This window comes from Anastrepha obliqua, chromosome 2 (genome assembly GCF_027943255.1).
Source record: "Anastrepha obliqua isolate idAnaObli1 chromosome 2, idAnaObli1_1.0, whole genome shotgun sequence".
NCBI lineage: Eukaryota > Metazoa > Arthropoda > Insecta > Diptera > Tephritidae > Anastrepha > Anastrepha obliqua.
Genome location: NC_072893.1, coordinates 18490512 through 18562600, shown reverse-complemented (window position 1 = coordinate 18562600; position 72089 = coordinate 18490512). Strand labels below are relative to the sequence as shown.

At 41.3% G+C, this 72089-nt stretch overlaps 3 protein-coding genes across 3 annotated transcripts; 2 read left to right on the top strand and 1 right to left on the bottom strand.

The window, feature by feature from the left end:
* Positions 1-2063: 2063 nt before the first annotated feature.
* Positions 2064-4155, bottom strand: LOC129239130 (AP-3 complex subunit mu-2). Its single transcript, XM_054874442.1, has 6 exons — positions 4029-4155; positions 3771-3858; positions 3385-3710; positions 3144-3303; positions 2623-3075; positions 2064-2560 (listed from the first exon to the last, which is right to left on the bottom strand). The coding sequence occupies exons 1-6, from the start codon at positions 4061-4063 to the stop codon at positions 2375-2377; spliced, it is 1248 nt and encodes a 415-aa protein (XP_054730417.1). The 5' UTR covers positions 4064-4155; the 3' UTR covers positions 2064-2374.
* A 5398-nt stretch (positions 4156-9553) lies between these two features.
* LOC129239238 (leucine-rich repeat-containing protein 57) lies at positions 9554-11027 on the top strand. Its single transcript, XM_054874590.1, has 3 exons — positions 9554-9728; positions 9800-9934; positions 10002-11027. Exons 2-3 carry the CDS (start codon positions 9805-9807, stop codon positions 10586-10588), a joined length of 717 nt encoding a protein of 238 aa, XP_054730565.1. The 5' UTR covers positions 9554-9728; positions 9800-9804; the 3' UTR covers positions 10589-11027.
* A 22701-nt stretch (positions 11028-33728) lies between these two features.
* Positions 33729-53660, top strand: LOC129237145 (uncharacterized). The gene is made up of 7 exons (XM_054871641.1): positions 33729-34134; positions 34199-35031; positions 35109-35705; positions 48662-48956; positions 49038-49760; positions 49926-50038; positions 52893-53660. Exons 1-7 carry the CDS (start codon positions 33906-33908, stop codon positions 53481-53483), a joined length of 3381 nt encoding a protein of 1126 aa, XP_054727616.1. The 5' UTR covers positions 33729-33905; the 3' UTR covers positions 53484-53660.
* The last annotated feature ends 18429 nt before the right edge of the window (positions 53661-72089 follow it).

The following is a 72089-nucleotide window of genomic DNA, read 5'->3' as shown; positions in this document are numbered from 1 at the left end:
CAATTTTGTTCAAGCGTATAGCGTCCCATTTCGTAAATGTCAAACCTTTAAGTAAATTATGAACACATTTGACATGTCATTTGTGTTACCATTCTCAAAAAAATAGGTGGTTCAAAAAGCAAACGCTATATGGCCCACCCTGTACATATGTATTGGGTTGGGGAAAAAGAAATGTCGTATTTGTGGTCGAAATTTGACGCTTTATTTAACGTACTTAGAATTATCCGATTCAAGTCAAATATGCCCCGTTTTGTTCGCAAACTTGTTGTCATTTAGAAGGCAACTTCATTATCCCCGCTTTATAAAACCCCCCCTCCTTATTTGCAAAAAACTCAGACAACCAGTTTTCGCAAGCCTCTTTTGAGGGCAACTTGGTATCACCAAGGGCGTTTTGCATGGACCGGAAGAGATGATAGTGACTTGGTGCCAGGTCCGGACTATGTGGTGGGTGCGATAAGACATCACATCCGAGCTCCCGTAGCTTCTGGCGGGTCATCAAAGATTTGTCCTGGTGGAACACACCACCATTCCTATTGACCAATTCTGGCCGCTTCTGGTCAATCACCTGCTTCAAACGGTCCAGTTGCTCACAGTAGAGGACCGAATTAAGGGTGTGGCCATAGTTGAGCAGCTCATAGTGGATAATTCCCTTCCAATCCCACCAAACACACAGCAAAACCTTCCTGGCGCTCAATCCGGCCTTGGCGATGGTTTGGGCCGGCTCGCCGCGTCTCGACCACGATCTTTTTCGCTTGGCGTTGCCGTACGTGATCGCCAATCACTATTCGCTTCAAAAATGGGTCAAGTTAGTTCTGTTTTAGCAGAGAATCGCAAGCGTTGATTCGGTCTAAGAGATTTTTTTGCGTCAACTCGTGTGGCACCCAAACATCCAGCTTTTTTTGGAATCCAATCTTCTGCAAATGGTTCCAAACGGTTTTGTGGTCTACACCTAGTTCCTGACTAATCGAGCGAATGCTCACATGCCGGTCTCTTTGGATAATTTCAACGATTTTATCAGTCTCTACGACGATTGGCCTACCAGTACGGGGTGCATCTTCGACATCTATTACACCAGAACGAAATCGATGCAATACAGTATCAGGCCCATAAACTTCACAAATTTTTGCCCACGTCTTCGTTACATTTTTACCTCTAAGGTAGTAAAAACGTAAAATATGACGAATTTCTTGCTTGGTGGACTCCATCTTTGACGCGCTATAACTTAAGACTGAAACGTACGATCACAACACTGTCAAAGAGACACTTGTAGCACAGATTGTCGTCTTCAAATCGCCGTTTAGTGTGACCCGATGCAATAAGTACAACGCAAGATACATATGTTTAAATGGCGCGCTCAATTGACAAAATACGACATTACTTTTTCCCCAACCCAATATATGAAGGCTGACATGTGTATGTAACTTGTAAATAGGAGAATATGAATGTGTTTAATCAAAAATGAGTGAATTTAAATTAAATTAAACAGATTAATTCAATTTTTCGATCGTATTTCAATACGCAATGCTTCTCATATTTTGCATTGACAGTTTTAATTGAACTTGCTTTGGTTAAATCCACATTCAAATAGCATAAAAGGCAGCAAATTACATGCGCTTACGAGTGCCGCCGCCAATGCAATATAAGGGGAAATCTTAAATCATTTATTTGAATAGCAAGACCACATAATGACTGATGCTTATTTAGCTTAAAAAATAAAAAATAAATAATTGGCGCGTACACTTCTGTTAGGTGTTTGGCCGAGCTCCTCCTCCTATTTGTGGTGTACGTCTTGATGTTGTTCCACAAATGGAGGGACCTACAGTTTCAAGCCGACTCCGAACGGCAGATATTTTTATGAGGAGCTTTTTCATGGCAGAAATACACTCGGAGGTTGGCCATTGCCTGCCGAGGGGCGACCGCTATTAGAAAAATGTTTTAATTAATTTTGCTTTCACCGAGATTCGAACCAACGACCTCTCTGTGAATTCCGAATGGTAATCACGCACCAACCCATTCGGCTACGGCGGCCGCTTATTTAGCTTGCCTCGCATTATTTTATTTTTGTTGCCTTATTTGAACAGATCAACGTGTTAGCGCCTCTCAACATTTATGCACAAATATGGAACAATGCACATTTTTTATAATTCGCACATTTTTTTGTGTATTTTTACAAATGAAATCTTACTTTTATAGTCATAATAATAAGACAAGTGCATATAACTTAGAAAATAGCACTTCTAAATCCGCAAAATATGCTTGAAGTTAACATAAGCCCCATTATTTACGAGCAACTAAAATTACAATAATAAATTCCAGTATTGTGTCTTTTAGACAAAGAAAAAAACACATTTTATTAAACTATCGATTGACTGTTTCACATGCGCACTTGAAATTTGCCCGCCTTAGTAATATACTTGACACCTTTGAATGGTTTATATTTTTCACCGTACATATCAAGACGATTAACTTTCAGTCCCGAAACAGCCAATTGTGAGATTGTAAATTGCACATTAATAGAAGGATTGGCATCGATGTTGGTGCTGCCTGGCGTGATTGACACCTATTGATGGTAGAATAAAATTTTAAATAAATGTCTTCAAATAAATTACTTCCAAAACTTACGGTGCCCCTAATATTTGGCAACTTGGACACTTCAATGCGTCCCACCTCCCATGACAGCGTTTTAGTGACCGAGTCAAATGTATATTTGCCTTGATTGGGCGTTAAAATGCAATTCAAAACACATTTTGGCATTGCAATCTCCAGCTTCACCTTGTCCACAGTACGGCCGAGTGTGGTGCGTGGGCCTACAGTTAAATCCAAACGTCCTTGCTCACCGGTTTTTATCGAGAAATTATGTCTTATATAAATAGGAATAGCAACTACTGATTGTGAGCTAATGTGATAGGACATCAGACGGAAATTGCCATCTGGTGGAATGAATGAGAGTAGGCGTTCTGCCTCCCAGCGCTTAAAACGTACGCACGGGTGGAATGAAACATCATCGAACAGGCGAGGGTTCATAAAAGAAAGCGTCAGATCAGGCATGCCCGATAATTTGCAACAGCAGTCGATCTGTGTAGTTTATAGGCAAAGTAATACGTTAAAATATTGAAATCAATAATCCAAACAACATTACTCACATAACCCTGTATTTCGGCAAACACTGTCGAACCAGATTTATCAATAATTGCATCGACCTCTTCAATGACATCAAAGTAAGCCTCATTGTTGTTATAGCGCACGCCACTGCGGCGCCAGGGTATAGCGGATAGCTGGCCCGATGGTAAGGTGGTGCTGACACTGCAAATATTAACAAGTGAGTGGACATATGCATAAACACAGTTAAATTTTATATACGTGACATATAACAATACCACTCACTTGCTTTTCCCTGTGACGGTATTGGCAATAGTACGCAGAATATTTGGTGGCTTAATAAGCTCCTTAAGTATATTACTTTCCGTTGCAAGTGGAAAGCCATTGTCTAGCATTTCATCGAGCAATTCATAAACGACTACATAGTTTTCTTTGATAATCGATTCTGAGCAATCACCAAAGTAATCCTGAAATGTGTCCATTACGCGATGCAGAAATTCGATAACGAATAGAGGTGGCACTTCTTGCTTGCATGCAGCCACCAGCGATATGCCGTTGCGTTGCACTGTGATGAGGTAGTAGTGAGGTGTTGCAATTACCGGAGGAACATCCTAAATGGGCATATAAATAATAAAAAAAATTTGATATCAATTGCTGGTGTTTGTACTTACAAATGGCGCATTACGTTGGGCATCCAGGAAGTAGTCACACACAGAACGCGATACGACCGAACGCCAATGCTTTTCGAGGAAAACATCGCTATGAAAAAATAATAATAAAATTTTACATACATTTATGCATTTTTCACAGTTCGTAGAGAAACCAGAGCAAACAAGCGCAGAGTAAACAGACGGCAGTGGTGAAAGCCAGGCCGAGCAGAATTCGTATTTTCAAAAATTACAAAGTAAAGTGACATAAACTTCACTTACCCGCTGTTGTTTACAATAAATAGGCTGTGTATCATATCTAAATTCAAGCTGTTCGATATTAAAATTCTATTTTCAAAATTTTGAGTTTGCAAAAACTCAACACGAAGAGATAAAATGCCAACAGTGTAATAAGAAGAAGAACAAGAGCGGAGGTGATTGCACATCTGTTTACAAAGTTGAGTGTTGCCAGACAAAATCCTTGCAGCGACATCTGCCGATTCGTGCGAGCAGTGCAAAATATGAGTTACAACAACACAACAAATGTAAGTGTACTAAATTTTGGAAAAAGTAGAAAGTTGCCAGTTTTCGTGTGCTGCGGCAGGGCGTATGTGGCGTCTTAGACTACGGCACGTATGTGGCGTCTTAGACCCAAGTGCGTATAAACTATTTTGCTGGTAGTTGTTGTTGTTGTTGTAGCAGTATCTTCGCCCTGTCAGTGTAGTGTAATTACCGTCGTGCTGGAGTAACAGTTCTTGGACGGGTATACATAAATGCGTGTCGTTCTGGTAACGTAGAATCGAATCTCATGGGAACGATGTTACTGGTAGTCAAATTCGTTGAAGTAACGAATAGAACGGACCCGTGGTGACGGACCTATTATTCGCATTTCCGTCATTATTAGAAAATTCTTCATCACTGAAAGTAAACGCAGATTAATTTTTTTTTTTTTTTTTATAAAGGTTTACATAATAAAATTATTATACAAACTAAAAGTAGTTCAGCGCTAGCATCGGAGGCTTTCGGCTGGCAGGTTGATTATTGCTCGATTAAATCCGACGAAGTGGATCAGTATCTTTGAGATAGTTATATAATATAGATATGTTGGCTTCGGTTGGATTTTTTAATATTTCAAGAGGGTCAATGTTGCGAAAGTAATGATGTTTAGTCGATGCAAGGTTAGGGCATGAAGACAGAATGTGATTTATACTCAGGGTGGAGTTGCAAAACGGGCATAAACTGGGTGGAATGCCTTGAAGTATATGGGCGTGTGTAATTATTGTGTGGCCTAGTCGAAGGCATATGTATGGTGTGACCATATTCGTTGGGATTGACTCACTAAGACCTGGTTTTACACGCTTAGGATTAACTAAGGAGTTGGGATGGTTGTAATTACTCCACTCGCGTAGTAGGTCACTTTGCCTTTGGTGTTTTATGATACTGTAGATGTCATGTTTAAAGATGATATTGGTTGTAATGGTAGGAGTGATTCTCATTTGTTTTGCAATTTGGTCCGCATGTGTATTACAATTAATATCTGCGTGACCAGGAATCCACATAATTTTAATTTTTTGTGATTTGGTTGTTGTTGTTGTTGTTGTTGTTGTTTTTAACAGCGTAGTTAGCCCTGTCAGTGTAGGTATATCATCTGTCATCTTCGTCTAGCTCATCTAGGGGTAGGCCCAGGAAACATGCTGTTTCGACAGGTTGGGTCCAGAGGGAGAGGGGGGTTAGATGAGTCTGATTGAGGGGGCATGTGAAGAGGTGGTTAGTGTCGTGCGGGGTCCCTTCACATGCCGGACATGTGTTTGGTATGTCGGGGTCAATTCTGGATAGGTAGGAGTTTAACCTGCTACAATATCCAGAACGTAATTGTGCCAATGTTACACGAGTCTCACGGGGAAGCTGGAGCTCTTCATCTGCAATGGGTGGTGGTTGGACTCCGATTACGGCATTCACAGGACGGGAGTTCATGAAGGTGGTAACGGTCTCCCGGTGAATGTCGTTTAATGACTGTCTGAATACTGTCCTGTCCAGTAGGTCTCGGATAGTTTTGTCCTGGAGTTCGTCAGCGTAATCGAGGAGATGTCTCCTGACGTGTCTGGGAGGCGGCTCGGGCTCAAGCAGGTGTCTGCAGGGGTGAAACCTGCGGTAGCACCCCAGCAGGAACTGCTTGCTGAGCAATTTGTTGTGCTCCGCAACTGGGAGCATTTGTGCCTCGCTGTGCAGGTGTTGTATGGGCGACATCAGGAGGCACCCGGTCGCTGTCCGAATGGCGGTATTCTGACATGTCTGCAGCTTTGTCCACTGCGAATCACTAGTACCAGGCGACCAGACAGGCGCAGCATAGTTTAGAACCGGCCGGCCAATTGCCTTAAATGTCGAAAGCAACAGTTCTTTGTCTTTGCCCCAAGTGCTGCCGGCCAGCGATTTGAGGACCTTGTTGCGATTTTGGACCTTAGTGGCAATTGCGGTTGTATGCGCAGAGAAGGAGAGCAAGCTGTCGAAGGTTACACCCAAAATTTTGGGGTTATTCACAGTCGGAATTGGTGTGTCATCGACTTTTACCTTAAGGGACAGCTTGACCTCCTTTGTCCAGGTGGTGAAAAGGGTCGCCGTGGACTTGGTGGGGGAAAGTTGGAGATTCCTCGCAGTGAAAAAGCGAGAAAGGTCGGTGAGGTAGTTGTTCACTTTGGAACACAGGCCATCGATGTCATTGCCCGACGCCATTATCGTGCAATCGTCAGCGTATGAGATCAGGGAAACTCCCGCTGGTGGTTGGGGGAGCTTCGAGATGTAGAAGTTAAAAAGCAAGGGTGAAAGGACACCACCCTGCGGTACGCCTTGCTTAATCTTCCTCTGCTTTGACATTTGATCTCGAAAAATCACTGACGAGTGCCGACCGCTCAGGTAGTTCGCGGACCACCTCTTCAGCCCTGGCGGGAGTGTCGACTGATAAATATCATCTAGTAGCGTGGAATGGCTGACTGTATCGAAAGCCTTCTTTAGGTCCAACGCTACTAGGACAGTCCTCTCGCAGGGGCGGTTTTGGTTAAGCCCGCGATTTATCTGGGCGTTTATGGCGGTGAGTGCCGTGGTGGTGCTGTGCACTCGTCGGAATCCGTGCTGATGTGGGGCTGGGGCCAGGTGTGTCGTGAAGAGTGGGAGTAGGAGGGCCTCAAGTGTCTTCACTACTGGGGAAAGGAGAGTTATCGGCCGATAAGACTCCCCTTGGTTGGCGGGTTTCCCAGGTTTCAATAGTGGGACCACTCTCCCTGCTTTCCACTTGTCAGGGATGATGAGAGTGGCCAGAGACAAATTGAAGACCCTTGTGAGATATCCTACTCCCAGGGGTCCCAGATGCTTCAGCATCAGCGCGTTAAGTCCGTCAGGGCCAATGGCTTTCGATGTCTTCGTTTTGTTGATGGCCCCCTGAACCTCATCACCGGAGAAGGTAAGTGGCGCACTGTCGTTCGTCAGTTTGTGCAGCCTTCTGGTAACACGACGTTTGGTTCTGTCGCCCGGAGGATGCAGTGTAAACAGCCGGCTAAAATAGCTCGCGCATCGCTTCGGGTCCGACGAAGTACAACCGTTGAAGGTGATTGCCACCTTGTCGTTGTGTTTCGTCGGGTTCGACAGGGACCTAACGGTGGACCAGAGCTTACCCACTCCGGAGGTGAGGTTACAAGTCTTCAGGTGCTCAACCCATTTAGTCCACTTGTGTTGATTTACCAGTTGCCGGATCTCCAAATTAAGATCCCTTATGCGGGGATCCCCGGGATCGGCCTGGCGTAGGTGGTCACGCTCGGTTGCTAAACTGGCTGCTTCTGCTGGGAAATGAGGACGTATGTCCTTATAACATCCAGCTGGGATGAAGCGAGCCGCAGCAGCTGTGAGCACCTTGCGGAATGCGCGTTCGCCAACGCGCACATCTGTGGGGATGGGAAGAGCGGCGAAGGTGTCCTCGGTGAATTCCGTGAAGCCGGCCCAATTAGCTTTTTTAAAGTTAAAATAGGACCGGTGATTCGCGGAAACGAAGTCGGCAGGTCTCTCGATCGAGACGATAATGGGCAAGTGGTCTGATGCAAGCGATAGCATAGGTCGCCACGTTATGCTATTTATCAGACCAGCGCTAGCAATTGTTAGGTCAGGCGAGCTGCTGCAATTGCCCACTACCCTGGTGGGGGCGTCGTCGTTTACTGTGCTGAATGTCGAGTCGTCTATCTGCTCTGCCAGTTGTTGTCCCCTACGATCATTTGGCAGGCTTGAATGCCAAAGATCGTGATGCGCATTGAAGTCACCTACAACCAATCGGTTTTCACCTCTGAGGAGCGCACCTATATCAGGGTGATATCCAGCCGGGCAGCAGGTGACAGGGGGTATATATATATTAAATATTTCGAGCTCGGAATCGCCTGACCGGACAGCTATGCCTTGACATTCTAAGGTGCTGTCCCTGCGGTCGATTCCTTCATCGATAAGACGATACTGCACAGTGTGGTGGACTATAAACGCTAGGCCACCACCATTGTCTCGCTCGCGATCACGTCTGTGCACGTTGTAGCCATCCCTGGTGATCAGAGATGACCTGGCGTGCAACTTTGTTTCTTGGACCGCAGCTATCTTGATACTGTGCCGGCTCATAAAGTCGACTATCTCGTCGACCTTACTCGTAAGTCCGTTGCAGTTTAGCTGGAGAAGCTTGAAGCTTCTCGGTGAGGTCAGTGTAATCCGGGGGGTGAGGGACGCGTGGTGTTGTCTGCGTTGGGCCTGCTGCGCAATCCACTGTGGCTGTTGCGGCCTGATGGTGGTGGGCGGCCGCGCCTCCGAGGGCGGTTGTTGGTGCAGAGCTCTGCAGCAGGGGGCAACGTAGGCAGTTGTCCACTCACGGGTGGTGCGCAGGCCGGAACATCTCCGAAAATGGCACCAGCCATTGCAGGAATTGCATTGGACTGTTACCAGATTCCGAGGTATTACGACCTGACACACGGAACAGACTGTGCGGGGGACCAGGAGCTGCTGGTTTGTCCCCGCACTGGGGTTGGAGCTGGAAGGGAGGGGAGGGGTTGAAGGGGAGTTGTGTTGCTCCGATAGGCTCCTCACCGTGGAGGTGTGGGTTGTGGTGGCGGTTGGTATTGCCGGCCTATCAGGGGGTGTGCTAGCCGTGGAGGCATCAGACGCTTGTTGGCGGGAGCAACACGTGGCCACATACCGTGTGGTCCACTCCCTGTGCGACTTAAGGCCTGAACAGGTCTTAAGGTGGCTCCACCCGTTGCACTTATTACACCTAACCGAGGTGGAGTTCGGGTGGAGCCGTTAATGGCAGACGCAGCAGTAGAATACTTCTGGCCCAGGGTTGGATTCAACTCCAGCCCTGAGGAGAAGTATTTGGAGCAGGTTTGCTGCGAGAGTTTGCTCCTGTGACGTAAGGGTTTGGTTGATATACGGTACACTAGACAGGGCTAGTGTACTGGGGCGGCAGCCCTTGGTCGGGAAAAACCCGAGTCATTCCGGTAACGTAGAACCGGCTGGTGATTTGGTAGTTAGTGTCTCTCTTATAAAATCAATTATTTAGTTAGAGTTGTTGCAGTTCTGGATGGCCGAAAAGCACGATAAGCTATCAGTGTACACTATGAATTTGCCCTTGTTTTGAATTGCATACAAAAAAGCGTTAAAAATTGTAACTGCTTCTGCTGTAAATTAAAAATTAAGCCATTAATTTTGTACGCCATTTCCTATTTTTTAAACATTTTTTTTTTTGTAAATTATTAACAATATTTTCATATACAAAATTGTAACAGCGCGCAACTCAAAAACGCACTGGCCATCCTCAAAATTTACTTCGAAATGGCTACACTACCGCAGTCTCAGTCGTTGCCGATGTCGCTGGCGCTGCAGCCCACAAACGTCAGCAACAGCTGTTCGTAGAGCCCAAAACAAAAGCAATCACTCATCGTTTGGAAGCAAATAAATCGGCGGAGCGTAATTTTTAATTTTTTTCATTAAAAACCTGTAGTGGCAATTATTTTTCTTACGACCTCTTCAATTGGTAGATATAATGGGTAACAAGCAAGTGCGCCAGCATTTGGAAACAGGTCAAAAAACTGGCATACTGAAGATTTCGCTGCAGCGCTTGCAGGAATTCCCACCGCAACTGAAAAACTACCCAAACGTCCTGAAAACACTAGGTAAGTCCGTGACATTACGTTGCCTAAGTTCACATTTAAGTTTTAACATCTTTCTCATCACCGTTAGATCTCTCCGAAAATCGTTTTGAACGTTTACCCGATGAACTCGGTCATTTCACGCTGGTCAAACATCTGAATTTAAGCGGGAACAAGCTCATCGAGCTGCCAGACGTGATAGGTGAACTAACTAAACTTGAGGTGCTGCTAGTGATGAATAATTATTTGGCGAAAATACCAAAAACTCTATCGAATTGCAATAATTTGAAAACTGTCAATCTGACCAATAATCAAATCAAAGAATTCCCCACCATGTTGTGCGGCCTTAAACACTTGGATGTATTGGATTTATCGCGCAATAAAATCACCAACGTACCTGCGGAGGTGGGCACACTGTATGCGACTGAACTTAATTTAAATCAAAATCAAATTTCTACACTTTCCGACGAAATAGCGGTGTGCCCTAAGCTAAAAGTGTTGCGTCTAGAAGAGAATTGCTTGCAGGCAACCGCATTTACGCCACGTATACTAAAAGAATCAAAGATCTGTAATCTGTCTGTGGATGGTAATCTTTTTAACTCTAAACAATTTGGCGAATTAGAGGGCTACGAGGAATATATGGAACGTTATACGGCGGTCAAGAAGAAAATGTTCTAATTGATTGATACTCAAAGCAAAAAGAAGACAAATCTAACGATGTTGAAAAGAACTGCGCAACTGCTAATAGAAACCAAATAGCTGGTTTGAGTGTCACAAAATACAATACGCAAAATGCAAAATGCACTTCACAAATGGTGAACTTAACACAAGGTGTGTTGTCTAAGGCTCCCTTGGGCCGTTAAGGATAGTTAGTTAAACATTTCAAGCATTCAAGTTATAGATAACTATATGTGTGTGTGGGTATGCACAGAATATGCGCTATATTATTATATGTGACAGAAAACGAAAATCTAGTTAATTAAAAAAATATATACATATACCACATTGTATTTCCATAACCATATCTATATGTATTTTTGATTTACATCACTCAAAAGCTGTTTGGATATTAAAGCTAAGTGGCTCGTATTAAATTTTTATGTGTAACACAGCGAAAGATATGTGTTTGTATTTGTTTCTATTGTGAAATGGTTTCATGAAATATTTAAGGAGATGTTAGAGGTATATAAAAGCATATATAAGTATATGTACATACAAATGTACATATAAGTTTAACAAGCACTGGAAGTAGAGGACTGGATTATTTTAAATGGACAACTTTTTTAAACAAGAAATAGTTTTCATACGACTATAAGAATTTGACATTGCACCAAGGCGTTGAAAACAGATGTTGCGTGTGGAAATCACCGTCCTGCGGATGAGAGGTCATATCGACATGCTAAGTATGAATTACTGATGACTTTATCCTAAAACATCTACTATTTTCTTCTTGTTGTAGCAGTGCACTCTACAATATTCTCGTAGAGGGCGACGAGACCTGATTTCAGATAGGCACATTACAATAGTGAATGGGAACGCATGCCAAGAGAATCGGTAGGCTTTCAACCACACCTTTTTGGATAATCAGCGAATCATTCGTTGAATGAACGTCAACGTTTTGATCGTTACTCGAGAGTTTTTGGAGCTTTAGCGGGTGACGGTATTAATGTGACGCGATTCAACCTCATTGCATATGGAGAGCTTTATTATTTCAAAGCTGCTAATATGTAGCTGCTCATCGACGCTCGTCAATGTCCCGGACTCAGCGCCATACAGTAGGACCGTTCGCACGACAGTCGGTTCTACGTAACCGGAACGACCCGGATCAAAATCCGGTCAAGGATTGTCACTTCAGCATATGTATGGGGAATGTTTATGCTGCTACAACAACAACAACAAGAACCTGTTGGCAGGAGATAAGGTTCACTAAACAGGGTTAGTTTACTGGCGCTCACCGTTATAAACACCCAGATAAACAGCGCTCTTAACCAAAACCGCTTCTGCGAGAGGACTGTTTTAGTAGCGTTGGACTTAAAGAAGGCTTTTGTTGTTGTTGTTGTAGCAGTATCTTCGCCCTGTCAGTGTAGTGTAATCACCGGTCGTCTTCGTCTAGCTCATCTAACGGTAGGCCCAGGAAACTAGCTGTTTCGACGGGTTGGGCCCAGGGGGAGAGAGGTGTTAGATGAGTGGGTTTGATGGGGCATGTGAAAAGGTGGTTGCTGCCACTATTCCAGCAAATCTGGAGAGAAGAAGTGATGCCTAGTGATTGGAAAGAATCTATCATTATTAAGCTACCCAAGAAAGGCGATCGGAAAAAAATGCGAGAACTGGCGAGGAATATCTATTCTACCAGCAATCACAAAAATTTTTACTCAAATTATCCTAGAACGAATATCAGCCCCGCTGGATAAACTTATCAGACCAAATCAAGCCGGTTTTAGACCTGGACGCTCGTGTATCGACAATATACATACTCTTAGAATCTTGATAGAACAATCTGCTGAGTACAACACACCACTCTACCTGGCATTTATCGATTTTGCAAAGGCGTTCGACTCCCTAAAGCGGGATATAATCTGGTCTGCTCTATCTGCGAGAGGTGTCCCAGATAAAATAATTAACATCATAAAATGCATGTATGACGGCTCATGCTGCCGAGTGTTGCACGAAAAACAACTAAGCGAGTCCTTCCCTACTGTATCAGGCGTGAAGCAAGGCTGCGCACTCTCTCCCTTACTCTTCATAACAGCACTGGACATAGCTTTCGAAACTTATAACCGTTGTAGTATAAACTGGAAGATGACTCAAAAACTTGGCGACCTATCATATGCGGACGACGTCGTTCTAATTAGTAACTCTTATAACGAACTACAAACAAGACTCTCCAACACAACAAACGACTGCTTAAAACTTGGCTTACAAGTTAATATAAAGAAGACCAAGTCTATGAGAACTAACGTAATCAACAACACAGAGTTTAAAATAGACGGAGGACAAGTTGACGATGTAAACAAATTTGAGTATCTAGGTAGCATCCTAACCCCCGATGGTGGTACAACGGCTGACATCCAGCGTAGGATATCCATAGCGACGAACACGTTTGCTGGGATGTCACGAGTGTGGTCTAACAAAGCGCTTAAAAGAGGCACTATAATCGGTATATTTAATGCTTGCGTAAAATCTGTGTTACTGTATGGCAGCGAAACGTGGCACATGAAACAAGACTCAACGAGAAAACTACAGGCATTCGTAAACAGATGCTTGCGACGCATTATCGGTATCTGGTGGCCACGTACTATATCTAACCCTCGCCTGTGGCAACTGACGAACCAAAAACCTATTGAAAAGGAAATAATGCACAGAAAATACAAATGGATCGGGCACACCCTCCGAAAACAACCCGATGAAATAGTCTACTCAGCCTTACAATGGAACCCGCAAGGCACTAGAAACAGAGGGCGTCCCAAAATGACTTGGCGTAGATGCGTTAACCAGGAATCCAAAAAGTCATTCAATGAATTAAAATTCCTAGCCAGCAATCGGAATATGTGGAAATCTTTTGTAGATAGACTAAGTTCTTAGTACATATACCTATATGTATTGTAACACCTGAACATGTCAATAATAATAATAATAATGTTTAGTATGTCGGGGTCGATTCTGGATAAGTAGGAGTTTAACCTGCTACAGTATCCAGAACGTAATTGTGCCAAGGTTACGGGGGACTCTCGGGGAAGCTGGAGCTCTTCGTCTGCAATAGGTGGTGGTTGGACTCCGATAACGGCATTCGAGGGTCGGGAGCTTAAGAAGGTGGTAAGGGTCTCCCGATGAATGAAGGACACAGTCAGCCATTCCACGCTACTAGACGACATTCATCAGTCGACACTCCCGCCAGGGCCGAAGAGGTGGTCCGCCAACTATCTGAGCAGTCGTCACTCGTCAGTAATTTTTCTTGACCATACATCTAAACGGGGAAGATAAAACAAAGTGTTCCGCAGGGTGGTGTCCTTTCACCCTTGCTTTTCAACTTCTACATCTCGAAACTCCCCCAGCCACCAAAGGGAGTCTCCTTGGTCTCCTACGCTGACGATTACACGACAATGGCGTCGAGCAATGACATCGATGGCCTCTACTCCAAAGTGAACAACTACCTCACCGACTTTTCCCGCTCTTTCACTGCGAGGAATCTCCAACTTTCCCCCACTAAGTCCACGGCGACCCTCCTTACTACCTGGACAAAGGAGGTCAAACTGCTCCTCAAGATCAAAGTCGATGACACACCAATTCCGACTGTTAACAAACCCAAAACTTTGGGTGTAACCTTCGACAGCTCGCTCTCCTTCTCTGCGCACACACCCGCTATTGCCGCTAAAGTCCGAAATCGCAACAAGGTCCTCAAATCGCCGGCAGCACTTGGGGCAAAGACAAAGAAATGTTGCTATCGAACTTTTAAGGAAATTAGCCGTCTGGTACTAAACTGTGTTGCGCCTGTCTGGTTGCCTGGAACTAGTTACACGCAGTGGATAAAGCTTCAGATTTGCCAAAACACTGCTATTCGGACAGCGACGGGTTGCATCCTGATGCCCCCTCTTCAACACCTTCACAACGAGGCACAGATGCTACCAGTAAAGGATCACAAACAACTATTCAGCAAAAAGTTTCTGCTAGGGTGTTACAGCAAGTTTCATCCATGTAGACATCTGCTTGAGCCAGAGCCGCCTCCAAGGCAGGTAAGGAGGCACCTATTTAACTACGCCGACGAGATCCAGGACAAAAGGAACAGACAACTACTGGACCGGACAGTGTTTAGACAGGCAATAAACGACATTCATCGGGAGACCCTTACCACCTTCTTAAGCACCCGACCACCGAATTCAGTAATCGGAGTCCAACCAGCTCCTACAGCAGATGAAGAGCTTCAGCTACCCCGTGATCCGCGAAACCCTGGCACAGTATGGCACAGATTCTGTAGCAGACTAAGCTCCTACTTATCCAGAATTGACAACGACATACCAAACATATGTCCTGCATGTGAAGGTACCCCGCACGACACCAACCATCTTTTCATATGCCCCATCAAATCCAATCATCTAGCCCCCCTCTCCCTCTGAACCAGACCTGTTCAAACAGCAAGTTTCCTGGGCCTACCTTTAGATGAGTTAGACGAAGACAACTGGTGATTTACACTACACTGACAGGGTTTAGTATTGCTGCTAAAACAACATTGACAGTCAAGTCATTGACTATGCCGAACTCGTACTACCCAATCAACACAAGGAACTTTGCCTTGACCTCGTGTACCGCAAGACTCACTCTATGTAATTCGTTTTAAAGACCGGCGGAAGTTGCACTGACTGTCCGCTGGTTAATGTCAACAATGTCGATATCATCAGCGTAAACGACATGACACTTTTAAAGAAAATAGTGCCGGAGATTTCGATGTGGGCGGGACGAATAATTTTCTCTATCATCAAACTGAAAAAGTGGCATGATAAGGAATCGCCTTGTCAGAAACCTCACTTCGTTTCAAATGGCTCAGGCAGATCTTTGCCAATTCTCACTGTGCTGGTGGTGTTTGTTAAGACTATTTTGCATAGCCGGATGAGCCGGAAAGCCAAATTTAGACATGGCGATTTACAGGTGATCCCTTATCCTACTGTCGAATGCAGCTTTGTACGAGTAATCGACAATAAGGTGGTGGGTGTCGATCTGCTTCCCTTGGGTTTTCTACAGGACTGGGCGTAAGGTGAAAATCTGATCGATGGTAGATTTACCGGGCCTGAAACCAATCAACCTTGTTAAAGGTGCCCTTGATAGGACCTTGTATGCGATACTGACGCAGTTCGTATGGTCACCATTCTTGTGGGTTGGACAGAGAAGCCAGTTATTAAACATTCCTCGTGCATATGCGAAGAATGCTGCTGAAGTGACAGTCCTTTGCCGGATATAAATCCGGGTCGTTCCGTTTACGTAGAACCGACTGTCGGTCCGATGACAGTCGCTGGGTATGCTTTCATTTGACAATATTTTGTCTATGAGTATTTGCATGCTTTTCGTTAGCTAATCACCTCTGGCCTTGGACAGCTCTGCCGGCAGGCCATCCGCTCCCGTAGCTGTGTTGTTCTTAAGCCGGGCAAGAGCTCTCAAGATCTCGTCTTAGTCGGGCGGTGGAACGTCGGCACCGTCATCAAAAACTGCACTACTCGGATCAATTTCTCCATTGGTGGGGGTATTCACGTCATAACCATTCAGTAGTATTGAGAAGTGACTCATCCATATCACCAGTACGGTTTGTATGCCCGTTACCAGGTTTCCGTTTTCACTTAAGCTTGGCCATGTCAGATGTAGAACTGATTGTCATGGGAATGTGGTATGAACGGGCTGCACCTAGTAAATGAACAACTTGTGTAACGACTTAAGAAGAAGAAGATAATAGTATGGAGTTTAACGGAAGGTCGTATAATTGATACCTACATATCTCCTCCCTCCATTAGAATAATAAAGTTGGGAAAGCTCTTGCTTCGCTACCTCGATTACAATAGACTTCCGTTTGCATGGAAAAAAGTGTGACCAAAGTGGCGTAGGCGATTGGAGTGCCAATTAAAAGGAATTTTCCATAGAAAAATGATTTATAGTCTTCTTTTCTGTGAACTTCTATATCAAAATAGCCTACACATACATACATACATGCATACATATTTCTACACCACTGCCAGGGTCTGCCTTATGTCACAGACACTTGAATGTCCTGGCATATGGATTTACTCAAGCACCTCAAATTATAAATAAATATAGTATTTAACTATTTATTTAAGCACACATACATGTGCGTATCCACATACATACATACTTATGGATATGGAATTATTCATATGGAAATTTGTATTTTCGCTGACACGCGCAAACACCCACAACCCTGACATTTCTAAAACTAATGCCGTGGTATGATTTCAGGTGTCCTTTCTCAAGTGACTGATATTATTTTTATTTTTACTAATATAATATATGTTCGTATGTATGTAAGCACGTAACAATGGTATGACTATTGAGACTGAAAAGGACAATAGGATACAAATAATGAAAAGGAAGCAAAAAATAAAAATAAAAAGCAAACCGAAAAAACAATTTTTTGTAATAACAAAAAAATTATTGGTATGAATAACCCAGTATAGGAGTACAGTAATGCGTAATTACGCTTTACTAGAACATTGTATGAGAAATGATACATATCTGCGTTTACATACTCCGAAAGAGAATAATATTTAGCCCAGAGTTATCCTTCGTGTATTCTCCAAATACTTCCCTGCGATAATTCCAAAGTACAGCAAATCTATATCTTTTCATTGGAACAGAAAAAAGATCACATAATTTTGAAAGTACTTGACCATTAGGCAATTTTTGTAGAACGAAGAAAGTTTTTTTTACTGTGGGTCAAAGTTTCCGTATTTCGGTCTAAGCGCAAAAAATATTATATGCAAGTCAAATTCTTATAAAAAAATTTGTGGTTAATATTCTATTGTAAATGGTTTTCCAATAACAGGTGTTATTTTGGAATGGATTGCGTTATCTAGAGATAATTAACTATTTTTTATGTGCGGAATTGGATGGTATTGATCTGGACAACGTTTATTTTCAACAAGACGGCGCTACGTGCCACATAAGCAACGAAACTATTGATCTTTTACGGGAAAAGTTTCCGAACGGTGTATCTCTCGAAGGGGTGATCACAATTGGCCACCAAGATCTTGTGATTTAACACCTTGTGACTTTTTTCTTTGGGGCCACGTGAAAGGGAAGGTCTACGCCCACAGCACAGGGCCGATTCAAGACCTCAAAGTTGGAATTCTTGAGGCTATCGAGGACATAGGGCAGCCACTTTGCAATCCGGTTATGGAAAATTTCATGAAAAGAATATTGTCCTATAAGCGTGGTCGTGGTGGTCATTTGGCTGATGTTTTTTCCACTCTTAACGGCATACCTTCCTCTTTATAGTTAAATAAACATCCAATCATTTATATTTCAAAAATTGCATTTTTCCTTGAAAAAATAAAAATAACACCTCTTATTGGAAAACCCTTTATTTTGAGAGGGTTTATTAACCGCACGATCATTCGTTCTTCCCAAACGTCTGAAGTGACATACAGAAAAAGAAGCGGTCGTCCTCGCGTGGTTCGAATCAGTGTAGCTATAAAAGCTGTTCGAGAAATTCGCAGGAATCCCCTTAGAAAGCAGAAAATCAAGTCCGCTTAAAGAAAATTAGACTCGGTCAACGGCTTTGAAAATATATTCTTGTCTCAGATGAGAAAAATTTCACTGCTGAAGAAGTTTTCAATAGGCAAAACGACAAAATCTATTCTAAAACTTGTAAAGGTGCAAAAAATGTTGTTCCAAGGGCTTAGCGTGGCTGCCTGTGATGGCTTGGTGGGGGTGTATCTTGTAAAGGCGTTGCATCTCTTCATTTCTGCGATAAAGCGATTAAGACCGGGCCAAAAGTATACCAGGAAGATGTCTTAGAAGTCGTAATGAAGCAGTTGACCGGTACTCTCTTCTATGGAGTGCGTTGGATCTTCCAGTAAGATTCCGGTCCAAGCCATACGGCAAAAACCACCCACAAAGAAGCTACAAAGAGGCTGGGTTCACAGCCGCAGAAGATTGGCCGTCTGGAATGCCAGATCTGAATCCATTGACCTATAGGAACTACATTGCACTACTGGACTACATTGGCACATGACCTGTCGAAGACCTCACAGAAATTTGGAGAGTCTCAAACAATCTTTGGGACAACAATAGCTAAACGGCCTAATCGTTTTAAGTTGAAGCAAAATATTCCCATTTCGAATTAAAATAAACTTTTTTTTTAATATTTAAATGATCAAATAGAACTAACTTCATTTAAAAAAAGTATTATAATTTAATACCTATTACGGACTTTATTTGTAAGATAACTTATGGCAGGACTAAGTATAATTGACAGAAAGATAGGTAGGTGAAATGATAGAAGTACCACTCTGGCACGCCCCAAGTAGCTCTAAAGGGCCGAACCAGGGAAACCTAGCATTTTCGCGTGTGTGCCGATCTTCCCATGACCGGTAAATACAGTTACGAGTTTGGAAACTGAATGGCGAGAAGGCCAAAGGACTTTCTGAGACCTCCTCCTCTTGTATTGGTGTCAAGGGGTTTTCCATATAGCACATGAAGAAATGGAGCTCCATCTTTTCTGCACTTTCCCGAGAAATAATGCGTGCAGTTCTCCTTTAACAACTGTCAGGGGGATGCTGATGATGGGGTAGGAGGTCTGTGAGGCCAATTCAGTCCCCTTCCTGGCAAGCCCATCAGCAATTTCATTTTCCTCTATGTTCTTATGTCCTGGAACCCAGATCAGAGAAATGATACCTTACACCGAAGTGATTTGATCTCCACTTTACAGGAGTTGACCAGTTTGGATTTGCATCATCGTCGTTAGAGTCGTAATCGCAGCTTAACTATGAGAAAAAATGTTGGTATCTCCCTCGCTCCCGCGTTCCCTAAGCATTATCCATGCCTGCAGGATAGCAAAGACTTCTGCCTCAAAAATAATAGGAGTATTCGGCAATTTTAAGGAAATAAAAGGATAAATAAGAATAAAAAAGGAAAGGATAAATTGGTTGATTTAGAGAAAACCCTTGCTTCCACTCCCGATTCCATCTTGCAGCCGTCATTCCAGTTTACGGAAGTTCAGAGAAATACGATGTTAACTATCTAAAAATGCTACCACCTTTAGAGGCCAACCTTTTTTAGTTGTCAAGAAAGTCGTCCAATAATGTCATCTGCCTTCTTTTTATTTTTCACTAACCTAGTTCTTTGGGCTGAGCCATAGCTAAAACCCTCCGGCAATTGCTTCTGTCCTTTGCCATATTTCATTAGCTGCTCGTCCCAAGCGCATACAGATCCTTGTGCACCTTTTTTGTGGGCATCCTTGCTTTCCTTGTCCAATCATGGAATGAGTTGAAGATCTTTTCGTGGGATCATCATCGTTCATATGCGTGATCATACTCAGCAAACATGTTTTTGTACTCGTATATGTATGCGTTTGACTCTGCCATGTCTTTATAAAACTCATATAGTTAGTCATTACATCTTGGTCGAAACCCCAGTGGAAGAGAGTCATAGATCTTGCGTTGAATAGTTATCTCGAATGTTCGCAAAGGATTCTCACCTTTACTCAGCGTTTTTCTGTCATATAAAAAAAACAGGCAAGACGAGAGATTCGAAGATCGTTATTTTGGGAGCTCTGCTTTTGAATTATTTACTAAGCCCAAAATAGTATCTGTTGGTAGAAGTTATTCTCCGCTTGAATGGATTTGATGTTTTTTGTGTTGGATCGAATAAATGTATAGAAACTTCCTAATAACTTCAAACCTATGGCTGCCTATGTCAGAATACGCGAAGACTTCATGCGTGTTGCCAGGAAGTAATTTGTCTTGCCCTCCTTTACCGCTGTACCAACCTTTTTTGCTTTCTTCTGCAAGCTTCTGAAATCCTGCCCTGGTATCTAGGACAAAAATATGAATACCATCTGTGTACCTCGGCAGTATCGGATTGAAGAAGATGCTTCACAACAAGGATGATAGAATTCTCTCCAACGTGGCTTTCCGACTTAAACGGAACTGTGCTTGGGTTCAACGTCATTCTACGAGTACATAGCCAACCTTATAAGTTTAGCGGGGATCTGAAAATTAGATAGAAGAAGTCACACGAAACAGAGCAGCGAAACGATTTTAACCTACTCTCAAACTTTAAATGGGTAAGAGCCGCACCTTTCTTGATATTAAGGTTGAAGTTATGATATAATGTGCCTAGTGGACCACTTTTGGTAAACAAAACTGGCGCTGTGGGATGAACCAAACGTAATTTTATGGTGCCTAAATTAACCTAAAACCTTTTCCGGTTACGAACGGCTCGTAGAGCTCTTTCTCGATTTTAATTGAACTGGAGGTTTGTCCAATGTCGTTCAACGAGTATAGAGCCATCTATTTAAGCTTAGCGGGAATCTCAAAATTAAATTGAAGAAGTCGCACGAAATAGATGAGTGCCTTGTTTAAAACCTCTTTCGGTTACAAACGGCTCGTGGAAGTGCTTCCCGATTTGAAAAGGAACTCAATCTACGATTACATAGCCAATCAGATTAGATCACTAAAATCAGACATCTCGTTTTTGTTGTTGTGGCAGTTTACAAAACTCTACCTTTGCATAGTGAAGTCATCAATTGTCTTCATATCATCTAACAGTGCTCCAGTGGCCCAGAAAACTTGAAATTCGATAGGGTGGGATCAAAATCAGAGGGCTGGTAGACAAGTGGATGTAAGTGGGCATATTAAGACGTGTTAAGGGGTTATATACCTTGTGGTCCGGTGAAATTAGCGAAAGTTGGGTTTTTTTTAAAGATATGTAGCAATAATTTTATTGTATAAAAGTTTTTATTATTGGATATTACAATGTTTAAAGAAAAAAAAGGCTTTGTTTGTGTAAAAATATTTAAAAATGGCGGAGTTATGGCGTTTTCCCCCAAGACCCTTTTTTTGGAAGAGGCTTGCGGTGGACGCGATTCAAGTCCACCAAGTCAACTGAAATCAAAAAATCGAAAAGATTTCATTAGTATAGGGTTATATCTTCTTAGTGAACGATCAATATATTAAATATTTTGATTTTTGTGAAAATAGGAACATGTTTTTAAAAAACTCCACTTCTACAGTCCTAAAATTGGCATTAAAAAATTCATATCTGCAAAATAAAAATTTATACATTAAAAGTTGATCGTTCACTAAGAGGCGACATCAATTACGAACAATTTAAAAAAAAAATTATAAAAATCGGTTGAATACTTTTTTTGCAATCGCGTCCACCGCAAAAGCATTTTTGGAAAAACACGTTTTTGAGATAATCGCGTTTAAAGTTTCAAGCGCCGCATGAGGCCGTACGCTCAGGACGTGACGACGCACAATTTAAAACGCTGTAACTTTCGATCTATTGCTCAGATCTCTATGAAATTTTTGGAAAATGTTCTCAAGGGATTGTACTTTACGATAAAGAAATAAAATTTATTTTGATTTTTTTGAAAAACACAAGGTATATAACTCCTTAAGTGTCATTCGGGGTACCTTCATATAGTCAGCTTCACTTCGTACTGTCAAAAGTGGCTCTGAAATCGACGTAAATGTGCTGCGTGCCGATTTGTTTCTCTTCTGGATGTTCGCTAGGATATGACTAACTGTGCAAAAATCTGGTCAATGGTGGATTGATCGATTTGTTAGACCTGAAGGCACACATTTAAGGCCTCATCGATTGAATTATCGAATGAATGAATGAAGCAGGTTCACACTTCGACCTTTGTTTTCTCTACTCTACCTCATCCAAGCCCAGTTCCCTTATTAATCTCAGTATAGAGCTGGGTTGGATTGATCGTATGTGCCTTTCCTCTGGCTTCAGCTAGCCAAGTCCGTCGACCAAATCTGATTCATGTGCAGATGACTTCGCAGTTTGCAGTGGCCTGTGATGCTCATGAGCATTCTCAGATTATACTTGGAGAAGGTTATGAGTGGTTTAAGCGTCTTTTGGTTGTCCCTATCGATTTGTTGACGTTAGTCTTCAATCCTTCAAACATTCGCAGTACTGAAAATGCTTATCTCACGGTAATTTACGGAGTACACTTAAGTTTCCATCTTCGAACAAGTATTCGCCGGACCAAATTTCGCTTAGAACATTGCTGATACAAGCGCTCCACAAGCTCTTCGTATTATCCCAGGGTAAGAATATAAAGGCCTTGAAATCCAACGGAGGCGTCTCTTGTCAGCAAGTGCTAATTTGGACTAAGTAGGCAATTGAGTAGTAAAGTCCTCTCTCGACGAACACAACTAACACTTTATAAGACTCTCACCATGACCGTCCTAATGTAGAGCGCAGAAGCTTGGACGTTGACAATATCCGATGAGGCGTTACTTGAAGTATTTGAGAGAAAGATTCTACGGACGATTTTTTTAGCTTTATACATTAGCGATGGCGAGTATCGTAGGCGATGGAACAATGGATCGTCTGAGCTTTACGATAACATACTCGTAGACATAGCGCAGCGAATAAAGATCCAGCGGCTTCGTTGGCTGGGTCATGTCGTCTGGAAAGCTACAAACGCTCCTGTTTTGGAAGTATTCGATGCGGTACCAGCTGATTGTAGCAGACCAAGAAAGGAAGGCCTCCTCTGCGTTGGAAATATCAGGTGTAGAAGGACTCGGCTTCCATTGGTGTGTCCAACTGGCGCCGCTTGGCACGAGAAAGAAACGACTGGCGCGCTTTGTTGAACTCGGCTAAACTCGCTTCAGGGATTGTCGCGTCAATCAAGAAGAAGAAGAGGCGAAGGATAAAAATGCGGCACCAAAAAACCGCTTTGCAATTGGAGTGGATTTTCCTACAGGGCTGCATATGTATGCAAATTATTATTGTTTGTAATTATTCAGGTGAAGTGAAGCCGACTTCTTTGTGCTGCCATGCATAATTGTTGTAAACTTCAAACCACAACAAAACCAGCCAGTCACACAGTCACTCAGTCATCATTTATTTCATCATAAACAAGAAAAATTAAAATAACAATAAATGAAAGCAAGAAAACTAAGGAAGAAATCAGAGCTCCACAAAAGCGATTTTAAAGAATGTTTTTTTAGGGAATAAAAGGTAGTTGAAATGCAAGGAAGAAAAAATCACCCACTTCCGGTGCGACTGCAAGTGTTTGCGCTGGCTGCAGCAGCCAGAAACAAAAAGGCAGAAAAACAAAAAATTCAGACCGTCGAAAAATTTTAAATTATTCACCTTTTATGCTATTTTTGTAAATTTTGGCTTTTCTTTAGCTGACTGCCGCTGGAGTCGCATCCATACATAGCTCTTCGATATCTACCTTTTCCATTTGTATGAAAAAAAAAAAAATTAAAAAATAAAAAAAAAATTAAAAAAATGAAAAAAAAAATTTAAATAAAAATAAAATTTTACGCTCCATTGTGTGCGCGCGATCATTGTTGAATTTTTGCGTATGAATGCATTTCAAAATCCATTTGTGGACCAGGAGCGGAAAACACTTGTTCTTGACGTTTTATGCACGATCGCGCATATCCTGTTTCGCGTTCACTGTCAAAGGTAGACGTCCTCCTGTGCGCGCACCGGAAGGATATTTGCTCTCAATTTCATTTGGGCATTGAGTCTTCGCTCAGTCATTCAGCCATTCATGCGCTGTGCCTTTGAATGAATTCTTTATTTAAATGTTTGTATGTATGAATGTATGTTTGTGTGTATGTATGCCTGTATAAGTGTATGTATATGTGTGTGCTTGTGTTATTGTTGTCTTTCAACTTTGATTTGTTTTCACTTTTATGCTAAGCGACCTTTGCGAACACTTAAGCAAATCCTTTGTCCTTTCATTTCTTTCTTTTATTCTTCTTCTTCTTCCTCCTTCTCTGTTTTGTTTTTGCTGCACGTAGTCTACGACGCTTACCGACGTTTTCAATTTCATTTCGAAAAGTGCTGTGATTTATTTTTATTTTATTTTATTTTATTTATTTTTTGTTATCCTTGTTGCGCTTCCCTAGCATTTATGCCACGATTTTATTTTGATTTGGTAGCGCCCGCCCGTGCAGCTATTCCTGTGAGCATCACAAGTGTATGCCGTCCATTTATTGTACTCAAGCACTGTCATTTCTATTTTGAGTAGCGCGCGCACGCGTCCCTTCCCAAGAATATGCTTCAGCAGCGCGTGCTACACAGGAAGTCTGCTCTATTCGCAATGCTCCATTTAGCAGCGCATATCCTGCTTGAAAATCCACGTGTTCCTGTATACTTTGTAAGTATGTGTGAGTGTGTGTGCCCACTTGTAGGATAGTTCCACTGCCAAGTACTCCAAAAGTACCTTTTCAATAGTGCGTGAATTTTAGTTTCTTTAAGATGTCACTTTACTGCGCGCCACATTAGTTAAACACTTGGCGAAAAGAAAGCAACAAATACATACGAAAAACAACAAAAAAAGTAGTGAAAGCACTTGAGCGTATTTACATTTGCCTCATGCGCGTCGCTTAAATCTATCAAATCAAAAGAGTTTTTGTAGCAAGCCGCCTTCAAATTTTGGCGTACAAAAAATGTAGCACATTTATTTTATTTTATACTTTTTTTTTAAATAATATTAAGTAATTTTCCTCAATTGTTTCTCATTGACATTAACATACCGTAAAGTATGTAGCAAAGCCCGAAAAACATACCCATTGACCTCTATTGACAAATTAGAGGGCACGACAAAGTGTTTGTAAATTCCTAAAATGTCCCTGTTGGAAAAACCTAAGTTTGTGAAGCAAATTTCTGTTTCTCAAATAGTGAGTACTCGCTGATTGAGGACCAACAGTTCGCTGCTTCTATCGAAAATAGCGACTTCTGCCTTTACTCGGGAGAGAGGAGTGTAACCATACCGAAGCCAGAAAGTAAACACAAACAATCAGTCTTCTCCCATATTACGAGTAATGACTGCGGTTATATCAAGTCCGATCGCGTATTTCTTAGACTTAATCTAAAGGGTCCAGCACTCGAAGTGTAACGAATTAAAAAAGCCGCAAATTTAGTTTGGAAAACTACTTTTATTTAAGTCAAAGTGAAAAATGTGTGCAAATAATACAAAATTAAAAATCAATTTACTTTTGCTCGATATGACCAACTTCTCCCTTGACTATGGCCTTGAGACGGTCCAGAAAGGAATCGCAAGCTGCCCGAATGTGACTTGCCGGTATTTTGACTCACTCGCGAATAATGGCTTTTTTAGCACTTCAAGACTGGTGAATCGTTTAGTTCGGACTTTGCTCTCCAAAATGGCCCAAAGTGAATTAATCCATAGGATGCGCGTCTGGTGAATTTGAGAGCCATTATGTCGACGTTATGAAATCCGGAACACTGTTTTTTTAGCCATTCTTGGATTACTCGAGCTTTGTGAGACGGTGCCGAGTCCTGTTGAAACGTTAATGGTCTGCCACCAAAATTTTCGTCTCCACACAGCTTCAAAGCAACCTCCAGAACACTTTCCCCATAATATTTCGCATTTACCTTGACGTTAGGTTCGATGAAAACGATTGGAGAGCATCCAATGCGGTTACAGCGGTCCAAACCATTACCCGTGGCGGGTGCTGCCTCCTGGTGGCCAATCGAAGACTCAAATTCTCGTATGAACGGTCGGTCAAATAAACCCTATCGTTTTGGGAGTTTACGAATTGCTCCATTTGAAAAATTTTCTCGTCAGAAAACACAATGTTCTGAAATTGACCACTTTTGGCCAAGCGAAGTAGCTCCTTCGCTCTCAGAAGTCTGACTTATTGCTGCTTTGGTGTGAGATGATGCGCCTTTTGGATGTTGTAAGGCTTGACTTTGAGATCATTTTGCAGTATGCGGCGGATGCTATGGTCAGATATTTTCAGTTCTTTCGCCATTTGATTGGAACGACATCGGGGATTTCGCTCAAGTCGCTTTTGAACTTTTTGAAAAATTTCACGTGACGTTGCAGTCTTTTGATGACCACCTCCACGACGTTTCGTGATGCTACCAGTGTAACTGTAACGAGTGCGTTGAACAAAAACTTTATTTAATTTAAGGCGCCCGAGCTCACGAACAATCGCTGGTTGTTTCTATTACGTTTGAAATCCATTACTGATTTTCTTTTTTGGCGCGCTTATAAACAATATTCCGGACTGTCATTTAGCGAACTAACAGACAGCTGACGCCCGTGCATTAGCTGCGCGAGCTGTTTGAAGTTGGTTACACTTCGAGTGCCGGATCTTGTTGTAAAATAGTCAAAAAACAAAAATTCCCTTAAAGAGAGACGTATCCATAGGGTTGACCACGATTTCCGCTGATGCTCCTGTGCCGCGAGCCAACTTTTTCTTCCGTATCAAAAAAAAAAAAAAAATTCGAGCATCTACTTTTGTATTGAAGAAAAGGCGTAACACCTCATCGAAAAGAGTATTTTGTTGTTACTTGAAACTTGCACTTTGCATTAAAATTGAATGAGCTGTAAAACTGGCCGCCGTAGCCGAATGGGTTGGTGCGTGACTACTATTCGCAATTCACAGAGAGAACGTCGGTTCGAATCTCGGTGAAACACCAAAATTAAGAAAAAAAAAACATTTTTCTAATAGCGGTCGCCCCTCGGCAGGCAATGGCAAACCTCCGAGTGTATTTCTGCCATGAAAAGGCTCCTCATAAAAATATCTGCCGTTCGGAGTCAGCTTAAAACTGTAGGTCCCTCCATTTGTGGAACAACATCAAGATGCACACCACAAATAGGAGGAGGAGCTCGGCTAAACACTCAAAAAGGGTGTACGCCTGGTATGGAATTATCGAGGTTGAAATTTTTGTGGCCAATCCGCTCTTTTCATTATGGATTGGATAATTAAGTGGGAAAAATGGAGTTAATCTGTATATGTAAACATAATATTCTCGGCTAGTTGATAATCGATAGTTTTTAATATATCACCGATAAATTATGCATAGTTTTCGAAAGTGTGGACGAAAGTCAAATAGTTAACGGGACATTTTAAACGTACGCAGTATTTTCTTATTACTAGAAAAAAATATTGTATCATAGGCAGCCTGCCCTACCCTGCCCCATCCTACCTTAAAACGAAAGCAATAAAATTGACAAATCTACCTCCATGTAGGACCTACAGAATAGTTCCTCAATGCTGTGTATTATCGATCATTCTGATAGCGGCAGCAGTATTGGTTGTTTAAAGTTTTATTTCTCATAGAAACATTTCATCAAATTTACCACTGGTGTCAAACCGTCGAATAAGGAAGGCTGATATATCGAGAGATGAGGACTCTTAATAGGATGCAGCTGTGGACAATAAAGGCCATTAAATGAAAAATAACAGGAAAACAAACTAATCATGTCACTAGCGAGTTTACCTACAGGGCTATTTTGCTACTCTAAGTAGTATACTGCTACAGTGAGACTTCACTAAAACAGAACCTTGAATAAAATCAGAGAAAACTAAGCAAAAATATTGTATTTTCATTTACCTGCATATTAGATTAAATTAATTTTCTACGAGCTTTCCACTTCAACCTTATGGGCTTTTATGCGCTCTAATCATTACAGTACCTCATCCAAGCCTAGTTCACTTATAAAACTTAGGATAGAGCTGGGTTTCTGTTTTTTTTTTGAAGGAGGTTTAAATCAAAATGTCAGATAGATCTCAAAGGTGCCGTTACACCAATGGTATGTGGGACAGGCAACCACTAATACTATAACAATCCTCCACCGCGGTTAATTCTACCCTGGGACCACCAAAGTAAAGTCCGAAAACACAACATGTAAATGCTATACACCGTCGATAGTCCCAATTACTCCCACTGTGTTTATATATAGGTGATTCGGAAAAGTGGCAGCAGTGTTATATTAACCCACTACCATCTTGTCTTCTGTTTCACTCAAAAGTCTGTGCTAATCTTACCTGCGAACGTTTGGGCTGCCTCCCACTTATCTTGCGCACATATCTCGTATGAGGGTGCTGGGGGATGGTTAATGACCCAGAGCTTGTTCGAGCATAGCTCGTTCCTCTTTGTATCATGCGGAATAAAAAATGGCATTTTCGTCGGTATTCGGACATTTTGAACAAAAAGGGCTGTCTGCCACCGTAAAGCGGTTCAGGTATTCCTGAAAACAGCCATGTCCGCTGAGCAACTGCGAGAGGGGATAGTCGGTGTCTCCATGCTTGCTCATTAACCACTCATCAATACGTGGTATGAGTTTGAAGGTCCAACGCCCGCTTTGTGATGATCCCACCGCTGCTGCCACCGACCGCTGCTGTCAGCAGTCGTTCAGCTGTGTCTTGTACTGGCGTGGGCCGTGCTCCTTGCACGTTTTAGAGCTGATACATTTCATCTGCCAAGAGGTACAGAGGTATTTTTATAGTTATTGCATCATCAGACGCCGTTCTATACGCGCAAGCCACACGCGGCGCGCCTTGCCTTTATGTCTGGGTGACTTCCGGTAGATTCGACTTTTTGGCTTTAGGTACTGCATAGAAAATTATGGTGTCAGCAACTCATGAGAGTAGTCGCTTGCAATTTCCTTTGGGCCCTCTTAAATCAGGGCAAAATTAACTGAAGCCGCCTTGGAACTTACATTTATTAAATGCTGCCTGAAACAAAGTCTTGTGTCGTTCCAAACCCTCGGATATTTTATCGTCTTTTTCGAGATTATACTTTGGGTACCTATGTTCAGCTTGAATGACTTTCGCCCTCTAGCATTTATTAGAACAGCTTCGGTTTTGTGACAGGCTAAATCTAACTTAGCCTCGTTAAGCCATCGTTGCACTTTTCCTTCAACTTCCCAAGTTTTCTATCAACTAGTACCAGCGCAATATCATCGGCGTATCCCACAATTTCTTTGTTTGCCGGAAGCTTTAACTTCAGAACTGCTTAATATATGACGTTCCACAAAGTTGGTCCCAGCACTGATCCTTGTGGTACACTACTACATTCGTTTTCAGAATGGTTTATCATATGAACGAGATTTGTGTTGTTGACAGGCACTTCAAACAGTCATCAATTCCATCAATATGGAATTACATAAATTGTGAAGATTTTTGTGCAACGATTTTCTATTACTTTTTCCTGACTTTCGGTTCTGAGACACCATTGCGAACAATCACACAGCTCTTATAGTAATATTGAAATTCTTTATCGAAAATTTCCTATTAAAAAGTTCAAATTAGTTCAGCTCCACTGTACTTTTATGTGCTTAGGAATGTATGCATAAATAACCGCACATTACGGTTCAACCGACCAAAGTCGAAATATGCAATATGCGTGGCACATCACGTACATACGAATATTCTTCACAAAAACTATGAATTCCTTTAAAAATTCAAACTTACATGCATATGTATTAGTATTTTCCAGAATGCATTCCATTTCGATGCCATTCTTATATAACTCGTTGCAGTAAAATGTAAGCTCGGTGCTAAGGTGCAACCTGAAATGCTTTCCAGTGGTGGGGTGCCCAAACTTGTCTTGCATCTGAGTAATATCATATGACAGCAGTATTCATGGCAAAATACTCCTCGGCTAGAAGAGTGTCTACCTAACACTCGATGACCAGTAACACAAGCCACGACTTGAGAGATGTTCTTTCTTGAGAGTTTGAACAATTCTCCTGATATTCTCTTATAAAATTTGCGGCCAAATTAGGTTGGTTGCAACACAAATATTTTCTTCTCTCTATGACCTATTGACCTCCTCGAAGATGTTATTTTTTATCCTTAAATTGCAAGTTGCCATAGGAATTCCAATATTACCTGTCTGTTTTCAAGCAATGGAAGATTAGCACTCTCTCTGGCTAGTTCATCGGCCTTGCAATTCCCTTCAATATCTCTATGTCTCGGAATCCATATAAGGCTGACCTTGAGGACAGTGCTAATATCATTTAGAGTAGCCAGGTATTGCTGAGTAGCCTTTGATCTTAGTATAACTGCCTCCATTGATTTGCTCGCCAATTGGTTGTCTAAGAAGATATTTATCGTAGTTTTTGTTACGGCGTATGAGTCATGGAACACAGTTATCTCCTTTATGGCTAATACTTCTGCCTGGTAGACGTTACAGTAGTCCGAAAGTCGGGCCGACAATTCTAATACTAATTCTTTTGAAAAAACTCCATAGACTACTTTATTTTCTAGCTTGGAGACATTCGCGTAAAAACTGATTAGCGCTCTTCTCTATGATCTTTGAGTTCGCCACTCTCATCTTGGCGAGATGCTAGTCTTGAAGAGCCTATCGAAAAAGTGGTTTAAGGAAAAAGTACTCGATTTCCTCTGGCGCGTCGTCAATTATGAGTGTAGCTTGACTGACCGGTTCTGATGGAACCCAAAACGCTTTCTGTTGATTAGTTTTTTACAGTAGAGCTCCGAATTGAGAGTGTAACCATTTGGTAGTAGATCAGAGTGGAATCTTCCACCAATCCAACTTTCCAATCTCACCAAACTCAAAGCAAATTGTTATTGGTCTTTAATATGGGCTTAGCGATCCCTTGTGGTGGCTTATTCTCATTTTGCCACGATCTTTTTTGGCTATTGCTCTTGTATGTGACTCATTTGTGGCACCACCAGCTGCTACCTGCTTCTATATGGGTTGACTCAATGATTTATTGAATTCGGTTCTTGAGATCAATCTTACGCAAATCAAGTCATTTCCAAATAAACCATTTTCCTTCTAATCTTTAGTTTGATATCAATGGAATAAGTGCTCACATCGAGTTCGACTGGACAATTTCCATGATTTTATAGACATTTTTATGATTTGTCTACCAGAGCATGCCTCATTTTCGATGTCTGTATTACCAGAATAAAATAGTTGGTATCACTGCTTTGCTGTTACTTCCGATAATGTATTGGGTCCACACATTTCTTTAGTCGCTTCGACTCTCCGCCTTGCACGTAGTGGTATGCGATAGTGGTTTTGTTATTCTTACCTCCATTTTGGAACGCTGAAAAAATTACGCTTCCTCGAGGGAGCCTGTTACCCCTAGAGGGCGTGCCCCTAGGTGGCGAAAGGGGCAATGCATCCCAGAAATGAAATATCTCCCGCGGACAACACAGGTCGGAGACATATGTAAGATATGTAAGGTCCGAACTTTTTACTTCATTTAGAAGATATTTCAAGAGCAAGACATGCAAGAAAATTTCCCTAGGCGATTAAACTACGACACTTGTGGAAGAGAGTCTGGTGACAGTTGCCCCAAGATAGAGTTGGAATTAGATAAATGGGATGACTGCACTTCGACCTAAATATTTTTGGTTTGCACCTTACACCCTTTCTGGGTGTTTAGTCGAGCTTCTCCTTCTATTTGTGCGTGCGTGTTGATTTTGATCCACAAATCTGAGTGTTCTCATCAAAATATTACATCCAAATCCAGTTACCTCAATAAACCCAAGATTGAGCTGAGTTGGGCTGAGTATATGTGCTCAGCTATGGCAACGAATTCGAGAGAAACGTGGTCGAAGTTTCTGTGGATTAGTCACGGAAGCGAAAGTAATCGGTGTCCCGAGCCTGCATAGACGGCTGTGCAATCCGCAACAACCTGTGAAAATGTCAATACCCCAATTACGTTAGCTTAGGTTCGTCAGGTTGTTTGTCTAAGACAAGACACTCGGTGGGTCTAAGGCCCATTGTGGTACCTGCATTTCATTTCCATCCCCTAACAGTTGCTAAAACCACTTGTATCATTTTGGGAAGGTATCTAACTAGTACCTCCCAGTGCAAATTTCCCAGGTCTTCAAAGAAATAATCGAAAAATATAATATTTGGCACAGCTGCTTTGAAGTGGAGGATATTCACAGAGGAGATGTTTTACCGATTAAATTTCTTCTTTATCTCCTGCAGAAGTCATTGTTAGGCGCACCCATTCTACTGGCTAGGGTGTCAAAGCCGTTATAACATCTGTGAGGACGCCGGTAGTTGATCTGTTGAATTCATGTAGCCATTTTTGCCTTTTAAGATTCAGTTTTACGGAAGCGAAACATGGCTGGTTTTCAACACCATCACACAGAGGCTACAATCATTCGTCAACAAATGGTTCCGTATTATCTGTAGAATATTCTAGACGAACATAATCAGCCTCGACGCGCTGTGGAGATCTTCGAATGAGGAGCCCATCCTATGGCAAATCAAACGCAGAAAGTGGCGATGGATAGGTCACACGCTAAGAAAACCAGCAGATAGCATCACGATAATGGCATTGAACTGGAACCCGTAAAGGAGCCGAGGTCACAGTCGGTCAAAGAATACGAGTACTTGGAGAAGGTCGATGAACCGCGAGCTAGCAGATGCCGACATCATATGGGACAGCGCAAAAGCAAAAGCCCAGAACCGTGTACGATAGGAGAGTCTTGTCCCTCCCGAGCGGAGGGAACAAGAATATAAAACAAAAAGATTCAGTTTTGGCCATAGCGCTTTGGAGGCACTGCAGTTAGTAGTTAGAGACCACTTTCTATTGGTTTCCGCGATTACGCTCAAATCAATCGCAATGTGGAGTTCGTTTAGAGGATTGCTTATGTCTTCTACCACTCGCTGAAGGTTAAGCTCGGAGCCTTTCCTTCTACACTCATCAGCTCTTTCACTTCCCTTCACTCCAGAGTGGCCGGGAATCTAACAAAGTGTGGTATTGTGTTGTTAGATAAGCAAGAGCGACCTCCTGTATTCTTTAACACATCCCGAATTGATGCTCGTTGAGGCCAGTGTCTTGATCGTTGCTTGACTATCAACAGAAATGGTATGGTTTGCTGGAGGTAAGCCCATTAGGCTTATCGCTTATATGCTTTATAGATAATCGGAGATCCCAGCTTGGAAGACGCTGCAGCAGTTCGGGAGTCTAAAGGAGCAATTGGAGATGTCAATGCTCCAAGTTTATTGTAAGAATAATGCAAAAAATATTTTTTGCTTACTTTGAAAAAAAAGCTCCGCGCGGAAACATCTAAAGGGGGCGCAAGAAAGGTGTTTGCTGTATACCTGTGTAATACTTGCGAAATAAAATAGTGAAAAAACTTTGTTTGGAAGCGCTGCCACTACTTGCCTGCTGCCTTCGGTCTGCTGTCTTCTGCCAGATACAAATACACACAAATGCCTGCATATATAAATTCCGTTCAGTCGAATTAACTATGCAAATCCATTTCGAAAAAGTGTGTTCTTAATTAGAATCGACTCAGTGTATTGATTAACATTTTTGTAAATTGGAAAATTACTATTTAATTTCGAAACCATAAAATTGCATACACGACCATTGTCTCCATCAGTTCAGTGTTAGCCGTGCTGTGGAACGGCAAATTAGAAAAACACTGAAGAGCAGACAACACAGGAGAACAGCTCGTTATATCGGAATAAGGAATTTCATATAACAATTTTTGGATTAACGGATTGTGCGAAAGGATAATTGTAGCGAAACGCGAAAATGTCAGCTGCTACGGCTACAGTGCAGGAGACCATTACGCAGGCAACGCAGGCCAGCGGTGGATTGGGCGCTTTGTGGACAGCACTGATTGGTGTTGTGCTGGTGGCGGCCTTGTACGAGTATTGGCGTCGCAGTTCGCGCGAATATCGCATGACCAAGAACATACCCAGTCCACCGGAATTGCCCGTTCTGGGTAATGCTCATTTGGTGTTGGGCTGCTCGAATGCGGGTGAGTGAGCGCGGATGCAGAAAAGTGATATATTCAAATTAATTTCTACACGTCTGTCTTACAGAGATTGTGGCCAAGGGTAATACCTACCTCGAGCAGTATGGCGAAACATTGCGCGCTTGGTTGGGTCATGTGCTCGTTGTCTTCCTTACCAATCCCAATGATATTGAGATTATTTTGAGCAGCAACAATCATCTGGACAAGGCCGAAGAGTATCGCTACTTTAAGCCATGGTTCGGTGATGGCTTGCTAATTAGCAGTGGTAATCATTGGCGTCATCATCGCAAAATGATTGCACCCACCTTCCATCAAAGCATTTTGAAGAGTTTTGTGCCGACTTTTGTGAAACACTCCAAGAATGTGGTGGATCGCATGTCCAAGGAATTGGGCAAAGAGTTCGATATTCACGATTACATGTCACAAACTACCGTCGAGATCTTGCTCACCACTGCGATGGGTGTGAAGAAGATACCCGAAGGTAACAAGAGTTTCGAATATGCCAAGGCGGTCGTCGATATGTGCGATATCATACACAAGCGTCAGGTGAAGATGATGTACCGTTTGGACGCCATCTACAACATGACGAAAATGCGTCAAAAGGGCGACAAGATGATGGACATCATCTTGGGCATGACCAGACGTGTGGTGATGGATCGCAAAGCTAACTACAATGCTGAGGGCAACACTATCGTGGAGGAATTTGAGGAACCGCTAAAGAAGACCGCCGCCAAGAAGGTTGGAGGTCTGCGTGATGACTTGGACGATATCGATGAGAATGATGTGGGTGCTAAGCGGCGTTTGGCGCTCTTGGACGCCATGGTGGAAATGGCTAAAAACCCCGAAATCGAATGGAATGAGAAGGACATTATGGATGAGGTCAACACGATTATGTTTGAGGTAATTTCAGGCGCTGGCGTCAACTGCTAAATTTTTGAATACCAGGTTCCACTTTTTAACGCATTTTCATTTTATAGGGTCACGACACCACTTCGGCTGGTTCGAGTTTCGCTCTATGCATGATGGGCATGCATAAGGACGTGCAGGAGAAGGTGTTCGCCGAGCAGAAGGCCATCTTTGGTGAAAATTTGCTGCGTGATTGCACCTTCGCCGACACCATGGAAATGAAATATTTGGAACGTGTCATTATGGAAACGCTGCGCATGTATCCGCCAGTGCCATTGATTGCGCGTCGTCTTGATAGCGATGTCAAATTGGCATCTGGTCCCTATTGCGTGCCAAAAGGTACCACCGTTGTGGTGTTGCAATACCGCGTGCACCGTCGTCCCGACATCTATGCCAATCCGGACAAATTCGATCCCGATAATTTCTTGCCCGAACGCATGGCCAATCGCCACTATTACAGTTTCATTCCATTCAGCGCCGGTCCACGCAGTTGCGTCGGCCGCAAGTACGCCATGCTCAAGCTGAAGGTGCTGCTTTCCACCATCATTCGCAATTACACGGTGCACTCCAATGAAACCGAAGCTGATTGGAAGCTGCAGGCCGACATCATACTGAAACTGGAGAATGGTTTCAATGTGGTGCTGGAGAAACGTCAGCCGGTGGTGGCGTAAAGCGCAACCAAAAACAAGAAAAACCAAAGCAAAAAATTATAATTTTTCATCTAATACCTATGACGAGTTAAATTATATTTTAAATTAATCCAAATACCCTTACATTTAGTTTATTAAGAATCTATATTTTGTTTTTATTTTAAGTAGAACACCTTCCAAGACCAAAAAAAAAGAAAGAAAATATATTGCCGGATAAGCCATACTTCTTGAGGACGAGCAAAGACCAATAAGATAGGAAACGAAATCGATTGTGATCAGTGAACGGGGACGATTTTTTCGGGTTAAAGGCTTATCTATTATAATATATGACATTTAATATTTTAATCAACAACATAAACGCAGAGAATAACTAACCCTAGTTTTAAGTGTGGAAAATCTAACCTAACACAAGTCAATTAGAAATAAAGAGCATGCGCAGTATAAAGCTGGAAAAATGCTTCGTTGTTTTTGGGTTGTATATTTGGTGAAGACGGCGCTTACATCCTTTTTGGGTGCTTGGCCAAGCTACTCATTACATTTGCGGCGTGTGTCTTGATGTTGTTCCACAAATGGAGGGACCTACAGTTTTAAGCCGAATCCGAACGGCAAATAATTTTTCCTGGCAGCACTACACTCGGAGGTTTTTCATTGCCTGCCAAGGAGCAACCACTATTAGAAACAACTTTTCCTATCATTTTGCTGTTTCCGAACGGATATTCGAACTTACGCACTCCCGAATGGTGGTCACGCACCAACCCATTCGGCTGCGGCGGCCGCTCATTTGAATCAAGTATCGTAAAAGTCAGACCACATACATACATATTTATGTATGTAAAACAAAAATGCACAGCAGTTGGAAAGTATACATATTCATGCGCATTGACTTCGCTTGGAACTCTGAACCAGTCCGAGCGGTCAAACACGTAGTCACGCATGAGGCGTAGTGTGTTTCGAAGTGCATTATGAGGTTCAATGCTGCGCATTATACAGGTCAACATCAAAGTGAAAAAACGGAATATACAAAATAACACATGGGCTGAAAAGTCCCGGGCTTAAGAGGGGAGCCTGCTTTAGAGGCTTCAAAAAATCGATTTTTTTGCTTTGCATAAATGTCTTTCCAAACTATCCAAGAATGTGTCCCCAAAATTTCAGAAGCAAATTCAAAATATTTTCGGAGTTACAGAAGAAATTGTGAGCAAGCGTCGAGCAGGTATAGCAGCAACCGGATCGCTCGAAGAGCGATTTCTCCGTTTTTTTTATTTTTACGATTTTTCCTAATTGGCGGGAAAGATAGGGAAAAAGTTAAACGTCCTATCGAAACGAGATAACATTGATTGTATTCGGAATTAAATTCTCTTCTAGTTGAACCTAAAAACCCTTAGAAAGTTATGATTAACCCACTTTTTAAACAATCTAAAGTGAATTTGTTTTTTTGATTAGCGAAAAATTGTTGAATTTCTCACTTTTTGTTTAATTTTCTTGGTTTAACTAGAAGCTATACTATACCAAAATAACCATTTTTTTGGGTTTTTTGTTTCAGATGAAAATTGCGACCTGCATCTTTCGCGCCGCACGACACATGCACACTCGAGGCTCCTCGGCAAAATGCTTGTACCAGACATAATATGACATATATTTTAATGAAAATTTTTGAGAAGACTGTTGAAATATATAACAATTAGACGTAAGAGTTTCGTTTGAATCGAATATTTCTTTCCTTCCCAAAAAAATCCACCAAAAAATCGATTTTTTGAAGTTTCTAAAGCAGGCTCCCCCCTTAAGTGACATACAAGGTGAAGTCCAAAATAAACAAGACTGGTGTCATAAAAATGTTTTTAATGGCACCATCTTTTTAATGAGTTAGTACAGGACCGTCGAGGTAAATCCAGAATGTTGAACTTAAAAATAAAACTTAAAAATAAAACTATTGGATATTTACTCAAAAATAATTTTATTTGCACTTAACTTTGTATAATGTGAGTACACATATCATAGTTGAAAATTATTCAATGTAACCTCCATCTCGCGCAATTACCTGCTCCAGCCGGGACCTGAAGCGCCCACATGCGCGAGCTACCTCCTCTTTGTCCATTGTAGTCATCACTTCCTCGATCGTTGTCTTCAGAGCGTCCCTAGTGTTATGAGGCTTCGCTTTAACTTTTGCTTCAACTGTGCCCCACACGTAATAATCAAGAGGATTGCAGTCTGAGCTTGAAGGTGGCCAAAAATCTGGTGACCAGTGGTAGAGTAGGTTGCCAAGGAGCCAAGCCTGAGTCTTCTTTGCCTTGTGAGTAGGTGCGGAGTCCTGCTGAAACACATATTCTCTTCCAGCAGCCACGCGGTCCATCCAGGGTTGCGTTTTTTTGTAGCCAAATCACTCAATTATCTCTTTAGGGCTTTTTCCGGCGCGAAGTGACTCTAGTATTGCAGCTCTTCTGTCCTGCTCTCGACTCATCGTTTCACTAGCACTTACTACGGCACTCCAATGTCAATCAGGAAACAATACACTAAAAATATGTCCCTTCATCAGCGGTTTTAGACTTAACACTACTGCTCCAGAGCTTTCGAAACGTTTTCCGGATTTACCTCGACGGCCCTGTACATTGGAAGTTACATCCCTAGCTGACTTCGAGTCAAACCTTGGTGACATTCGGTTCAGAGGAAGCGAAGTTATTTCATCTAAGGTATCAGAATGTTTGTGTCATCGGTAGAAAAACGAGTTTGTGAAGACATAAGTTACAATGAACATACGAGCCGCCCAAAATCAGTAATCACCGAAAACTTCATTAAAATTGTTCGTAATTTTATCAAAAATGAACCCAAATCATAGTTGAAATTCATGTAATCGGAGTTGAATATCTCCAAAACATCGATATATCGCATTTTTACTGATAATTTGAGTCTACAAAAGGTCGGTGCACGTTTCATTCCACGCAAGTTAACTGAGGACCAACAATTGCTCAGAATTCAACCTCCAAAAGACCTCATTAAACAGGTGAAAAAATACGAGAACTTCCTTCACAACATTGTAACTGGTGATGAAATGTGGAGTTTTCAACATGAACCTGAAACTAACCGTCAAAGTGCCGAATGGAAGGCCCCAGACGAGCCACCACCCAAAAAATCGCTTTTGCAGAAGTCAAAAATCAAATCGATGCTCATTTGTTTTAACGTTTCCAAGGGAATCGTCCACAAGGAGTTCGTGCCAACGGGCCAAACCGTCAATGCAATTTTCTATCTTGGCGTTTTGAAGCGTTTGTTGCATCGCATTCGTCGAATTCGCCCTGAATACCGCAAAGGAGGAAGCTGGCGCTTATTGCATGATAATGCACCATCTCATCGATCCACTCTTGTCACTGACTTTTTGACTAGAAATCGCATTTAACCATCAATCGCTCACTGTATTCGCCTGATATGGCTCCCTGTGACTTCTATCTATGCGGAAAATTGCATTTGGCCATGAAAGGAGTACGTTTTGCGTTCGTAGAGGCCACCCAAAAGGCTTGCACCGACATCCTGATAAGGCATTCCGGTCAACGACGTGAAACACTCTTTCGAAAGATATAAAGCGCAAAACAGTGTCGAGGCCACAGGGAACTAATTTGAATAAATAAACTCGAAGTTATCAGAACAAAGCTCCTGTCGTTTGTATTTTAGCTTGTTTATTTTGAACTTCACCTTGTAGATGGCATTAGTTTTATTACATTCACATCTCTTTCACTTAGTACTAATCTTAAAATGACCGCTGCTAAAACTTCATGTTGTTCTATTTATTAGTTCGTGACTTTTGTGCTGAGAGTAATGCTACTTTTGTTATTTCAAAAACAAAGGATCAAAAAGAATTGTGTGTTTTAATTGTACACTGCTTCTTGATGGGACAAAATGCGGTTCAAGGAAAGGAATGGCTTGACAAGTGTTATAGGGACTCCGCCTCATCCGAAACAACAAAAAAAAAGATGGTTTTCTGACCTCAAACGAGGTCGTAAGGACACCACAGATGCACAACGCAGTGCACGTCCAAACGAGTCGAACACCAGAAAATATCAACAAAATCCACAAACTTGTTTTGAATGATCGGAAAGTGAAGATGCATGAGTTCTCCGACGTTGTAAAGATATCAAAACAAGGCTTTTTTCCGGCATGACGCCCGTGAAGAGAAAACTCTCATGGGTACTGCTATACCGGCATAGCAGAATGCCCGACTTGTAGCCTCACACTACACCTACGTACTAAACACCTCTTCAAAAAGTCCAAAAAGAAATTACCTAACGAGGCTGGTTAGCTCATAGGCTGCGAGTTATTTCGTCTACGAACCTCCGGGCGTCTTAGCTTATTGTGGATATGTTTTGTATGAGTGCAATATATACGGGGACTATCCCTGCTATAACGAAGGAAGCATCGTCCGAAATTGTACGGAAGCCGCAGATAGTTCACAAAGCGCTTAGCCGATACACGACTGTCAGTTTTTGAGTGAAGCTATTTAAGTTCAGTGCATCAGCCCAGATCGGAGCGGCATACAAAACAACCGAGCTGACTACCCTGTTTTATAGTATTCTTTTGCTGTGGCTAGATCCGCCATTGCTTGGCATGATTCGCGACAGACAGGACTGCTCACTCGATGCCTTCTCCACAGCGTATTCCAGGTGCGTTTTAAAGTTTAAACGGCTGTCAATCATCACTCCTAGGCATTTAATAGCGGATTTTGAACTAATCGTTACAGTCCCAACATTTACATTTATAGTTTCTACTATCTTCTTACTGCTTATTAGGACTACATCGGTCTTGTGCTCAGCAAATTCCAGTTTCATAGACCTTAGCCAAGTCTTGAACCTGCTTACTGATTCGCTGGCGATCCTCACAATTTCGTGGATATGTTTTGCTACCATTACCAATGCGTTCTCATCCGCGAATCCAGTGACTTTAGTTCTAGATGGCATATCCAGTCTTAGAACCCCGTCATATATTAGGGCCCAGCAGTGGGCCCTTGAGTAACCCCTGGTGACACGATATACTCCTCAACGCCTTTGTCACTTCTAAACCGCAGTTTACGGTCCGTGAAATAGCTCTCAATTATTCTGATTATATAACTAGGCGACCCTATTTTTGTGAGAGTTTCTAGTATACGCTGCCAGCTAGCTGAGTTAAAAGCATTTCTAAGGTGTTGGCTTTATACTGCATGAGCATTTGACGATGAGAAAGCTCTGATCAAAGTGGGTACCGCATTTGCTTCCTGTTACCCAAAAACCAGAAGTTACAAGTCAATCAAAAGAATAACAAAAATACTGAAATTCGAATTGCTTCCACATACACCGTATTCACCATATTAGCCTCCCAGCTATTACTGGCTGTTCGCAGACCTAAAAAAGTTGCTCGCTGGTAAGAAATTTCTCTCTATAAAGAGGTTATCCCTGAAACTGAGACCTATTTTGAGGCAAAAGACAAATTGTTCTGCAAAAGTGGTATTGAAATGTTAGCGCAGCGGAGAAATGATTGCGTTTTTCCTAATGGAAATTACGTTGATGAATAAAGCTAATTTTGAACAAAAAAAAACCTGTTTTCTTTATTAGACCCGGAACTTTTCAGTCCATGTGTTATGTAAATCCAAAGAATACGCCGTTTGAGTGGATCTATATAGTGCCACTATAATATCAGACTGGGTCACAAGCTTACTGACATCTACAAGGCGGTGCAAAACTAATCATCTAATTTGGTTTTTAAATAAATTTTTGCTAAATAAAAAAAATTGTTTTGAGTGACAGAAAACTTTATTTTGAACTTTACGCGCTCCGTTGCTTGTCTATTTGTACACTGCCTAGCTCACAAGAGTCAAATATGATTGACGTACGACGTCATTTGCAAAAATATTAAATCTTCCGATAGAGTGATTAATTTGCGCCATAATAAAGGGCGATCAGATTGGAGGTACTTTTTCCTATAGGGGGTTTTCTGACAGATCACGCGTGATAAATATATACTTTTTTTCAGTATTCATTGGCATTTCATCATGGAAAGACTTTTGCCTCAACAACGTTTAGAAATCGAACAATTAAATGTATTAAGAAAATCGACGCTCTGTGAACAGCGTTCATCGCGCGCTCAGGGCAACTTTTGGTGCACATAACTGTTCAACGATGAGACCCATTTTTGGCTAAATGGCTACATCAATAAGCAAAACTGCTATGTTTGGGCTTAAGAGCAACCCGAAGCCATTCAAGAACGGCCATTACGTCCATTGAATTTGGGGAATCATCGCATATTTTTGTGCAAAGACGAGGCTGGTGCCGATGTAACAGTGAATAGTGAACTTTTTGATGCCGGAAAGTGAAGCCCGTGATCTCTATAATATTTGGTTCATTGGTACCAGCAAGACTGCACGTGAAAAAATGGGTCTACTGCATCGTCGTTTCGGTGAGCAATTTATTTATCGTCTCGGACCAGTGGATTGTCTACCAAGATCGTGTGATATCACCCCTTTGGACTTTTATTTGTGGAGGCATAGAGGTATGTGAAGTCTAAATGCTTTGTGCTTTGTGGATAAATCAGCTTCGATTGAATATTTGTAAGCCAACATTCCCAAAGTTATTCACGAGATATCGAGCGAAGTCCTCCAGCGAGTCATTCAAAGTTGGTGTTTACGGATGGCCGAATTATGGCGCAGTTGCGGCCAACATTTGAAAGGGATTGTCTTTAGAAAATAAATGTCATGAATGGTTCTACACAAAAATAATAAAGATTGCCCAACCAATTTGAATTTTCGTTCGCTTATTTCAATTTAACATCCGATACCCCTAAACTGATCACCCTTTACATGCGTTATTAAATATAGCACGTAGATTAATTGGGAAATTTTCGCAATTTATTTATTTAAGTTTTTTTAATTTTTTTATGAAAATAGAGCTCATTCTTCTATAAAACTCTTAGAAATCCAAGTTTCAATTATTGTGAAAACTAAAAAAATGAAGAAATTTTCATGAAAATTTAAAATTTTTTATCAGAATTTTAAGAAAAATGTCGGGTACGCAGTTTTATAGCCCATTCAATTTTGTTCTACTACTACTTGAAATTACTAAAAACTGCATTGATTTTTGACCTTTTTTGTAGGTGATTCTGTGCATTGTACATCCAATACCGTCAGCAAAAAAATTCTAGAAAATTAGAGTAATTTTAGAATCACTTCACTCTTACATTTCATTAGATCAAAATTCAATGGGCTATACAACTGCATACCATACTTCAAAATTTTCTTAGTATTCTGATTATTTAATAATATTAAAAATAATATTGTCAATACCCATTAGACCAATCCATATATACCGATATACCATATAGACCAATCGCCAAACTATTTCAAAATTATTTGAACTTACAATGAAAGATAAAATCTATTTTGCAGTTAATCGTTTAACCTCTGTGAACCAACATGGTTTCATGGAAGTAGTATCCACTGTTTCAAACCTTACAGTGTTTTAAGAATATTGTATATTTTAAAAAAAGTTCAAGTTGACGCTGTGGACACAGACTTTTCAAAAGCGTTTGACAAGACTAATCACAGGGTTTTAATTTCTAAATTGAGGGCTTTAGGATTTCACTCCACTCTTTTAAAATTGATTAAATCCTTTCTCTCCTCCTTTCTAATGTTGATGCTGTGCTGTGCTGCGGTGCTGCATCATCGACTTCTTTTATTGCGTCCTCTGTTGTACCCTAGGGAAGTATACTGAGTCCCCTACTTTTTATAATTTTTTTTAATGCTATTTTCTAGTTGTTTAAATAACGCAAATTTTCTCTTGTATGCCTATGATTTAGGGATATACTCGGGGATCGCAAGTACAGTGGACTTTATAAATCTTCAATCTGATTTAGATACCGTTACCGTTACCGTTAGGTTTAAATGTAAGCAAGTGGTTTTATGTCCCTTTAGTAGCCCTAGTTTATCCAATCCAAATCATGTGGCATTTGACTCTAAATTACCCTTTCAAAGACAAATAAATTACTCCAATCATATTCTCTACTTGCTTTTATTATACGTATTAGACCGGACTTTGTGGATCCATATTCTCCAAAGCTATTATATAACTCTCTGGTGCGGTCGAAGCTGAAATATGCCGTCTTTATTTTGAGGCCTTATTATGCTTGCCATATTAGTAGACTTGAATATGAAAGGCTTGTGTCCAAAAAGCTTTTGTGCGTCATGCTTTCAGTTCTTTAAATTTCAATTTGCCTTCTTTGATCCAATTCCATACTATAAAAGGCGGTGCTAATTAATCTAAAACACTTTCGTTTTCGATTTGATAAATGGGGCGATAATAGAGTAGATGGGAAAGATGAACCTTCAATTAGCTTTTATAGTCTGAAATTTTGAATGTATACCCCTTCAGTTTTTTTTATCACTAAGCGTGAAAAATGTTTGCTTGCTAAGATAATATTTTTTTGGCGGTCGCCTTGTCTGAATAGGTTGGTTAGTGACTACGATTCGGTAATGCCCGGCCTACAAACTCCGGGTAGGAAACAACAAACGATAGAAAGCTTATGGAAAAGCGGTCGCCCTTCGGCAAACATTGGCACACCTCCGAGTGTATTTCTGATTTGAAAAAGCTCCTCCTGCCGTTCGGAGGTGCCAAAAAAACTTAGGACGCACCCCACAAATGGGAACAAATGGGAACTACCCAAAAAGAGTGTAAGTGCCAATTATTATTATTATGAAGATATTTGAGTGTTGAAAAGTCTATTCAATTTTGCGAAAGTCTAGGTACTCAATATTTGGGATACGATAAAGCATGAGAGTATTTGATTTCACTAACAAATATAATTTTTAATGAGAAAATATGCTTGCGTACTTACATGGGGCACGTTGCGTTTCACATGGATTTTCTTTTAATAATGAATGCGAGGTAGTTGGCCATTGCAGATTGCGTAGTCATTTGCACATGATCCAAAACACTTTCTCCTTGAATGCAGAGCTATAGCGTGGAGTAGGTTGAGACATCTCGGCCAATTGCATTCAGAAGAAAGGCATATGCGCTCAGCCCAACCCAGCTCTATCTTGAGTTTAGTAAGAGAACTGGGCTTGGGTGAGATTCTGTGACGAGTAGAGAGCACAAAAAAAATGCGGTCGAAATGCAAACCTAAAATTTATCTATCTACCTAAAATGTTGCTTGGTATATGGTCAGCCCATGTCCAATGCCGCGTTGAGATTCCCGAGAATGCAGTCTATGCTTGAAGTACTTCAACGAATTCCAAATAAACTTTCCCGCTGTTCAAATATCCTCTAACATTTTTCTCAACTTGTGAATGTAGAAACCAAGAGAGACTCTAATGCTTGGATTTGTTTATCCAGTTCCTGCTGCTTCTTCGTGCATTCTTCTGCTTGCTCCTGCACCATTATATCCGGAAATCCAGTAAAAAGTGATGCAGGCTTCAGGAATGCACTTCAAGTTAGTCGGCGTTGATTATCAGCTGACGTTTTAAAATCAAGGCGAGTTTCACATAAGAGAAAGAAAAATATTATGAACTCAAGTTATGATGTCATGCCATTTGTTTAGATTTAGGCTTGTAAAACACTACAGTAGTTTGGTAGTACTCAAGCTTATCTTGATGAATGTAGCTTCAAGATTTAGCAAATTTTCCGATATCCATTTGTGATTCGTCTATGAAGATATAATCTCTTCATACCTCAGTATTTTTTTAAAAAATTCTCTGTCATGTTTATTGCGAAAGTGAATCTCCAACTGATAGACACAGCTTTCATGTTCAAATCTCGTTCTCTCAAAAATGAAGCCTAATCCTTAGGCTGTTCTTGGCTACGTTGTTAGTCAGGTAGATAGGAGAGTAAAATGGTTGAAGTGCCGGTCTGGCACTCCACAAGTAGCACTAAAGCGCCGTTTTGATACGATTATGAGACCTCCAACAAGCTGAAACCTACAGCCAGCCAGAGCTGTTGACCGAGAGAAGGTGGACGAGATTTAGGTTGAAGCACTACCCCAGAGAAAAGAAAAAGAAGAAAAGAGCACCCAGTGAACTTAATCGTCTTGCTGCCAAACCTGGACATTTACAGAGAATGCGTTCAAAAGTCTCCTTCTCTGAAAGGTCTCCAAAGCTCCTGCAATGAAGATTAAAGGGTAAAGCGAGCTTTTCCGCGTGTGTGCCGATTGTCCAATGACCGGTAAATACAGCTACGAGTTTAAAAATTGATTGGCGTGAATTTCCCAGGACTTTAAGGGTTCTGCATCGTTTGTACCGCCGCCAAATGGGTTTCGAAATAGCACATGCTTTCATGAGAGATAAGTTGTGCAATGCCCCTTTAACAACAGTTATGCCACCAAGTAGCAGCGCCACGAAATGCACAACTTCCTTTATTCTCGCAAACCCTGGTCTCGACCTGCCAAGCCATTGAACTCGCCTTTCCCCAGCAAGAAAGTAAATATACCTAGTTTGGGAACACCTGGTTATTATTGAACTTGAAACACAACGAAAAATTATAAATCCGTACAAATTCATACTAATTAATTGAAGTTTGGTTCAAGCCAATGCGTCATTCGAAGTGATTATGCAAAAAAACTTATGAACAGCGATCAATGAAAAGCATTCCTATTTATAAATATAAGTGTATGTATGAATGTATGTATGTATTGTGTGTAAGTTAAATGTATATAAACTACTCATAAAACTTACTTTTATATTAAAATTACATTTCATGTACATTTTTGTGTTTATAAGGGACTTACTACAAAACATTCAATGTAAAGTTCAAAAGAGTTCGATAAACCGTGCGTATACATGTGCGTATACTGGGTGTGTCATTCAGGCTCCGAGAATTAAGTTATAACACAAGAGCTGACGACCCTTTTTGGAAAGAAGGAGCCTTCCTTTGGTTCCTGTCGAAGTTTTAAGTCGGCTTCAGTTTAATGCCAATTTTTTAGCAAAAAGTCGAGAAAGTTAACTAAAATTGATCTGCAAATATTTGTTGTGGCATGTCTGGAAAGGGAATGAATTGATCTTAGAGACGTCCTACCCTGCCATCGGCGTCGCCCTGTCTGTTCTTAAAGAGGAATTGCACATCTTATTCCTCAGGAAAGCGCACAAAAGATGGAGCTCCGTCCTTCATGTGCTATTTCGAAAACCCTTTGGCAGCAGTAGAATAGATGGAGGATTCATAAGGTTCTGAGAACTCCTCGCCATTCAATTTACAAACTTGTAGCTGTGTTTACCGGTCATTGGATGATTGGTACTCTCGTGGAAAAGTTCGGTTTACTATTTATTCTTTATTGCAGAAGCTGTGGGGACCCTTCAGAGAAGGAGATTATCGAGCACTTTCTTAGTAAATGTCCGGGCTTGGCTAGACGTTTAAGGTCGCTAGGTGGTCCTTTCTTCGACAGCCTGAGGCAGTGCGCCAACCTAAATCCCATCAAACTTCTCCATTACCTCTACAGCTCTGGCCGGCTGTAGGTATTAGAATGTTGGATGCCTCTTAATGGTATGAAAATGGTAGGAAAATGGTTTAGTGCTACTTGGAGAGTGCCAGTACTACCTACCTACCTACATATAGGACGAAGAGGGCAGAGTTGCATGAATTGAGTGGTCACTTTAGATGAGATCTGGATATTTGCGTATGACTCCAAGACGTAGAAACCTAGTCAGTAGGTGAAATGGTTGAAGTGTCGTTCTGGCTCTCCTCAAGTAGCACTAAAGCGCTAGAAAGTCAGTAGTGGTTGGAGAATTAAAAATCTGTGTGGAGCGGCCATCGAGGGCGAGACCGAGGGCAATGTTACGCTTTGTTTTCTTGAAATGTAGCATACAGTCCGACTGGATAACTCTGGAATCCTGTAGCTAGTTACACTTGCCGAAAACTTCTGAATATTGACCTCGACTACGCGTCAGCTCTTTCCTCGCTCTTTGGGTAAGAGTTTTTGACGCAAAAAGGAGATTCCTATGCTGTCGCAGACGCTTAGCAGTCCTAATATGGCCGCTTGCGAAATTTTCTGCTTCACCCAAAAAGTTGCATTTTAAAGAAGCTTATGATAGCGCCGTGTAGGAGCTCAAGGAAGCTGTAGTCGTAGTCGTCGTTTATTGTGTAAGAGTTTTTGGCGCAAAAAGACATTCCAAAGCTGCCAACGCTACCCTTTTTCAGTCTTAATGTTGCCCTCTGTGACTTCTTCTTATTCACCCAAAGTGAAGTTGTTCTTTAAGGGAATATGTCGGCAGCATACAGGAGGTCAAGGCAGCTCTAGCGGCGGTCCTCGTTCATTGTGTAAGCGTTTTTGGTGCAAAAAGGCACTCCAACATAGCTGCACATTCTCCATAGTGCTTATATCATTCCATGAGACGTTTCCTTATTTCCTCAAACTGAAGTTGTTCTTCGAGGGGACTTATAATGACGACAAACAAGAGGTCTAGGAGTCTGTAACTGCGATCTTCATAAATTGTGTAAAAGTTTTTGGCGCAAAAAGGCACTCCAACATAGCCCACCTTTCATATAGCCCCGATGTTGAACTTTGCGACTTTTTCTTATTCACTCAACATGAAGTTGTTCTTCAAGCGAAATTATGTGAGCGGCGAGAGATCAAGGAAGCTCAAACCGCGGTCTTCGTTCATTGTGTACGAGTTTTTGGCGCAAAAAAGACCTTCCAACGCTGTCTCTATAGGCCTGTTATCATTCTTTCCGACTATTTGAGCATCAAGATGAAATTGCACTTCAAGGGAACTTATGAAGCCGGCTTATGAGAGCTCAAGATGCAGTTTTCTGTCGACGGTGCTGAATAGGTTCACTTCGTAGTGCATCGAAGGATCCTTCGAAGATCGATAGTAGAGCTTAGTTTGTTCGTAACTTAATTCGCTTGAGTTTTATTGCAGAATTCGCGGAACTAAATTGCCACACCTCTTATACTCCACAGGGATATGTAAAGTGTGTATGTGTAGGCAATTTGCATTGTTCAGTTGCATTATCATATAAGCGCACTCAAATTGCACGGACCCCTAGAGTAGACGATCAGTTTATTGCAGTAGTGCTAGAAGTGCAGTAGACAACACTGCGATGGACACATTGGAACTACTTAACACAACACGAATAGCAACAAACCATGTTGCACTGGCCAAGGAGCGCATCTTGCCCAATCCATTGTACATCACCTTGATCGGTGTGGTGCTGGCTATAACACTTTACGATATTTGGTATCGCCACACAGATGTCTACAAGAAGCTAAGGACTATACCGGGACCGCCGATCTTGCCGTTGATTGGCAATGCCCACTTGCTTGTGGGTCTTACACCAACTGGTAAATAAATTTGTTAGCCAAACAAGCGGCCGCTGCTTCTTTTATTTAATCACATCGAATTTTGCTACTTTTCTTTTTCAGAGATAGTGCAAAAAGCTTTGATCTACATGAATCGATATGGCGAAACGATTAGCGGTTGCTTCTTCAACTTTAGACTTGTCTTCCTAACTAATCCGGCTGACATTGAAATTATTCTAAATAGTCACGTTCACTTGGAAAAATCCTATGAGTATAAATTCTTTCAGCCATGGTTTGGTGACGGGCTACTCATTAGTAAAGGCAATCATTGGCGTTATCATCGAAAAATGATTGCACCTACTTTTCATCAGTCCATTCTCAAGAGTTTCGTGCCGACTTTTGTTAAACACTCACAAAATATTACGCAACAATTTGAGCAAAAATTGCTGGGTCAAGAGTTCGATGTGCATGCGCATATGAGTCAAACTACGGTGGAAATTTTACTTAGCACAGCAATGGGTATGAAAAACTTACCCACCGGCAAGGAATGTGCTAAATATGCAGAGGCGGTAATTGAAATGTGTGACGTCATACAGAAACGTCAGACGAAGCCGCACTACCATTTCGATGCCATCTATCGTTTGACGAAATTGCGTCAAAAATGCGATCGTATGATGAATATAATTTTGACGCTAACGAAGCGCGTAATCGCAGAGCGCCGTGAAAATTTCAATTTGGAGACAGATGGTGTGCTGGACCAACAGGATGCGCTAAATGAGGTGGTTGGCAAGAAGAAGGAAGTGCTGCGTGATGATTTGGATGATATCGATGAAGAGGAGAATGTTGGTGAGCGACTGATTAGAAGCGGGAATTGTGAACTTGTGAATTGTGAATGAAATGAGACTTTTTTTGTTAGTGCTATTGATTAAGCGAAGCAACGTAGATGAAAGGCAATGTTGTTGCGGAAAAGTGTAACTAATTTCTTTCATTTATTATCTTTGAATTGTGCAGGTGCTAAGCGTCGGTTGGCTTTGTTAGACACAATGGTGGAGCTGGCAAAGAATCCTAGTATTCAATGGACCGATAAGGATGTGATGGATGAAGTGAATACGATTTTGTTTGAGGTAAGTTTTGGAGGTGTATTTAAAAAAAAAAGAGAAAAAAATACAAAAAATAGAAAAAAACAAAAAAAAAGAAGAATACAAAAAAAAAAAAAAACCAAAAGTGCGTAAAGATAGACAATAGTTACATTTATGGGTATTAACAAAAAAACAAAAAACAAAAAAAATAATAAAAAAAAACAGAAGTGTGTAAAAATCGAAAATTAGTTACATTTATGAGAATTTCTTGATTTTTATGCGCATTCAAAAGGCAGCTGAGTAAATATTTTTTAAAAACCATTTTCCTTATAATTATACTATATATGTCTGTGTTCGTGTAGAGTGAATCCGCTCTTAAGCGGACACTCACCGTCAGCCAGTTTTTGTCTGCGCAAGAGAGGAGTCATTCAAAAGGATGCAAGTTCTTCCGACACATAAGATTTGGTATAGAAAAAAATGTCAGCTCAAGAAAGTTGTCCGGCTAATAGAGTTGTCCGTTTGGAGAAGTTTTTAATTTAATTTTTTTTATAATTTTTTTGTTTTGTTTTTTTATTATTATTTTTTATTATTTCTTTTTTTGTTTTTTTTTATTTTTTTGTTTTGTTTTTTTATTATTGTTATTTTATTTTTTATTTTTTTGTTTGATGGGTGAGGTAGGCCACCTTCAGCGATCGTCGTCCACTGCGTGAGTGGTGTGGCCATTAGGACAATCCCTCCTTTCCTTCGGCGGTGATACCCTTCTCGGGACTACTTCTGCATTACTTTGGGAGGGACTACTTTCTGTATTACTTATAAAACCCCTAGAGCAATCAATCCCTCCACTCCTTCTGGGGAGACACCCTTCCCGGGACTACTTTCTGCTTTACTTCGGGAGAACCCAGAATGGCCTCCATAAAGGAACAATTCTATTCACCTACGTCTAGGTCCGCCGTATTTCTAGCCAGCTTTCATGTTATAGGCTCGTCTTCTTGTGTCTCTCTGCCTGTGAGGCTTCTTCGCTTTTTTGTGCTGTGTTGAGGCCTATCTCTTTTTCCGTAGTACGTTCTCGAGGTCTACCTTTTTTTCCTTAGTACGTCCTGGAGGTCTATCTTTTTTTCCGCAGTATGTCCTAGATGTATCTCTTTACTGCGTTCCAGCTGTCCTCGCGTATCAGCATTTTGCTGTTTATGTTGCTCGGCAAGATGCCGCCCATCTGCTTCCTCAGAGCATCTCTTTCCGCGAGCCATCTGTCACAACTAAGGTTCGGTTAAGTGGTTAGGCCACTGCACTGGGTGGAAAACTAAGCAGTTTATATGGTTGGTTGGTTGGTTTAAGTGGTGATTCCTGAATCCAACTAGCGCTTCCGCACCTTTTTGTTGCCACATCCTCGTTACCAACTTATTTAACAGTTATTTACAGCATGACTATATCCAGTCTGTGCGGTTTAGGAACCTTATTAGGTTGTTGACGTCTAAGCCAGACAGTTGCTCGAGACTCTCGAACAGCGGTTTGCCCAGGGTTAACATTCTGTCCTTCGGTGAGGCCAGGGTTAACATTCTGTCCTGCGGTGAGGCTTGTTATTGCTTCAAATATTTTCTGCAGAAGCTGTCTGGAGGACGCGTTAGAATCATCTCATCACTTTTCTCTTAACTACCCTCCTCTTGTCGGGAAAGGTTTAGTCTTCTGGACTCTCACTTTTTCGCTACAAGGATATTGCGGGTTTGAGTATTACACACCTGGTGAGATTCATTAGTAGCTTCAAACGGTTTATACGAACGTAAATCGTAACCATTGGTCGTTATCCTCTAGTCCAAAGCCCTTTCTTCCTGTCTGGTTCCACCTGTCTAGTTCCCTCCTTTCTCTTTTCCTCTCACTTTCCCCTGTATGGTATCGCAACGGACAAGTTTTGAAGTTGTCAAAGTGGGTCCTTCGCAAGGGAACTGACAACTCTTTACACGAAAATTTCACGGCGAAGTCCTCTAATACATCGAATTTGTATATGTAAACTGCGACTTGTAAGCTTATAACATCCAATAATGAAATCAGAGACTAGATCGCACGAACATTTCATGGTGAGTTCCTCAATGCATCGAAACTGTAGCTGTAAACTGCGACTTGTGGGCTATCAAAGCGCCATAAACGTCCGGAAAACTTTTCTCACGAACCTTTCATGGAGTGGTCCTCTAATATGTCGGAACTGCAGCTGTAAATAGCGGCTTGCATGTCTATAATCTATCTATAATCTTCCGGTCAACTTCTCTCACGAATATTTCATGGCGAGGATCTCTTATACATCTAAACTGGTAGCTGTAAGCTACGACTTGTTAGCTCATAAAACCCCATAACCTTGCTGAGAACTCTTCTTATGAACATTTCATAACGAGGTCCTCTAATATGTCAAAGCAGTAGCTTTACACGTCGACTTGTTAACTTAAAAGGCTGCATAATTCGCCGGATAACTTTTCCCATGAACATTGCATGTCGAAGTCTTCTTTAAAAGCGTCATACCCTTCCGGAGAGCTTCTTTCACAAATATTTCATGGCGAGTTCCTCTAGTACTTGGTAGTGACGCATTAACCCATTCGGCTTCGGCGGCCGTCACAGCGACTTTGCTTGCACTTATTGTAATTTAGCTTTTTTGCAGACCTTTTGCTTCATGGCAACTGGTACTTCGCTGTTGAACAGAAATAAGAAAAGGCATTGAAATTCTTTCCCAACATCAAATTGAAAATTCTACGCGGTAAATATGGACTCATTGAATTAATCTTCGTCTCTTTGTTTTTAGTCAATTCTAACCAATGCCATTTAAGCTGGGAGATGGATCTTAGCAGTTTTAATACTCAAAATTTGTAATACAAACCATGTTCATATGAATTTCCTTTCCTCTCTATTCCATCAGGGTCACGACACCACCTCCGCGGGTTCAAGTTTCACACTCTGTCTACTCGGTATCCACAAGGATGTACAAGAAAGAGTCTTTCAAGAGCAAACACAAATATTCGCCGATAATTTGCAAAGAGATTGCACCTTCGCCGATGCACAAGAAATGCACTACTTGGAGCGCGTAATTAAAGAGACGCTTCGTCTCTATCCACCAGTACCGGTTATAGCGCGCAAAGTGAACGAGGATGTGCCACTTGCATCGGGGCCCTACATCATACCGAAAGGCACTACAGTTGTGATAGGCCAATATGCCGTACATCGACGACCGGAATGCTATGAGAATCCCGAAAAATTTGATCCGGATAATTTTTTGCCCGAAAATATGGCAAAACGTCACTACTACAGTTATGTGCCCTTCAGTGCCGGTCCACGCAGCTGTGTCGGACGTAAATATGCTATGTTGATGCTGAAAATATTGCTGTCGACTTTGGTGCGCAAATTTCATATTCACTCAAATGTGGATGAGTCGCAATTTGATTTGCAAGGGGATATCATCTTGAAGTTGGCTAATGGCTTTAAAGTTGTGCTCACGCTGCGGGACGTGTAATTGTGTTTAAGGTATGTATGTATGTATTTTTTTTACCATATACATACATACATATATTTACTATATATAAATACGCAATCGGAGAGACGTGGGCGCTGAACTATGCTAAGTAATCGAATGTTTGTTGTTTTTGCATTACATAAATATGAATAAAGTTTGTATGTGTATGTGTTTTAATTGTTGTTGAGAGTGCGTTTGGAAAGTTCCATTGCTTCATTTGAATTTCGCATAAATACATTTTAATAATGAAAACATTTGCATGTAAGAAAGTGAATGGCGCGAACACAAAGTGAAAACGAAAATGGGGCATGTGAACCTGCACAGGCATTGCAGCGAAAAAGGTAGGTGTTTTCCGATGATTTCCGGCAGTGTATCGTTTTAATGATCAACAATATTAAATTACCTGGCATTCATCTCCTCTTCGACTCGCATTACATGCCCATCTCGTGCAGCATTGCAGCTCAGGTGAGAAAATTTCCAGCGATTCGACAGGTAGTTAGGAAATTCTTTGTTTTCCCGTGTTTAGCGAGCCATATAGGCATTTATATGTATGTATGTATATGTGTAACACATGCGTACACTTGTATTTATGTGGATATGTACGAGGTATGTCTATTGAATAACGAGGCTGAGGCTGCTGCTGTTGAAACGAATCCCGATTTCTTGCATTGGAAGAGCCCAACTTCTTAAAAAAATCCAAAGAAGGCTGAGTGAGCAAATAGGAATTCAAAGCAGTGACAATTTTTTTCTTTCAATATTCTATTACCCATGAAAGAGTTACCTGAATTGTGAAAGTAGATTAAAAAATAAATAAATAATTTGTGCGAACACTTCTGTTAGCTGTTTGGTCAAGCCCATCCTCTTATTTGTGGCGTGCGTCTTGATGTTGTTCCACAAATGGGGGGACCTGCAGTTTTAGCCGGTTCCGAACGGCAAATGGTTTTTATGAGGAGCTTTTTCATGGCAGAAATACACTCGGAGGTTTGACATTGCCTGCCGAGAAGTGATCGCTATTGGAAACAACTTTTTCTATTTTGGTGTTTTATTTACGGAGACTCAAACCTGCGCACTTCCGAATGGTGATCATGCACCAACCCATTCGGCTACGGCGGCCGGCGGTGAAAATAGATCAAATTGGATTAATTGGTTGCCCAAAGAGAGAGCACACTTGGACGTAGAAATCAAATTCATACTTTGCGATTCCATTTCGGAGGAAATAAGAGGGAGGGAACATATAAAATATACCCGCTTTGTGGATGTCGATCGAACGAGGACTCTGTGAACCGCTTCATGATTAGGTGACTAATAACAAGGTATCGCATATCAGCTGGCGAAACAAAGAAATGAGAGCCAAGATGTCTAAATCTAAGCACCGCGAAAGCAGAACAACTAAGGAGAAGGTGCTGAGATTTACCCACCCCATTGTCTCGAAGTAATGTCGAGTCTCACAGCAGGCATACATCGCGGACAGTGTCTTGCAAGGAAGATAGATTTACCAGGTTTGGTCCTTAGCTTGCGCGAGTAACTTCGGCTGATACGTCACAGACACTCATCAGCCGATTTCCTCATGCTCGTTTCACACGTATTCACACAATCGTCCAACCATTAGTTGTGATGACATGAACGAAGGTTGCACTGATTGTTTTGTTCGTATATCACTGACACAATTGTGGAAAACAGGTGGATAGGCAGATCTGTATGTGTCTGCAGCGGCAGCAAAGCAGCATTTCAAGTGTAGTTAAGTCCTGAAAATCCAGGCCGATCTATGTATGTTGATAGACATACTATAATATCCTGATGCTAATATTGGTCCCAATACACGTGGGTATCAGTATATCTTTAGCTAGGATGGGCTGCGGGCCAAAGAAGTCGATCTCAGACGCACAGAAAGTGGTCCGCCGTCTCATCCTCCTCTTCACATGCTGGGCAAACTGCACTGTTTGAGATGCCTACCTGTTCCAAGTGCTTCACCCATAGAGAGTGATCCTTCATTAGTCCAACCGGGCCAAAGAAGTTGGACTCAGAGCCCGTTCTCCCACTCCCTTCTTCAACCATCAAAGCCACGGTAAGCAAACGGGTTACTTCAACCCTCAAGTCAACTTGGCAGGCTGAGAGAGGCTGCAGGTGAACAAACCTGATGTTACCTGTCATGTCCGACCGAATATCGCAGATCCTGCTGTCATTAAGCAGACTATAGGCCGCTGGTTGGACTGATGACGGGCCACTTTCTTTGGGCGAATTACATGGAAAAGGTAGACCTCTCTGTGGATAGGAGAATGAGACGGCGGACCACTTTCTGTGCGTCTGTCCAGCTTTCGTTCGAATCAGGCTTGATGTCCTTGGTACTGATGTGTTAAGAAACGACCACCTCGGCTCTTTGACACCACAAGATCTACTCAGATTTCTTCGGGGGTCGAGTGGATTTAAAAGAAATTAAAAAGTGAACCCCAGCGCAGTACAATAGACTGAATGTTGGCATAATGCTCTAATACTTGCTAACTGAAAAAAAGAACAAAAACAAAATCTTCGTTCGTTCATAAACACATCCTGTTACGTCCGTCCATCAGCTTATTGTGCCAAATTCGATAAGAGCCGGTTAAACGTCTGATATTGCCACACCTGTAAACATCTTTTCATCATGAGGGTCCTGTAAGGACACCCTCCATATTCGAGAGCTGGCCCTTCAATAGCTTTAGAATAGCCCTTGAGGGTCTCCGTAGTCAGAAGCATCTCGCAGCAAGTTTGTGTATTTGTCCAGCGCTCGCTGAATGGACGCAAAGCCCATCTTTCGAGGAGCGGGCGACAGGTAGCTGAGGGAGTCCCGATCCGGCTAAACAGGGGATCTGTGAGGTAGTTTCCCCGTAAAATGAGGGGATCGGGACTCTTTTTCGCGGAGAAACTACCTCACAGGTCCCCTGTTTAGCCGGTTTATCCACCTAACAGTTTCCTACTTTGTCACTCTGATTAGGTACCCAGTCCTTATATCCAATAATTCAGATACAATCGAAAGTGCCATTCAGGAATTTTTCAACTAGTTTCAAGTGCATCATCAGCCAGCCCACGGCCCTGATTGCCCCTTGGCTGCCGAGTAGATATTAATCTCCGTGACATTTGTTATATGAGTGAGCATTACTGATTTGCGACTAGCTCTGCTTGTGAGTAAGAGTTATGAGTTTTTCCTCAAGGCAAAACGACGGCTAATTCTACATTGCATGTCAAGAGGCTTGTATGTATGTAGTTAAACACAACCCTTCATTCGCCTTATTCGTCGGATCTTGCGACGCGCGATTTCTAAGGTGAAATTTTGTCTTAAAAGAAAAGGTTTTGGATCCGTCAAAGCTGTGAAAACAACATACTATACATTCTGAGGGATCTTACAAAAGAATATTTCCAGCACCATTTCAAACCATGAACAATTCGGGTTAGTGGAGGTGTATATACTGATAGCGATAATAAGGAAATGTATGTATGTATGACATCAAAAGTGAAATGTGTTACCGCCTCAATCTCGCTATTTTAAAGCCACTCCTCGTATGCCCATGGCAAAACCCACGCTAATGGCATTAGAATTATCATCAGCCAAGGATAACAAACGAATGAATGCTCGCTTTCAGCCAAATGCTGCTTCATTAACAACATTTTTGGGGGCGCAAAATTGTCGGTAGTTATTTACACCAGCAAAACGAATGTGTGAACCAGCGTGCGGAATTGCGTTGGTGTACACGACAGATTATCGACAATTCGTTCTGTGTCGAAAATCGATAATCCAATTTCCAATTTCGCATGCCTTTTCATTAATCTTGTTAAAATAAACGGAAGTAGGAAGGATTATTGTTTTTGTACATAGGAAATAAATAAATAAATATTATTTTTTCACAATTGTTTATCTACGCGATTGTTGAAAAATCTCTGTGCCAATGGGCCATTTGTGAAAAATGAAAGGATTTCCGCAATTTAAACCTTTTACGATTCCACTCCTTTTCGCACTGCACTTCCACTTACCTTTTTTTGATTGGGCATGCAGGTATTTATGTGTGTGTGTGTATGCATGTATATATGTATGTGTATATGTGTGTGTGTTTGTAAGTACATTTATGAAAGTGTTTTCGGTGCCTGAAATTTCACTCATTGTATGAAAGCGAAATTTCTACAATTCATTGATTGATATTTGCTTTTTTTATATTCCTGCCTGTTCTGTTTTTTTGGATGCAAGGATATGCGGCCGAATATGCCGAGGTCGCTGTGATGCACTCAATCCTTTCATTTGTGAAATCCGTTATTTGATAGGAACTAATGGCTTGTGGATGTAAGGAAATCGCGTATTTGCTTGAGTGATTTGAAGGAAGCATTCGTTTTCTGCACACTCTGTGAATGTGAGGTAGGAAAGAAAAAAAGGAGAAAGTATTGTGTAATATTAAATGTCAGTGCAAGGTTTTGGCAGCAGATGAATTATCGCGCTAGTGAATCAAATTTCTGCTTCAGTACTGGAACCATTTCGCCACTTGCGAAATAATTTCGCTACTCTGTTGTGTACTTAGTTTTAGAGCTGACAGCTGATATGGCAGCTGCTGGTTCCAGGTGGGATTATTTGGTTTCTAAAATTCAATTTTATTCAAATCTAAATTATTCACTTTTTTAATTGAGTTACTATATTAGCATTTAATAGAAACATAAAAAAAAATTAAAAAAATAGTTTTTGCCACAAGAATGTTGGAATATGAAGCTGAGTATATAAAAAAAAAAAATAGATCAGCTGACGTGACGAGATATTTGAGAGAACAAAATTTAAAAGAAAAGTAAAAGTTAGGTTAGTGTAAACCAAGCAGAATTGATGGGAAACAGTTTTTTTTAATCAAAAACTTCAAATTACGTCAGCTTAACATCTGCTTCTATCAAATTGACTGAGGGCTGGTTAGCGCTCTCTGCGATATGCGCGATATCTTCTGTGCGCGAGTTATGTAACGGGTGATTTTTTTGCTATTATCTTTTTAAGCAGTTGGTTTAAACAGCTGACGCACGTTTCGTATTTTATTTCACTGTCAAACATCTTCAGTTTGGTCTATAATTTAACCATGAATCGTCTTACAAACGAACAACGCTTGCAAATCATTGAATTTTATTATAAAAATGCGTGTTCTGTTAAGAAAGTTTAAGATCCACATTTTTATCGAAAAATTGTGATCAGCGACGAAGCTCATTTTTGGATCAATGGGTACGTAAATAAGCAGAATTGTCGATTTTGGAGTGAAGATCAGCCAGAAGAATTGCAAGAGCTACGAATGTATCCAGAAAAGGTCACAAGGTCACAGTTTGGTGCGGTTTAGGTATCATTGGACCGTACTTCTTCAAAGATGCTGCAAATCGTAACGTAACTGTGAAAGGTGAGTGCTACCGTGAAATGATATCTAACTTTTTTTTTCCCAAAATGCATGAGCTCGACTTGCATGACATGCGGTTTCAGCAAGACGGTGCCACATGCCACACAGCACGCGTAACCATGGACTTGTTGAGAGGCGAGTTCGGTGAACATTTTATTTCACGTTCGGGACCTGTCAATTGGCCACCCAGATTGTGCGTTATAACGCCTTTAGATTATTTTTTGTGGAGCTATGTTAAAGCTCATGTCTATTCAGACAAGCCTGCTTCAATTAACGCATTGGAAGACAACATTAAAGCATTTATGTGTGAGATACCGTCCGAAACATTGGAAAGAGTATGCCAAAATTGGACTAAGTGGAAGGACCATTTGAAGCGCAGTGGCGGTCACCATTTGCATGAAGTAATCTTCTAAAATTTAATTATATGGACTGTACTATCGATTTAAATAAAAATTTCATGCATTTTCCTGAGTTTTTTTGAAAAATTTTCTAATAGCTCTTAAAAAATCATGTGATGAATAAAAAAATATAATGAGTTATAATTATAAAGAGAAGTAAGATATCCTCGATACAACAGCAATATTTTATAATTCTAAATAACAAAATAAAACAAAAAGGGACTAAACACAAAAGTGCCAAAACGACTTGCAGTTCGAAGTTGCCGTCGGTACTTGATGAAAATGGATCTCGCCTCGCGCGGTATGCGGGGGAGGGAGAGTGGCATGGGAATAATAATAATAATAATAATTGGCGCTTACACCATTTTTGGGTGTTTGGCTTTGTTTTAATATATTTTTTATTTTTATTTTGTGATCTCAAGACCGAATTAAAAATAAAACACAAAATTTAAATCTTGCTATTTTTTTTTAATTATATACATTCTGTGAAAAAAATTTCGGAAATTGTTCATTTAAAAATCGTGCATTACACATATGTATGTCTACATTTTTTTTTTGGCTGGGATGTTGGTACAACTGTCCTCTATAGTGTCGCAGAGCTTGAGCGTCATCTGTCTATTAGCTTGTTTTTTTGGCATTTAATTATATCAGTCAACCGCAGGTGTGCTCTGCGATTTTCACTATGGATAGAAATATCGAACAAAAAAATTGGTTAAATTTTGTGTGTTTGAACGGGATTTCGTGGGCCGGATCGGGTCTACGAGTGGTATAAGGCTTTTGCAGAGGGCCGAAAAGTCGTGGAAAATTTGCCCCGATTTGGTCGCCCATCAACGTCTTCAACGGATGAAACCGTCGACAAAGTCAAGGAAATGGTGCTGCAAAGCCATCATTTAAGTTTGAGCTAAGTACACCATCAATTGCTCATGAGACGCGTGGCTGCTCGACTCGTTCCAAGAGAGTAAAATTTCTTTCAAAAAATTCATCGGAAGAAGGTGGCTGAAGACATGCTTGAGCAAGGGAATTCGGACCCAACGTTTATCCAGCGCCTCATAATAAGTGATGAGACGGGGGTATATGAGTCTGACATGCAAACCAGTCAACAGACGGCTGAATGGCGCTATCCACATGAGCCGAAACCCAAAAAACTACGTCAAAGTCGGTCAAAAGTGAAAGTTAGTCCACTCGTTTTCCTTGATTATCATGGTGTTGTGCACTCGGAATTCATTCCAAATGGTTCTACGGTAAATAAAGAATATTATTTGGAAGTTCTGCGACATTTGAGAAAGAATTTGCATAGGAAACGGCCCCATTTGTGGAAAGAAAACTCATGGACTTTGCACCCTGATAACGCACCGTCTCACAAGGTTCATATTGTGAACACTTTTTTGACCAAAAACTCGACAAATATCATCGAGCAACCACCGTATTCACCGGATTTAGCCCCTTGTGACTTCCGGACGCCGCTTTGAGTCGATAGAGGCCATTAAGGAGAATTCGCTGAAGGAGCTGAAGAAGATCTCTTCAAACGCGTTTAAAAGGTGGTTTGAAAACTGGACTAATGGTTGGCATATTTGTGTTACTTCAAATGCAGTCTATTTTGAATGCGACAATATAAATTTTGAAGATTAAACAATTATTTTGCGTTTTATTGAACAAATCCCGGCACTTTTTTGACAGAATGAAATTTTTTTACTCTGCTTTATGTCAGTTATTTAAAAAAAATATATATATATATATATTTTACTTTCTTTAGTTTCAAATTACTTTTTTTCTTCTTTGATATTATTTTTTGTATTTTATTTTGTTCCATTTAACATTATTTAAATGTTTTTTATTCGTACATATTCCGTCTATGAACCAGGAAGGAAGCAATAGAATATTTCTGAGAAAATCCACCGCTACTTTTTTCGGTTATCGAAACTTGAGAGAGTTATTGTGCAATGCAACACTGCGCACGGGGATTTATGCATTTAGAAAATTGATTGATTGCCGAGGCTGCGTACTCGCACATACTCGTACTTATACATGAAAGATACATTTGTATACAAATCATGTGTTGAGAGGACCTGAAGGACTTAAATACTATCGCCTTCGAAGTGCATAGCTGATAGAAATCCATCAAAAGTAGCACCTAGATCAATCAGCACAATTTTCAAATGCGTTGCGCCACCACTTGAATGGGTCAATGGGGTGTCAATTGATTGTGGAGTAAATCCTTTCAAATTTAGCTGTACATGGTTATCACGGCGTTTATGCCTATATATATTTAGCTGTAAGCAAGCGGTTATCCACTACAGTTGAAGTTGCGGAAAAATATGGGAATGCTACATGTCGCGTATGCCTTCGAAAATTCCGACGCATACTGCAGATAAATATACACAGTCGTGCTTACTTCCCTACATACAGAAATAAGTCCAATATTTTCACATGTTAATGGAAAATTGATCAGATACTCACTATACGCCAGGTCTTGGAAAATGCCCATCAAAGGAGAATCGACTAACTTTTAGTCGATTTTAAAGCTGCATTCGACAGCACAAAGAGGACTCATCTAAATGGCGCGATACCTGAAAGTGGTATTCTCGCAAAACTAATACGGCTATGCAAAGGCACGTTGTTAAATATCAGCTGCGCCGTCAGAATTGGGAAGGACTTCTTTGAGTCGTTTGATATCACAGGAGTTTTCAAACAGGGTGAGTCGCTGCTGCGTGACTTCTTTATCTTATGCTGGAAAAGATCGTGCGAGCTGCAGAACTTATTCGCTCAGGCACCGTGATATTAACACTTCGGAGACGGGCGAGCGTCGCTGAGGACGAAAGGTAAAGAAAATATATACGTTGAACGTCATAAAAACTAAAGCTTTGTTTAACACAAGAAAATTTTTTCATAAAATCAAAAAATAATTATAAATAAACTGCTATCACTGCTAATGTTGAAATGACCGAGTGGATTCCTTATTGCATGGATTTCACTTCCACTTGACGAAGTAATGCCGTAATCTTCCGTCTTATCAGATTCAAAGTAATATTCGTCAGAACTGGCACTATCTAACGGATCATCTCTAGATCGCTTAGCCATTGTGCGTAGGATAAAATATAAAATATGTAAAAAGCCTGCTGGTTGCTCTGGCAGTGACACTGAGAGACTGAATCGAAGAACTGAAATTCGATATAGCTCTACCGTCGTCTCACATCGTAAGTTTACATTATAAGTAAGATAAGGCTTCATCACTAATGACCCCTAATGTTTTCGAATGAATTTCTTTTATTATACCTATGCGTATCTTATCGCTCAGAACGACAGACGTTGCGAGCCTTGCAACTACGAACTAATTTGGGCGGCTATATGTCGACAAGCGTCCGGTACGGTAAAACGGCTATATGCCGACACTCGTTCCCAAAAGGTTAACACCAAGTGGATCTTTCTGCATCCCCATTTCCTCAAAAGAGGAATGGATGGGATGCGACAGCTAGGAACAGTGTCAAGTGAATTTTTTCACGGATAGCTCGAAATTAGACGAAAGAGGATTGCTGGGGAAGCTTTTTAATAAGCTTAAGCTAAGGCACCCAGATCACCAGACGTTGTCTTCCAGAATGTGGCAGCTTCTATCAAAAACACTGCCAGTATTGGCTGCTCCTTAGCGTAAAACTCTTTAAACAGAAAAGCATTTACAAATTTTAATTTTTTCTTATAGTCAGGCGACAAGCAAGGTTTTTGGCTCACCGCTGGCATATTCGAAATTATTAAAGGAATACCTGACTCTTCTTTCATGCGCATCTGAATACTTCGTTATAAATCTGCGATTATCTGTATTCTGATCATCTATAGATAAGTCTCAAGTCAGCTGATTAAACGCTTGGCTAGAACACAAGCCTGAAAGGTCGCTAGGTGCAAGGCATTCGAGGTAAGTTATAAGGCCATCAAAGTCGCAACTCGCGAATTGGCGGAACCTTAACCTGGTACTAGTTCATGAGTACTCATGCAGTGGGAGTGAACATAACATCGACTGACTTTTACGATGTGGCTGTCTGAACAAATCATTTACTCACTTGCTGTTGTTGCATGTTTGGTTGAAGCGGTTGTCCTGTGGGACACACTCAGACTCATAGCACATTGTGTTGCCGCGAGGTGAACGTGACCGTATCGCTCCTAAAACCAGTGTGTACTTTTCAAAAATTTCAGAATATTCCTGTTTTCTGTAGAACTGAGATCTTCCATTTCATTAAAAACTTGTCTACCTGGAATAGTAAATCTACGTTTGGATACAGCAGGACAATGGCACAGAGGGTGTGAGATCGTCTCTTCGTCTTTCTCATCAAGACAACTTCTGTAGAAGTCATTGTTGTTGTACACACGAATACGTGCCCGGTTGGAATGATAAAAACTTTCTGCTCACAATGTGGCTTTGAACGAATTTAGTGCAGCCGACCACCCGGCTCATCTTTCATGAGCATTAGAGCTCGCGGTGAGCTTTAACTTCCTCAAAAATCCTTTTCTCTTTAATTTAGTCAAAAGCTACCGTCTCCCAGATTTTTACCTTCAGTTTTATAGGGCTTTCGGTGGTGTTTTGTAGCGACGTCAGTTTAGATCTGCTTTTGCATTTTGCGATGATACAATTGCAATTTACTAAAATTTTCTTTGGACGCGACTCTTCTATGCGCACTACGAGACTGGCACAGCATAGACGTTGAGCCTTAATAAACTTTACGACGTCCACAGCGTTGCATAGGTCAATCAGCTCGTTTTAATACCGTATCCGGTAATCACCGCTGACATCTCGTATTGCACCAATCATTTTTCTTTAGATAATACGCTAAAAAATGGGAAGCCTTTCTTCTTTTGTCAGTGGTGTTATGGAGTAAATTTCAATTTTCTTATCAACGATATAGTAAGCTTACATTTTCTAGAGAGAGATTTTGATCTTGGCAATTATTTATATTAGCGTAGTACGCACGGTAAGTCTCTCATTGATGGTGACATTCATATCGTTGCAGTTGCTTGTAAACACAGATAGTCACCGTTCCCACGCCGTAGTCTTTCGTGGGCCCTTAATTTCTTCATCATCTCTGCTATGACGTCGCTTCCTGCCGTCCATTTTCCATTTCGCCAAATATGCTGCGGAGCTTCAATCTACTTATAGAGCAATTGAATGACCCATATTCGAGCAATACCGCGTTTCCCTCACAGTATTCACAACTGGGATCCGATTCATGTTTGAACCGATGGAGGTACGCTTTGAAGCATCCATGCCTGGTTAAAAACTTAGTCAGGTAAAAAAAATTTACTTCTCCGTGTTTTCTTTCTAGCCAGTTTCGCAAATCTGTAATGCAGCGACGTCTCCAGCGGCCTTTCGTTGAGTTGTTCCCTCTATGCCAAGTTTGGGTTCTAGTTTTCCGTGTTGCGAAGCGTTGCGTTTTACTTCCAGCTAACATTGCAGCTTCGCTTGACGGCATGTCCACAGAAATAACTAGCGCGGATTCTTTCGACACAGTTTTCAAGGCGGAGCATACCCGAAGCGCAAATAAACGATATGCCTTTACACCGAGGAGATAAAACGAATATTGCGTACACAGATGCCGGATAGGACCACCGTATAGTATTTGGTTCTTCACCACTCCTGCTAGAAGTTGGCGTGGCCGTTTCTGTGGCTAATGCTGCTACAGTAGCTGATGGTTTTTCGGTCGAGCCCTCCAGGTGCATCTTGAACGATAGTCTCATGTCTATTAGCCTTTATATATTATTCCCAGTTTTTTTTATGCTGCTGGCAGTGTTGTGCTGCTGTGATTGCCAACTTGTATAGTTGCCACCTCTACGTTTTTCTGGATGGATATGAAAACGGACTCCGTTTTTTACTCGGCGAGTTGAAAACCGTTTTGCACCACCCTTGAGTTAACGGTCGCTATGATCTGATTAACCTTTTCACAGATGTCGCTTAGTCTCTTAGCAGTAATGACTACTGCGATATCATTAACGAATCCGATAATGTTGCCACTATTGGGTGTACTGAGACGCAGAACGCCTTCGTACATGATATTCCAGAGCAATGATCTAATCACAGAAACTTGGAGGACTTCGCCCGATACCTTATAACTCTTCCTTCCTGCTGCTGTGTCGTAATCCAGTACGCATTCTTTGAAGTAGCTTCGTAGAATTGATCGCAGGTAAGAGTATATTGAGATCTTGTCCCAATCGTTTAAGGCCAATTTAAGTACCTGATTAGGCATCCCGTCTGGACTAGGAGACTTATGATCTTCGAGTCTCTTTCTCTTTCCAGCTTGAAGAACCTTGTCTGCAGTGATTCGCGGAAACTGATGTGCGGTGGATCTCAAAATCAAGGAAACCAACTTTCTTTGTTTAGGAAAGAAAAAGTGCTTTACAAAACACCATTTGCCCTTTGGAGACGACATTAAACTGTATGTAGGTCCTTCCAATTGTGTGGGAAAACATGAAAATACACTCCACAAATAGGAGAAGGAGCTAGGCTAAGCTAAGCCGAATAAAGACTGTAAGCGCCAGTGAGCTCTCCTCTGTCGGGAGCAACTGTCTAACCTAACCTCCCTGCTAAACTATGTGATGGCACTGTCTCTAAGATGCTAATCCTTATCAACGCCTTGCATGGTCTTCCCTTCAGACTTTTTCTGCCGGCTAGCGGATGCCGTCCGATAACTTTTTTCCATACAGTAGCCTGCTATGTGGATATGCCTGCTTTTCTTTAACGAAAGGAAGTAAGATCGCAAGATCAAATCAAATGAGTACGCTGATATCGAAAGCAACAAGCCGTATAAAACACTTCAAAGGCATTGAATGAAATCACTGAAATCGTTTTAGTCATTGCAGGATTTGCACTACAGAAATTGCTTGGCCAGTGCCGCAAAAGGATTATAGCGCTTAGTCGCCACTTCATTTGAATATCTATATTATTTTCAATGCAGCAAAAAAAATAAAAATAAAATAAAAAACCAAAAATAAGCAACACACAAATTTGTTTCGACCAAATGATAAAGTCGCGCTGATGTCAAAATATTTACATGCCACAATCTGCGGCTGAATCGGCAGCTCATATCACCATTACACAAGTGCGTACAAGCCACTTGTTCGGCTCACAGCCGCCGCAAATCGATAATATTGCATTATTGGGCGCTCAACTCGCACAGCAGCAGCAAAGCAATCGCTGATCAATATCTGCGTATTAATTCGTCGGCATTAAGTTGGCATGTGTGGCTGCCTTTCACTAACTTAAGTTGACACTTCATTTATCGCTGATCGGGCGGTACGCGAGTATTTAACTGTGTGTGTATGTGTGTGCTTGTTTGTTTGTGAGCATTAAAAGCTGCTGTCATTGCCATTGCTGCTGGATATGTGTGTGTGTTTATGTGTGTAGTCGTGTTGATGCTGTGCGCTTTTTATTCATAGGCACTGTTAAGTGCAACGTACTTAAGCAACTGAAAAATGCTAATGCCATTGTGTGAAAATTGCGCTGCCTTTGCGCAAAAAATCTTACCAACTTAAGTGCTTATGCGCATACTTACAGCCACGCAAATGTGTTTAAGAAACTACTTTTACCTTTTTATGTGCTTTAGTATACAAAAAAAAAAATTAAAAAAAAAAAACAATAAAAAAAGCAAATGAAAAAAAATTGTGAAGCATAAAAAATCACCCTTTATGCTTACATAAATCGTTGATAAAGGAAGTTATGCTTCCTTTTTCGGCTTTTGTTTACATAGTTTTACTTTTGTTCTTTTACGAGGAGGAAGCATCGAAAGCCTAACGCCTTCAGTGTGGAGCTTTAGCCAGAACTAAACCTGCAGCCAACTCTGGATAAGATTGGTGCTGTGCTAATAGGCTATCGGAAATTTAATGGACTTGTTCTGTCTAAGCAAAAAAAAGGGGACACTACCGAGCTATCCAGAAAAATCAAATAATTCGATAGCCAACTCCTCGATAGTAAACTCCTTTGGAAGTCATACTTTGAAACAAAGACATCCAAAACACTAACAGCCTTCTGGCAGTGCGAGTGGGAAAACGTGAGGTCTTCCTCCTAACATGATCCTATGGATCTACAGGGCTATGATAAGACCTATTATCATCTATGCATCAGTGGTCTGAACTCCAACTCTGGATAAGATTGGTGCTGTGCTAATAGGCTATCGGAAATTTAATGGACTTGTTCTGTCTAAGCAAAGAAAAGGGGACACTACCGAGCTATCCAGAAAAATCAAATAATTCGATAGCCAACTCCTCGATAGTAAACTCCTTTGGAAGTCATACTTTGAAACAAAGACATCCAAAACACTAACAGCCTTCTGGCAGTGCGAGTGGGAAAACGTGAGGTCTTCCTCCTAACATGATCCTATGGATCTACAGGGCTATGATAAGACCTATTATCATCTATGCATCAGTGGTCTGAACTCCTTGGTAGACTCCTTCTCGTGGGAGTCATAAAGACCTTATCGAGACCACAACGCACTGTGACCGTCTTTTGCACCGGAGCTTTTCCATTCACTTCATGTGTGCTATTATATGCTCTGGTTAGTCTAACACCTTCCAAGGAGAGGCCTTGTTTTCATCCAAGGAGAGGCCTTGAAGGCCAACTGGAGGCTGAAACATAATGGGAATTGGTACGGCCCCTGTCCGGTATTGGAAAACAGAGAAGGCAAGGACTTTGATCCAATGATTCTCTCCATGCCCCTTGACTGCATGCCATCGGGAGCCTCTGAAAATGAGCCCGGCAAACACTGTTTTCGCATTTTCACGGAAGACTCCATGATCGAGTGCGGTTCCGGCTCTGGTGTCTATGTAAAATTCAGCGGGATAAAACTGCACCTTGCTCTTGGGAAGTACGCATCTGTGGTTCAAGCGCAAGTGTATGGTGTTGAAGAAGCAATGAGCTTCGTTATGGAAAATAGGTGGAGAGGCAGATCTGTATGTGTCTGTAGCGACAGCAAAACTGCGCTCATGACCTTAAACAGCCCTTCAAACACTTCAAGGGCCAATTTCTTTGGCCCAGAATCCATTCAGCAACTTCCTTCTGCAGCTGACAAAGCCACGGTTAGCAAACGGATTACTTTAACTCACAAGCGAACATGGTAGCTTGAGAGAGGCTGCAGACAAAATTGACGTAACCTGTCACTGTCGCAGATCCTCCTGTCCTTAAACAGAAGGGACTGTAGGCAGCTGGTTGGGCTGATGACCACTTTCTATGGGCGAAGCACATGGACAAGGTAGGCATCTCAGACAGTGTGCTCTGCCCAGCATGTGGTGAGGAGGATGAGACGGTCGACCACTTTCTGTGCGTCTGCCTGGCCTTCGCTCGAATCAGGCTTAAGGTCTTTGACAGTGATGTGTTAAGAAACGACCACCTTGGCTCCATGGCACCACAAGATCTACTCAGATTTCTTCAGAAACCAGAGTGCAATGGTTGTCTGAGTGCTGTACTTGCTAGTTGTCCCGATAAAAAAATAAAAACAATTGCTACCGTCACATTACCAATCTCCCTGGTACTACTGTTAAATATTTGATAGGGAACTGATTTGAGCACTAGAACTCCAAGCCTGTTATTACAATACGTCGAAAGCAGCATCTGCTTGTAAGGACCCACTCTTCAAACCATTTAAGGAACGAGCCTACGCTGTCGTAACGGTACTTCCCAACCGCCATGGCCCTGTCCATACCATAGAAAGGGAAGTTTCTAAATCTGGTATTGTCGACATTTTGACCTTTGTTGTGGGGGTATGTAAAGTCTAAATGCTTTGTGGAGAAATCGATTGCGGCTTTGGAAGCCAACATTACAAAAGTTTTTCACGAAATACCGACCGAAGTCCTCCAGTGAGTCGCGAGTTATACAAAATTAATGTTTACGGATGGCCGAATTACGGTGCAGTTGCGACCAACATTTGAAAGGGATTATCTTTAAAAAATAAATGTCATGAATGGTTCTACACAAAAATAATAAAGATTGCCCAAACAATTTGGATTTTCGTTGTTTTATTTCAATTTAACATCCGATACCTCTAAATTGATAACCCTTTAGTGCCAATTGTATACACATATTTATGTATGTATATACTCTTATTGAATTTTTTTTCTAAATTTGCTCTCATCATTAGCCTGCCTAATAATGCCTTTCGTCAAATATTTTTTCATAGAAGCCATTTAGAATTATTTTATTCATATTCGTCTTCCTTCATTTGTTTGCTAGCTCTTTACTTTTCTTCTTCTATTTCTACCTGATTGATTTTTGTCTTTACCATCATCATCATTAAAATTTGCAAAAGTTTCAAGTGTGACATGACGCTTTCAATTGCATAGATTTCTCAACACTTTCATTTTTGACAACTCTTTGTCTCCCCTACTGTCTTGATAGTTTATCAAATACGAAGGGACGCATGCGCAAAAAAAAATAAATTATTACCAGCTCTAGGCGCTTTATTGTTGTGTTCGAAGGGGGTTCGATTTTGTCACTGCAGGGAGAGGGTTGTGTCGTTACTTGCAGCAATCGGGCATTTTGGAAAATTTGTCGCGCATGCAATTTTGTGTTTTTTTTTTCAATTGTCTGGTGTTGACAATAACAAGTTGTTGACAGTAATTTATGATTGTCTCTGCGGCATATTTTTACAAGAACAATGACAAGCTGCGTTAAACAGTTTTTTAATTTACAACATTTTGATGAAGTTCCTTAATCGTTGATGTGCATTTTTTATATCCTTAGCCTTAGTGATGCAAATTTCAATGATTTGCATTCATGAAAATTTTAATGGCGAAATGTGGTGGATTTTAGAAATGTCATTGTAAGGTTTTTTATGAATATTGAAAGAGCTAGTCAAAGGGTGCAAAGTTATTGTATCATAGATTGTCGATAGTAATGTTGTAGCTAATGATGGGTTTTATTTGCCTTCCAAAAATGGTTACTCAATACGAAGTGTTGACGGCATTCCATACAAATCGATCCGCCCTAATTGATCGAACTCATGAGAGTAAGCGTTTGCAATGTATCTATGGCAATGTATCTATCATCTTTGTCGGCCTTCAGTAAATTTGGCTGCTTCAAATTTTCGTAGTACATTTTAACCATCTAATTGCCTTGTTAATGACCTTCCTCTTTAAATTCTGAAGTAGTTTCACTGGTGATATTTGCGATTTTCGGTGAAAATGTAAAAACTTTGAATTAGCGTAAAAAAAATTCGACCCTCTTCAGGTAAGTCGGGTCTCTTTCATAATTATTACCATTTATTCGTATAATTAATTGTGACAGTGTCGCAATCGGGGATGTGTGGCAAGTGGCGTTGATCTGTTGAAACCACATTTGTATTGTTCAAGTCCCTAACTCCAACGCAGGTTATACACATTTTTTATCATGCATCTATGACGCTCACCGTTCACAGTAAAAACTTTCTTCTTCTTCTTGATTGAAGCGATAACCCCTTATGCGATTTTGGTCCAGTTTAACAAAGCGCATCAGTCGTTTCTTTCTCGTGCCAACCGGCGCCAGTTGGAGACACCAAGTAAAGCCAAGTCCTTCTCCACCTGATCTTTCCAACGTAGAGGAGGCTTTGCTCTTCCTCTGCTACCACCAGCTGGTATTGAATACTTTTAGAGCCGAAACTTCTGTATCAATTCGGATATGCCTAGTCAACGAAGCCGCTGTATCTCTATTCGCTGCGCTATGTCTATGTCGTCGTAAAGTTCATACAGCTCATTGTGCCAAAAGTCCGAAAATTTTCCGTAAAATCTTTCTCTTAAGCATTCCAAGGGACGCCTCATCGGTTATTATCATCGTTCAAGCTTCTGTGCCATACGTTAGGATGGGCATGATGAGAGCTTTGTAGAGGGTTAGTTTTGTTCATCAAAAGAGGACTTTACTACTCAATTGCCTGCTTAGTCCAAAGTAGCACTTGTTGGGACGAGAGATTCTCTATTCCATTTAAATAAACCTCTTCTAGATAAACGAGGGTGCAGATACGCAAGTGCGGCGACTCATTGTTTGAGAACAGGAGATACTTTGTTTTTCTCTAGTTCACCACCAGACCCATTCGCTTTGCCTCTTTATCCAGCTTGGAGAAGGCAGAACTAACAACGCGGTTGTTAAGGCCGATGATGTCAATATAATGGGCATACGCCAACAATTGTACGCTCTTATAAAAAATTGTACCTGAGCGATTAAGTTCTGCGGCTTGCACGATCTTTTCCAACATCAGGTTAAAGAAGTCACACGAAAGACGTCATTCTTTCTGAAACCTCGTTTGGTATAAAAAAACTCAGAGGGGTCCTTCCCAATTCTGACGGGCTGCTGGTTTTGAGCAACGTCATCCTGCATAGTATCATCTTACGGGGATATCAAATTCAGACATCGCGGCTTACAGGAAACTCCTTTTTGTACTGTCAGATGCAGCCTTGAAGTCGACGAAAAGATGGTGTGTGTCGATTCTCCTTTCATGGGTATTTTTCAAGATTTGGCGTATTGTGAATATTTGGTCGATGGTAGACTTTCCAGGTCTAAAGTCACACTGATAAGGTCCAATCAGTTGGTTCGATGGTGGGCTTCAGCCTATCACATAATACGCTTCCTGGAACCTTACAGGCGATATTTAAAAAACTAGTCCCGTGATAACTGGCGCAGACTGCAGGATCACCCTTCTTTTGGATTGGGCAGAGCACACTTAAATTCCAATCGGTAGGGATGCTTTCATCCGACCATATTTTGCAACTCCTCCGCGCGATGTTTTAATAGCTCAGCCGGCAGTCTGTTGGCGCACGCAGCTTTGTTGTTCTTTAGCTGCGGTATCGCTGTCCTCACCTAGTGATGGTCAGGTAGCGGAACGATAATTCCGTCG

What these genes read in the sequence shown, in the direction of transcription:
- LOC129239130 (XM_054874442.1), bottom strand. Translation starts at nt 4,063, where the DNA reads ATGATACACAGCCTATTTATTGTAAACAACAGCGG. An exon ending in CCCAACGTAATGCGCCATTT is followed by an intron (nt 3,711 to 3,770) that starts GTAAGTACAAAC and finishes ATGCCCATTTAG; the next exon opens with GATGTTCCTCCGGTAATTGC. An exon ending in ACCGTCACAGGGAAAAGCAA is followed by an intron (nt 3,304 to 3,384) that starts GTGAGTGGTATT and finishes TAATATTTGCAG; the next exon opens with TGTCAGCACCACCTTACCAT.
- LOC129239238 (XM_054874590.1), top strand. Translation starts at nt 9,805, where the DNA reads ATGGGTAACAAGCAAGTGCGCCAGCATTTGGAAACAGGTCAAAAAACT. An exon ending in AAACGTCCTGAAAACACTAG is followed by an intron (nt 9,935 to 10,001) that starts GTAAGTCCGTGA and finishes CATCACCGTTAG; the next exon opens with ATCTCTCCGAAAATCGTTTT.
- LOC129237145 (XM_054871641.1), top strand. Translation starts at nt 33,906, where the DNA reads ATGTCAGCTGCTACGGCTACAGTGCAGGAGACCATTACGCAGGCAACG. An exon ending in GTTGGGCTGCTCGAATGCGG is followed by an intron (nt 34,135 to 34,198) that starts GTGAGTGAGCGC and finishes TCTGTCTTACAG; the next exon opens with AGATTGTGGCCAAGGGTAAT. An exon ending in AACGTCAGCCGGTGGTGGCG is followed by an intron (nt 35,706 to 48,661) that starts TAAAGCGCAACC and finishes ACGGACCCCTAG; the next exon opens with AGTAGACGATCAGTTTATTG.